This window comes from Lactuca serriola, chromosome 5 (genome assembly GCF_051521515.1).
Source record: "Lactuca serriola cultivar US96UC23 chromosome 5, Lser_US96UC23_V15, whole genome shotgun sequence".
Classification (NCBI taxonomy): domain Eukaryota; kingdom Viridiplantae; phylum Streptophyta; class Magnoliopsida; order Asterales; family Asteraceae; genus Lactuca; species Lactuca serriola.
The window spans coordinates 20290694-20362782 of record NC_136412.1 but is presented as its reverse complement, the minus strand read 5'-3'; the positions used below and the strand labels follow the sequence as shown (position 1 = coordinate 20362782).

The 72089-nt window shown below is 40.3% G+C and overlaps 2 protein-coding genes and 1 long non-coding RNA gene across 6 annotated transcripts; 1 reads left to right on the top strand and 2 right to left on the bottom strand.

Annotated features, from left to right (window-relative positions):
- Positions 1-31928: 31928 nt before the first annotated feature.
- Positions 31929-55708, top strand: LOC145049295 (deSI-like protein At4g17486). Of its 3 annotated transcripts, none has more exons than XM_078997720.1 (4): positions 31929-32209; positions 32359-32646; positions 32797-32920; positions 46588-46720. In XM_078997720.1, the coding sequence occupies exons 1-4, from the start codon at positions 32074-32076 to the stop codon at positions 46682-46684; spliced, it is 645 nt and encodes a 214-aa protein (XP_078853846.1). In that variant the 5' UTR covers positions 31929-32073; the 3' UTR covers positions 46685-46720. The 3 variants fall into 3 exon arrangements, with proteins under 3 accessions (XP_078853846.1, XP_078853845.1, XP_078853847.1); XM_078997721.1 differs by lacking the exon at positions 46588-46720 and adding an exon at positions 55397-55708 and having other exon boundaries at positions 31932-32209; XM_078997719.1 differs by lacking the exon at positions 46588-46720 and having other exon boundaries at positions 31931-32209; positions 32797-33191.
- On the bottom strand, positions 52379-53936 carry LOC145052130 (uncharacterized). 2 transcript variants are annotated; one of them, XR_013683983.1, is made up of 5 exons: positions 53633-53936; positions 53435-53545; positions 52813-53066; positions 52672-52727; positions 52379-52589 (listed from the first exon to the last, which is right to left on the bottom strand). It is a non-coding gene; the product is annotated as an uncharacterized LOC145052130 (long non-coding RNA). The 2 variants fall into 2 exon arrangements; XR_013683984.1 differs by lacking the exon at positions 53435-53545 and having other exon boundaries at positions 53633-53934.
- Positions 55709-56917: 1209 nt separating the features above from the next.
- On the bottom strand, positions 56918-59141 carry LOC145052129 (uncharacterized). The gene is made up of 9 exons (XM_078999940.1): positions 58870-59141; positions 58395-58476; positions 58171-58245; positions 58062-58098; positions 57811-57894; positions 57617-57677; positions 57413-57519; positions 57243-57308; positions 56918-57161 (listed from the first exon to the last, which is right to left on the bottom strand). The coding sequence occupies exons 1-9, from the start codon at positions 58949-58951 to the stop codon at positions 57072-57074; spliced, it is 684 nt and encodes a 227-aa protein (XP_078856066.1). The 5' UTR covers positions 58952-59141; the 3' UTR covers positions 56918-57071.
- Positions 59142-72089: the final 12948 nt, after the last annotated feature.

Below are 72089 nucleotides of genomic sequence, written 5' to 3'. Positions count from 1 at the left end.
CATGATGCTGCCATTCAAGAAACAAGGACCATGCTAAGGAACCAGCAAGCATCTATACACAATATAGAAACACAGCTTGGGCAACTTGCTCAACAAATCAACCAAAGGTCACCGGGCGAACTTCCTAGCAAAACTGAAAATAACCCATGCGGCGCGCACATAAACATAATCACAACAAGAAGTGGGAAAATAATCATTCCCCTGACACCCATTTAGACTGAAGCATCTAATGAATCACAGAAGGAGGAGGCAGAAAAACAAGCAGAAAAGCAAAATTTACAATCTGACAGCCCTACTCGCCGAGTACCACATATGGACTCGGTGAGTACACCACCAAATCCAAAGCTACTATTCATGCCTTAGCCGATTCGGGAGCAAGTGTGAGCCTAATTCCATATTCATTCTTTAAGAAGCTAGATCTCCCGGAACCAAGGCCAATTCGCATGGCAATTCACTTGGCAAACAAGACAGACACCTTCCTAAGAGGCATATGCAAAGACATACTAGTCAAGGTGGACAAATTCGTCTTTCCCACTGATTTTATCATTCTAGACATGGAGGCGGATCCACAAGTGCCAATCATCCTTGGAAGGCCCTTCCTCAACATGGAAAGTGCTATAGTAGACATGAGGGACTCGAAGCTCACCTTGCGAGTAGGAGAAGATTCAGTCACATTTGGGGTAGACCAAGCTATGAAGTATGCAAGGAACAGTGATGACACGACATTCTCAATTGATATGCTTGACGAGTTATTGGAGGAATACATAAGTGAAGATTCCAGCAAGTTCACAACTGATGATGAAGAATTTGATCCAGAAAAAGACTTAATGGAGACTCAAAGGCTGCTGGAAGAAGCTGATTTTCAAGAATTGGTGAAGCAAACTGACAGCCCTACTCACCGAGTAGGGCCGATCTACTCGCCGAGTTCCTCCTTAGAAAAGGCAGAAGTCGTGAATATAGCCACAAACTCGCCGAGTACCTTACCTGCACTCGGCAAGTCCAACAGTCAGAACCAAAAATCTGAGCTCAAAACTTTACCAGAACATTTGGAGTATGCTTTCCTTGAAGAAGGCAACCAAAAGCCTGTAATCATAGCCTCTGACCTGTCCAATTCTGAAAAAGAAGAGCTAGTACAAGTGTTAAAGAAGCGGAAGCGGGCCATAGCATGGAGCATCACCGACATCAAGGGAATAAGCCCATCTTATTGCTCCGACAAGATCAATCTGGAAGAAGGAGCAAACTCGGTTGTACAGCACAAAAGAACGTTAAACCCGAATATGCAAGAGGTAGTCAAGAAGGAAGTGGTTAAACTCTTAGATGCGGGAATTATTTATTCCATTTCTGACAGTCCGTGGGTGAGTCCGGTCCAAGTGGTGCCCAAGAAAGGAGGGATGACAGTCATAACCAACGAAAAGAATGAGCTAATTCCGACACGAACGGTAACCGGTTGGAGAGTGTGCATCGATTATCGAAAGCTAAACGATGCCACTCGTAATGACCATTTTCCCTTACCTTTTATTGATCAAATGTTAGAAAGACTATCGCGCCATAGCTACTATTGCTTTCTAGATGGATTCTCGGGTTATTTCCAAATACCCATAGACCCAATGGACCAAGAAAAGACCACATTTACTTGCCCAAGTGGGACTTTTGCTTATAGACGCATGCCCTTTGGGCTATGCAATGCACCCACGACTTTTCAAAGGTGTATGACAACCATATTCCACGATATGGTGGAAAAATTCATGGAAGTTTTTATGGACGACTTTTCCGTTTTTGGATCTTCTTTCCAAGATTGTCTCACAAATCTTGACTTAATGCTTTCTAGGTGTGAAAAAACCGACTTGGTCCTCAATTGGGAGAAATGTCACTTTATGGTCAAGGATGGTATAGTTTTGGGCCACAAGGTTTCCAAAAAGGGAATTGAAGTGGATCGGGCAAAGATAGTGTAACATCCCGAATTCCCAGGTATTGTTTATTATTGTATTTTTGGTGATTTGTGAGGAGACTCGGCGAGTTAGAGCCCAAACTCGCCGAGTATGATGGCGGTTATGGGTGCGAGTTCGCGTCTGGACTCGGCGAGTCCACGTTGTTTAATGAAACCCTAATTCCCCGAGTTTGGAGCCTATTTAAGGGAACTTATATCCTCCCATTGCGGCTACCAGTCCCTTGAGAGAACCCTAAGAGAGCTAAATCGCTTTGAGAGAGAAGAAGTCACTTTTGGATCTTTGTATCCTTTGTTTAGCAAGAAGAGGGTGACAAGAGCAAGGAGGAGGTGAGATTCAATCAGATCCAGAGTCCAGAGGCTTCATTTGAGGTAATAGTTCGAACCTCCTTTAGTTTTAGGGTTGATATTTAGAGTTAGGGTTTTCTAACCCCCTTTGGAGAGTGATTATGTGAAGCAAATGGTCCCTCTTCGAGTTTGTGCCTTGGATCTGGGCTCAAAGAGGTCCAGAGACCTTAACCCTTGGATCTTTTTGGGTTAGTATGGAGCTATTGGACTTAGGTTGTCATTTTTGGGACCAAATCTCCTTTTGATGCCTTGTTGTGGTTATACAAGCATCAAGTTTTGAACTTTACGTGACATTCATGCTTGGGAAGGCCAGATCTATGGTTTGGGGAAACAGATCTGACCTCAGAAGGTCAATAGAGTTTGTGCATGGCATGAACTCGCCGAGTTGTTCTTGAGACTCGACGAGTAGGGTTTGGGTTTCACGAAAATTGTTCAGCGAGTAGACTCGCCGGGTTGGGGGATGACCCAGTGAGTCAGGGAGAGTCAAAAGGGGACCGAGTCAAGTCGGAACTCGCCAAGTTGTTCTTGAGACTCGGCGAGTTGAGTCATGGTGGCCCCGCGATTCATGCCAGGTGGAACTCGTCGAGTTAGGGAAGTACTCGACGTGTCAAGAGAGGATCCGAGGGAGTCAGTGAACACGTATAGACTCGCCGAGTCGCTCTAGTGCACTCGCCGAGTCCGGTCAAAGTTGACCATTGACCAGAGTTGACCAGTGTTGACTTAATAGGGTTAGTCAACATTAGTTGTGAAAGTGTTAAGTAGAGATATATTGTGTTATAGGAGGGCTATAGCTCGGGAGATCGAGCGCTAGTGATTTCAGGGATTTGTGTGTTATCGAGATACGCGAGGTGAGTCTTCTCACTATACTTTACCTTGAGTAGGTAATCAGAGTTATGTGACAGAGTATTTGTATGCTATATGTATGTTATGTGTTGTACTGCATTATTTCTATATGATTTATGTTGTGCATGCTTATAGAGTTGGAACTGGAAGGTTCACAGAGTCAGAACTAGGGGGTTCACAGAGTAGGGTCCACGGACCCACAGAGTTATAGCCTCGAGTGGCTAATATGTGCTATGTGTGGTATTTTGGGGAAATCACTAAGGTTTGTGCTTACAATATTTGGTGTTATTTGTTTCAGGAACTAATGATGACCGTGGGAAGGCGCCGACTTGATCAGTACACACACGGGATTGTTATGTTATGAGATCTTGGGGTTTTTATATGTCATGGATTGAGTTTCAAACATTGATGTTTTTATGAATATTAAATGAATTATGTTTTTATAAATGCGAAAAAATTGTTTTGAAATTTACGGTGTTACAAGTTGGTATCAGAGCCTTGGTTTGAGGGATTCGAGTACACCTTCGGGCGTATTTGAACTCAAACTGAGGATTTGAGAAATATTTTCAAAAGAGTAAAAGATTTTTGGAAACAACGCAGAGCAGAGTTGTGTGTATGATCAGTCCGTGCCCGAACGGTGATTTCCCAAGATACCCTCATATTATGTGTTATGATATTGATATGATGTATTATCATGCTAGAGTAGGCTAGGTATTCCTATTAGGACTAGAGTGGCCTGATTTGTGATGCCTTAGCCTAAGGAGAGGTGAGCTGCTATGAGATGCTTGAGAGCGATTAAATAGCAGCGAGGAGCTTAAGAGAGATATGTTAGAGAGTGGATTATGTATAATAGAGTACTTGGAATTTGGGATCCGAAGAGGAGGACTTGGGGTGTATTCTGATACGGTGCGGACAGTAGTATTGGGCCCGTACTACTGAAAGCACCGGGGCGGTGTACAACCCAAGTAAGAATCTTTGGAATGCCAAGGATCAAGGAGGGATGAGTTGTCGAGTGTGAGTATGCTCGAATGGATTCTAATTTATTGTATGTTGTATTTCAGAGGTAGATCATGGTGAGGACACGTCATACGCCTGAGAGCAGTGGGGCTAGTGATGAGGAGATCCGCCAGATCATCCATGAGGAGGTGGCTGCGGCCATCAGAGCAGAGATACCAAATATGTTCGGGTCTATTAAGACCACGTTGATTGAGACTTTCGACGAGCGTTATGCTGCTCTTTCTGAGGCTGCAGTTGCAGCGGCCACCGCAGCTATTGCTGCCGCGAGGCCGCAGGGTGGTGATGCGTTGCTGTTCCGAGAGTTCAGCAACACGAAACCGCCGGATTTTGATGGGACCCAGGACCCGGTGGCGGCTATGAGATGGATTTCAGACATAGAGGGGTGTTTCTTCACTTGCTCATCTCCTGAGCATTTGAGAGTTCGGTTCGCGCTGAACCAGCTTCGCTTGGGAGTAAAGGACTAGTGGAAGTTTGTGACGGCGCACTTTATGCTTGCTGAGATTGCGACAGTGACCTGGGAGAGGTTCACTGCCATGTTTCGAGATGAGTACGTTCCCCAGGTGGATAGGGAGCGTTTGGCCCAGGAGTTTCTGACCCTCAAGCAGGGTACTGAGTCTGTTACGGTGATTACCAGGATGTTCCACGAGAGGGCGATGTTTTGCCCTGAGCATGTGTCCACTGAGTAGGCACGTATGAGCCGATATTTGAGTATCTTGAGGTGAGACATTCAGGAGTTCGTGGCGAACTCCTCATACCGGAAATTTGCCGAGCTTCAGGAAAATGCCCGGAAGAGGGAGATCTAGCTAGAGACTCAGGCTAGGGAGGAGGCGGAGTCTCAGGGGAGGGATCGGCGACCGGCACAGTCCCAGCCGGCAGCCAAGCAGGCCAAGCCCGCTGATCCCAAATCAGGGAGCCAGAAGGGCCGCACTTGTGGGAAGTGCGGCAAGGGTCATGATGGAGTTTGTAGAGCTGGATCTTGCTACAAGTGTGGCAAGGAGGGGCATATGGCCAAGGACTACCCCAAGGGGTTTACAGTGTGTTTCCACTGCAACCAGACCGGACACCGGAAGGCAGAGTGTCCGCAGTTGTGGGGATCAGGTCAGGGAGCACCTCAGAGATCTGCCCCCTGCCGCCATCAGAGCTACCGAGAGTCGGCCAGTGAAGGCCGAGGCGGCGAAGGCACGAGGGAGAGCCTTTCAGTTGACCGTGGAGGAGGTCCGCACAGCGCCCGATGTCGTGGCTGGTATGTATTCTTTCGTGTATTTATTTTGATGTTGAGATATTATGCTTATATTATGTTATGTGTAGGTACTTTTCTTATGAATTATGTACCTGCCTTGGTGTTATTTGACTCGAGTGCGAGTCGGTCTTTTGTATCTTTGGCTTTTAGTCAGCATATCAGTGTTAGTCGTGAGGCGTTGAGTCGGCCTCTGAGAGTTTCCATAGCTGACGAGAGGGTGATATATGCCACGGAGGTTATCTGTGGGTGCATATTCGAGATTTCCGGTGTTGAGTTCTCGATTGATTTGGTTCCTATTGGGATGGGTGATGTCTGTGTCATTGTGGGCATGGACTGGCTGAGCAGATTCGGTGTGGTTATCGACTGCGAGCGACAGCTAGTTAACCATACGAGACCCTAGTGGGGGAGTTCTTATGGTGTATGGCGAGGGTACACGTTCTGGGTCAGTGTTTTGTTCGGCCGCTAGGGTGAGGCAGTGTCTACAGCAGGGCTGTAAGGGCTTTGTGGCATATGTGATGGATACGCGGGTTGATTCAGAGAGGCCGAGGTCAGTTGAGGAGGTTCCGATAGTGCGTGAGTTCCCGGATGTATTTCCAGAGGAGTTATCGGGTGTGCCTCCCATGAGGCAAGTGGAGTTCAGTATCGATTTGGTTCCAGGGGCCGCGCCTATCGCCAAGGTGCCTTATCACCTTGCACCTCCAGAGATGCAAGAGTTATCCTCGCAGCTTCAGGAGCTGCTAGGAAAGGGGTTTATTCGGCCGAGCAGCTCGCCATAGGGAGCGCCTATCCTTTTTGTCAAGAAGAATGATGGTTCACACCGGATGTGCATTGATTACCGGGAGTTGAACAAGCTGACGGTCAAGAACCGTTACCCGTTGCCGAGGATCGACGATTTGTTCGATCAGTTACAGGGTGCATCTTGGTTCTCCAAGATCGATTTGAGGTCTGGATATCATCAGGTGAGGGTGCGAGATGAGGACATCCATAAGACAGCGTTCAGGACGCGTTATGGGAATTACGAGTTTGTGGTGATGCCTTTTGGGCTCACCAATGCCCCGGCAGTGTTCATGGATCTCATGAACCGAGTGTGCAGGCCGATGTTGGACCGGTCGGTGATTGTATTCATCGACGACATTTTGGTATATTCGAGATCTAGAGAGCAGCATGAGGAGCATTTGAGGGAGATCCTCGAAGTTCTGAGATTGGAGAGGCTTTATGCCAAATTCTCCAAGTGTGATTTCTGGTTGCGAGAGGTCCAGTTCCTAGGGCATCTCGTTAACCAGAAAGGGATATTGGTCGACCCGGCCAAAGTTGAGGCAGTGATGAGTTGGGAGGTGCCGAGGTCACCCTCCGAGATCAGGAGTTTCTTAGGGTTGGCAGGTTATTATTGGAGATTTATTAAGGATTTCTCTAAGATCGCAGTGCCACTCACTAGGTTGACCCGGAAGGGTGTCGCTTTTTCATGGGGCCCCGAGCAGCAGGCCTCCTTTGAGACGCTTCGCCAAAGGTTATGCGAAGCCCCGGTGTTAGCCCTCCCAGAGGGGATGGAGGACTTTGTGGTATACTGTGATGCGTCGATCTTGGGTTGGGAGCGGTGCAGATGCAGAGAGGGCATGTGATAGCATACGCATCGAGGCAGCTGAAACCTCATGAGACGAGGTATCCCACCCATGATCTAGAGTTGGGGGCAGTAGTGTTCGCCCTCAAAATTTGGCGTCACTATCTATATGGGGTTTGGTGTACGATATACACGGACCATAAGAGCCTGAAGTATTTGATGGATCAGCCCAACCTAAATATGCGGCAGAGGAGGTGGTTGGATGTGGTCAATGCTTATGATTGTGAGATCCTGTACCATCCGGGCAAGCCTAATGTGGTAGCCGATGCCCTGGGTCGTAGGGCGGAGAGCGCCCCATTGCGAGATGTATGTTTGCGATTGACCGTGATGGCTTTGGTGTTGGACACTATTCGTGGAGCACAGGCTGAGGCCGTGAGATCGGAGAACCAGAAGAGAGAGCAAGTTGTTGGGTTGGTATCGGAGTTCGTTACCGATGGTCGGGGGCTTATGACATTTTAAGGGCGTATACGGGTACCATTTGTGGGAGGGACGCGTATCATTTTGATGGAAGAGGCTCATCGGTCGAAAGTCTTGATCCATCCTAGGGCCACTAAGATGTATTTGGACCTGAGGAGAGAGTATTGGTGGCCCTGTATGAAGAGGGATGTTGCGTGGTTTGTTGAAAGGTGGTTAACCTGCCGTAGAGTTAAGGCCGAGCACCAGAGACTGCATGGTAAGTTGCAACCGTTGGAGGTTCCCGAATGGAAGTGGGAACAGATTACCATGGATTTTATCACCAAATTACCAAGGACTTCTAGAGGAGTCGATGCAATTTGGGTGATTGTGGACAGGTTGACAAAGAGCGCCCACTTCCTTGCTATCAGTGAGAGCTCCTCCACAGAGAAGTTAGCAGAGATGTACGTGAGGGAAGTGGTATCTCGGCATGGGGTGCCGATCTCGATTGTCTCAGACCGGGATGTATGTTTCACTTCCAGATTTTGGAAGAAGTTTCATAAGGAGTTGGGTACTACGCTGCATTTTAGTACCGCATATCACCCCCACACAGACGGACAGAGTGAGTGGACGATCCAGACGCTCGAGGACATGCTCCGGGCATGTGTGTTGGATTTCGGGGGGAGTTGGGATACGTATTTGCCCTTGCAGAGTTTTCCTACAACAACAGCCATCATTCGAGCATTGGTATGCCGCCCTTTGAGCTATTGTATGGGAGGAGGTGTCGGACCCAGTAGGTCAGAGATCGTGCTTCAGACGACAGAACAGATCCAGTAGGTCAGATAGAGGTTGTTGACCGCTCAGAGTCGTCAGAAGAGTTATGCGGATAGACGCTGGTCCGAGCTTGAGTTTAAGGTCGGCGACTTTGTGCTCCTGAAGGTCTCTCCTTGGAAAGGAGTGATTCGATTCAGGAAGAGGGGCAAGTTGGGGCCCTGATATATTGGTCCATTTCAGGCGGTCGCGAGGGTAGGTAGGGTAGCCTATCGCTTGGAGTTGCCAGTAGAGCTGGTTCAGATTCACGACACTTTCCACGTGTCGCAATTGCGGAAGTGTATAGCCGATAAGTCGGCAGTGGTTCCATTAGAGGATATTCAGGTGGATGCGAACCTGAATTATGCTGAGAGACCGGTGGCAATCAGAGATCGTAAAATCAAGGTTTTGAGGAACAAGTAGGTACCCTGTGTTTTGGTTCAGTGGCAACATTGGAAGGGGTCCGAGATGACTTGGGAGCCGGAGCGTGAGATGCGTGAGCAGCATCCGGAGTTATTTGCGGAGCAAGACTTCGAGGGCGAAGTCTAGTTCTAGTGGGGGAGAATTGTAACATCCCGAATTCCCAGGTATTGTTAATTATTGTATTTTTGGTGATTTGTGAGGAGACTCGGCGAGATAGAGCCCAAACTCGCCGAGTATGATCGCGGTTATGGGTGCGAGTTCGTGTTTGGACTCGGCGAGTCCATGCTGTTTAATGAAACCCTAATTCCCCGGGTTTGGAGCCTATTTAAGGGCACTTATATCCTCCCATTGCGGCTACCAGTCCCTTGAGAGAACCCTAAGAGAGCTAAATCGCTTTGAGAGAGAAGAAGTCACTTTTGGATCTTTGTATCCTTTGTTTAGCAAGAAGATGGTGACAAGAGCAAGGAGGAGGTGAGATTCAAGCAGATCCAGAGTCCAGAGGCTTCATTTGAGGTAATAGTTCGAACCTCCTTCAGTTTTAGGGTTGATCTTTAGAGTTAGGGTTTTCTAACCCCCTTTGGAGAGTGATTATGTGAAGCAAAGGTCCCTCTTCGAGTTTGTGCCTTGGATCTGGGCTCAAAGAGGTCTAGAGACCTTAACCCTTGGATCTTTTTGGGTTAGTATGGAGTTATTGGACTTAGGTTGTCATTTTTGGGACCAAATCTCCTTTTGATGCCTTGTTGTGGTTATACAAGCATCAAGTTTTGAACTTTATGTGACATTCATGCTTGGGAAGGCCAGATCTATGGTTTGGGGAAACAGATCTGACCTCAGGAGGTCAATAGAGTTTGTGCATGGCATGACCTCGCCGAGTTGTTCTTGAGACTCGGCGAATAGGGTTTGGGTTTCACGAAAATTGTTCAGCGAGTAGACTCACCGGGTTAGGGGATGACCCAGTGAGTCAGGGAGAGTCAAAAGGGGGCTGAGTCAAGCTGGAACTCGCTGAGTTGTTCTTGAGACTCGGCGAGTTGAGTCGTGGTGGCCCCGGGATTCATGCCAGGTGGAACTCGTCGAGTTAGGGAAGTACTCGACGTGTCAAGAGAGGATCCGAGGGAGTCAGTGAACACGTATAGACTCACCGAGTCGCTCTAGTGCACTCGCCGAGTCCGGTCAAAGTTGACCGTTAACCGTTGACCAGTGTTGACTTAATAGGGTTAGTCAACCTTAGTTGTGAAAGTGTTAATTAGAGATATAGTGTGTTATAGGAGGACTATAGCTCGGGAGATCGAGCGCTAGTGATTTCAGGGATTTGCGAGTTATCGAGATACGCGAGGTGAGTCTTCTCACTATACTTTACCTTGAGTAGGTAATCAGAGTTATGTGACACAGTATTTGTATGCTATATGTATGTTATGTGTTGTACTGCATTATTTCTATATGATTTATGTTGTGCATGCTTATAGAGTTGGAACCGGAAGGTTCACAGAGTCAGAACCAGGGGGTTCACAGAGTAGGGTCCACGGACCCACAGAGTTATAGCCTCGAGTGGCTAATATGTGCTATGTGTGGTATTTTGGAGAACTCACTAAGCTTTGTGCTTACAGTGTTTGGTGTTATTTGTTTCAGGTACTAGTGATGACCGTGGGAAGGCGCCGGCTTGATCAATACACACACGGGATTGTTATGTTATGAGATCTTGGGATTTTTATATGTCATGGATTGAGTTTCAAACATTGATGTTTTTATGAATATTAAATGAATTATTTTTTTATAAATGCGAAAAAATTGTTTTGAAATTTACGGTGTTACAGATTGACACCATTGTCAAACTACCCCCACCAACTAATGTGAAGGGCATTAGATGTTTTCTAGGACACGCGGGTTTTTACCGGCGTTTCATAAAAGATTTTTCCAAAATAACTAGACCTCCAACACAATTATTATTAAAAGATGCACCATTCATTTTTACTAAAGAGTGTTTAGAGGCATTTGAATTTTTAAAGGAAAAATTAACTAATGCCCCGATCATTGTTGCACCAAATTGGAGCTTACCCTTTGAGATTATGTCTGATGCTAGTGACTTTGCATTAGGAGTTGTCCTTGGTCAAAGGGTCGATAAGCACTTTCGACCCATATATTATGCTAGCAAGACTCTAAATCCAGCCCAAGAGAATTACACCACCACTGAAAAGGAATTATTAGCTGTGGTGTATGCCTTTGAAAAATTCCGCCCTTACTTGGTTTTATCCAAAACTACTATTTTTACTGACCACTCGGCTATCAAGTATTTGTTTGCCAAACAGGATGCCAAGCCAAGACTAATACGATGGGTGCTACTTCTTCAAGAGTTTGACATAGAGATACGAGACAAGAAGGGAATGGAAAATGTAGCAGCTGACCACTTGTCAAGGCTTGAGAACCCGCAATTGCAAGAAGATAAAGTTGGAGACGACTTCCCGGACGAGTACATTATGGTGACCGTGGGAGAAGAGCCATGGTTCGCAGATATAGCTAATTATTTAGCTACAAAATACATCCCAAAAGATTTTAGCAGTCAACAAAAGAAGAAATTCTTTTCTGAATTAAAATATTACTTTTGGGACGAGCCATACCTCTTCCGAAGCTGTGCAGATGGGATCATACGAAGATGCGTATTCGGGAAGGAAAGCCGGAAAATATTAGAGCATTGTCATAGCGGGCCCACGGGTGGACATCATGGAGCACACTACACTGCAAAGAAGATCTTTGACATTGGGTTCTATTGGCCCACATTTTTTAAAGATGCAGCCCAATTTGTCAAAGAATGTGATGCTTGTCAAAGAGTGGGAAACATTTCATCTCGAAATGAAATGCCACAACATAGTATCCAAGTGTGCGAGGTGTTTGATGTGTGGGGAATCGACTTCATGGGACCATTTCCTATGTCTAAAGGAAACAAATACATATTGGTGGCGGTGGATTATGTATCCAAATGGGCGGAGGCACAAGCGTTACCAACAAATGACGGTTGGGTGGTGGTGCGGTTTTTAAAGAAATTATTCTCATGATTTGGAGTCCCGAAAGCCCTTATAAGTGACCGAGGCACACATTTTGCCAATGACCAATTGGAAAAGGTGTTAAAGAAATATGGGGTAACCCATAAGTTTTCCACATCCTACCATCCACAAACTAGTGGACAAACCGAAGTGAAAAATCGAGCTTTAAAGCGAATTTTGGAGAAATCGGTGGGGAGCAATCGCAAGGAATGGTCGGATAAGCTAGATGATGCACTTTGGGATTTTCGTACAACTTTCAAAACACCTATTGGTACTACACCATATAGGTTAGTTTATGGAAAGCAATTCCATTTACCGATGGAGCTAGAGCATAAGGCGTTTTGGGCTTTAAAGATGTGCAACTTCAACATGGAGGAACTCAAGAGCAACCGGTTGATGAAAATGAACGCTCTTGAGGAGCCTAGAAAGGATGCATACTCTAGTTCGTTGATTTATAAAGAGAAGACCAAGATGTGGCATGACAAAAGGATAAAAGAAAATAAAGAATTTCATGAAGGCCAAAAAGTGTTGCTCTTTAATTCACGACTAAATCTTTTCTCGGGAATACTAAAGTCAATGGTCCTTTTTTGGTGAAGACGGTGTTTCCACATGGTGCTATAGAGCTATTATCAAGAGATGGAACACCTTTCAAGGTCAATGGCCATAGGGTCAAAAAGTATGAAGAAGGAGTCCCCGGGAATGAAGGAATGGAAGAGTTGTTGTTGCTGGAAGGGACTGCAACCACGTAGAAGGGGAGGAGTCCAGCTAATGACTCCTTAAAAAGAAGCGCTTCTCAGGAGGCAACCCGAGTCTCAAGTTTGCATTTTCTTTCCTTTTCTTTAGTTTTATTTTTATCTTTTTCATTCGTCTTCTTCTAAGAATATAATTGCTTGAGGGCAAGCAATGCCTAGAGTGTGGGGTGGATGGCTAAAAGAATGAAAAAATACTTTAATTTTTCAAAACAGTCAAATTTTTACAAACTGCAGGGTTTACTCGCCGAGTAGGCACGTATACTCGGCGAGTACCTACCCGAGTAACCCGATAAAACGCGTAACAACATTTCTACTCGGCGAGTAGGAACTTTCTACTCGGCGAGTATCCAATTTACACGGATGATATTTAATCTGTAAAATAAGGGTTTTCACCCATTCAACCCTTATACTCGCTGTGCACAGCGTTCCCTCAAGCATCTTCTGCGATTTCTTCAAGTTTCTTCAAATTTCCACTTAATCTTCGTATTTCAAAGGAAAAGGTAGCATCTTTACACTTTAAACTCATCAAAGGTTCAAGCTTTATCATCGGTTTGCCCCTATTTTGCTTGAATTCGGATTTGGGGGTTTTCCTCAAATTCTAGGGTTTTAATTTAGCCATGAATTAGGTAATATCAGGAGGAATTTCTTTTGGATTTATGGTTAGATGACACATTACAACAAACCCCTGTAAAAAATTTGGAGTTTTGGACAGCCTACACATGACCGACACAAGACTGTTACCGATGTTCATCCTACTCACCGAGTAGGTCGTGTACTCGGCGAGTAGATGACTGTCCAGACCTGATTTGTTCGTTTTTAATTACTGGGTATTGTTTGTTTGTGTTCCTTTGATGTTGTTATGCAGGTATCATGGCCAGAAGGGGGCAGTCTTCTAGGGGGGAGCCAAAGTGATATCCCGTGGCTTTCATTTCAACAAATGACTTCCAAATCATCCCAAGCTCGGGCGAAAAACAGATTAGAGGCGCTCAAGCAGAAGGAAATCCATTTCCCAACGCTGTTGACTGGGATTGGTTGGGAAATGTGGGATTGGAGGAGGAGCTCATACCATACTTGGTGAAGGAGTGCAGTTTGGGGTATACCACCATCACATGTGATGGTTGGTTACAATTATTCAAGATACAAGAACCTGTGTATGCCGAGTTGTGTTGGGAATTTTTTGCTACCATCTCATTCCGAGGTGGTAGTGAGTATTACAACCCCAACACAATTTATTTTTCTTTGGGCGGGGAGCTGCGACAGTGCAGCATTGCTGAGTTTTCTTGGAGGCTGGGGATTTATGATCAGAGCACGATGATGACTGAGGACTTTGAATTCCAGAACTACTTTGAGCACTTTCACTACAACATTTATCCACTTTTTGTGAAGAATTGTTACTGGGGATTTTCTAAGAAGCTTGTTCCGTGAAATTTTCGAGCTGTCAACCTCACGAGGCACATGACACCCAAGACATGGGTGAGCTGTTCCCATGTCTAAATTCAAGTGAAGATGGAGCTGAAGAAAAGAGTATCAACCTATCGACTGCTACCCCAGGGGAGTTTGTTCCAATTCTCTTTATATTTGCATTTTTATTTTTTTTGGCATAATATGCAATGAGGGCATTGCATAAAATAAGTGTGGGGTAGGGGGTTGGTCACATATTAGAAAATTTAGAATCTTAATTTAGGCTATTTTTTTAAAAATTGTTGCATACCAAAAATATTACTTAGGACTTAATTTAGAAAATTTTGGTAAAAGCAAATTAGGATTCCATGTTAGAATTGTGTTGATAATTGCATGAAAACCCAAATGTTTAGTTGAGCCTATACACATTCTAGTGCATCTGTGGCTTCCTTATTCCAGTGAAATCATGGGACAAAAACACGACCCCGCTCAGCCTGAGGGATGTAATATGTTTAGCAGCCTAAACCTTAAATGTATCCAAGAAAATTATTATCGTTAGCCAATAAAGGTTGAGGTTGAGCGCCCCTGCTTAAGCATGTAGGTTTTTAGTGAAAAAAAAGTGAGGTACATGTAAAAAAAAGAGAGAGAATTGCAAGAAAAGTTGAAGAATTTTGGAGCAAATAAAGTGAAGATCAAAAGATCAAAATTCCAAGAAATCCAAAAGTTGAAGATACCAAAAAAATCAAACAATAAAGGTGGTGAATTCAAAGAGATCAAAGATCAAATTATCAAGAAAGTGAAGAATTCAAAAGAGCTCCATATTCATATCATAAATTGTAATTCTAGATTATGTATGCTTGGGTTGCTCAACTAAAAATACCTTGAGGGTAAGAGGTTTTCTGCGGATGGATTCGGAGGGAAGCATAAAATGAGCATAGTTCGGGGTGAGTGGGCGAGTGTTTATGAGGATTGTGAGTATTTGGAGTATGGGGGTATTTAGGACAATTTTAGACACAAATGCATGTGTTGCGGTCTTGGCATAATGGCTGGGCTAGATTGGAGTTGTTATATGTGATTCTAATATGTTTAAAATTCAATTTTGCTGGGGGGCAAACAAAAGACAAGTGTGGGGTATTTTGATATGTGCATAATTAGTTAATTATTTAGCATACATTTTTATTCATTTTTAACTAATTATGTGTATAATGTGGACAAAAGGTACTTAATATTGTTTAAATTTTGTTTTCAGTCCAAAAGACATGCTTGGGAGTGAAAGGGAACAAGGGGAAGCAATTAGAGACCAAAAAATAAAGATTGAGGGACAAAAGCTTACCTACTCGGCGAGTACACGAGCCTACTCGGCGAGTCCATCAGAATATTCCAGAAGATAAGCCACGACTCCTGATTTGAGACGGATAACTAAGAACCTACTCGGCGAGTTGGGTCTGCTACTCGCCGAGTACACCCTGTTTTGAGATAGTTATAAAAACCGAGCCTTTATCCAATGGGGATACTTTTCTGGCGTTTTTTGAAGATCCATCTACGATTGAGAACCCTTGAAGGCGCTGAGGAACTCTAATCTTCAATCTTTTGAAGAATCAAAGCAACTAGGTTAATCATTCCACTTAGCTTTAGGAATTAAGTATGTTTAGTCTAGTTAAACTTGTTTTTGTGTTTGTTTTTACTGCAACTATGAGCTAAATACGTTTTTGTTCCTGTTTGGGGAATACCAAGGAACTCCTATTGTTTAATTCTTAGCTTTTGATTGATTGTTTATTGGTGATTTATTAAATTAAGTTTGTTAAAGAACCTTATGCATTAATCACAACTATTTTATGTTAATTGGAAGACAATTAAGCTGCATGAACATCTCTTAGTTGTTAACCTCATATGTCTATGTGAACACTTAATCATATGCTTAGGAATAATGATTATGAAACTAAGATTAACAAGAAAATAGGTAGATTAATGTGTGAGCTTGGTTGAGAAACCATCAAACAAGAGGTTAATGATGGGTTTTAGCCATAAGAACTTTCCTATGTGCGCATGCAAAACCCTAATGCTTGGATCTAGGCTTTCTAATTAAACATGCTTTGAATCCAAGACTTCTAATGACTAATTAGGTGTAAAACAATACAAAATCAGATCTAGAAGCATACCTTTGAATCTCTTGTTATATCTTGTTGTCTTGGAGCTCTAGAGTTACAATTGTCACTCCTCTAATGGCTTACAAACACCAAATAGCAAGGAGGATGATTTGAGAGAGAGGATCGAGGAGGAAATTTGGCCAAGGATTCTCTACTTGAGATGAGATGCCGATTTCCCTTTGCCATAGGGTCTATTTATACTTGTAGACTCCTTAAGGGTTACAACTTAAACCCTAGTTGGATAATCTTTCCTTAAAGCAATCCAAATCCATTCCTTAGATAACCTTGGACGATTTTAAGCTATCCCTAGCTTCTAGAATTCGTCCATCCTCTATCCAATAAGGATTTACAGTCTAAAGTTTAACTATCAAACAATTGACAGTTTATACCCTCTTATTTAATTAATCTCTTTAAGTCACCAAATTAATACCAATTAATTTATGACTTATATTAATCAAATAACAATATTATTATTCTTTATATTATTCTCATAATATATTAATAATATTTATTCTCTCTTAATAAATCATCCTATCAAGTTGCTATGGTGAAGGCAACCCAAAAGGACCATGCACAATCGGGTCAAATACTTGCCTAATATAGTTGCAGCCTTAGACACTATTCCAACAGTCTCCCACTTGGATAAGTCTAGTAACTATATGCACAAGTACAACTCGATTTGCAATCGTAGCTCTCAAAGACGCTGTCAAACTCTTATCTAATCAATCTTGTCCTTTAGATAAGGGATCGTACAGTCCTCAATTAGATATCATGCTGACAATTCTATGGAATGATTAGTCAAGCATTTAGGTTTCTCGATATCTGATTTATTTGACATAGAACTTAATCGAACACATCAATTCAGTTCTGACCGGGCCCGACACATAAGTCAAATCAAATCATCGAGCGGCCGAGATATCGCTTTTACCTTCTTAGGATAAAAGTTACAGATAAACTTCGACTTATATGCATTTACATATTCATTAACCAACTATACACAACAATTCGTTTTATAACACCGAGTTACTGATGCGTTTTCGCATTATCAATGTACAATCAATTAACAAATAACAAACCATATATCTAGGTTTTAAGACTATATGATATCATTGTCTTGCGATCACCCTTTTATATCATATTCCATAAGGTGATTCCAGCAAGCGCGGGTTTGTTCCAATGCTCAAAACCAGTTCATAAGCACTCATGAACGTCGTAGCAATCTTTTGCTATGTCTAATACCATTTAGACAATCTACGCACCAATTCACGACAATCTTCATTCATATCTACTTCCAACATATGAACGATTGTGGACAATTTGAATAATTCAATTATTCTTAATAAACTCAATTATTCTGGAAGTCAAAACATGCAAAATGAAACAATAGTTAAACAATTAACATAAGACAGTAACATTACTTATAAATAAAACTCCTTTATTTAATCATCAAATGTTAATTACATTTATCTATTACATGTTTCTACTACTATCTAATCTATGCTAATATCATCCTTCAGCCCAATACTCCTAGCATGCTGCAAGTGCTTAACCCTACTCAGTCCCTTGGTAAGCGGATCTGCTGGGTTATCTTCTGATGATATCCTCTTCACTACGAGTTGTCCTTCTTCTACACGATGTCTAATAAAGTGATATTTTCTGTCGATATGTCTTGATCTACCATGATCTCTCGGTTCCTTGGTCAAGGAAACCGCTCCTTCATTATCACAGAAAATCTCCATGGGCTCCTTTATGGCAGGTACAACTCCAAGATCACTGATGAAGTTCTTCAGCCATATTGCCTCCTTCGACGCTTCGCTAGCTGCAATGTACTCTGATTCGCACGTTAAATCAGCTACGGTTTCCTGCTTGGAACTTTTCCAAGTCACTGCTCCTCCATTTAGGGTAAAGACCCAGCCCGACTGCGAACGGTAGTTGTCCCTGTCGGTCTGAAAACTGGCGTCACTATACCCTCGCACCTTCAAGTCATCACTCCCTCCGAGGACTAAGAACGATTCCTTCATCCTCCGAAGGTACTTAAGGATATTCTTCACCGCAATCCAATGGGCTCTGCCAGGGTTCCCTTGATATCTACTAACCATGCTCAAAGCAAAGGCTACATCAGGGCGAGTACAAGTCATAGCGTACATGATTGAGCCAACTGCGGAAGCGTATGGTACTCGGCTCATTTCTGCTATTTCAGGTTCGGTACTCGGACTTTGAGTCTTACTCAACTTGGCATTACTTTGTATCGGTAATTCTCCCTTCTTCGAGTTTTCCATACTAAAACGTTTTAGTACCTTCTCTAAGTAAGTGTTCTGACTAAGTCCTATTAATCTCTTACTTCTCTCTCTTACTATCCTTATTCCCAAAATGTAAGAAGCCTCTCCGAGGTCCTTCATAGCGAAGCACTTCCCAAGCCAGGACTTAACTTCCTGCAGAGTCGGGATGTCATTTCCTATGAGCAATATGTCATCGACATATAGAACGAGGAAGCTTACTATACTCCCACTGGCTTTGACATATACACAAGATTCATCTTCGCTTCATACAAATCCAAACTCTTTGACTTTCTCATCGAAGCAAAGATTCCATCTGCGAGGCGCTTGCTTAAGTCCATAAATGGACTTCTCAAGCTTACACACTCTATTCGGATGCTTCGAATCCACAAACCCCTCTAGCTGATCCATGTAAACATCCTCAGCCAACTTTTCGTTAAGGAAAGCGGTCTTGACATCTATCTGCCAAATCTCATAATCATGAAATGCGGAAATCGCTAGCATTACTCTAATAGATTTTATCTTCGCAACTGGTGAGAAGGTCTCATCATAGTCAACTCCAGGAGTTTGAGTAAAGCCCTTCACGGCCAATCGTGCTTTATATGTGTGTACGTTTCCATCCACATCGGTCTTCTTCTTGAATATCCATTTGCACCCAACGGTCTTACGTCCGAGCACATTATCAACCAAATTCCAAACTTGGTTATCATACATGGATTGGATCTCTCCATTGCCTCTTTCCATTTTTCAGACTCCGGGCCTGCCATGGCTTCCTTATAGCTATTAGGTTCATCAAGATTTATTAGTGTACCATCACTAATATACGTGTCCCCTTCGGTAGTAATATGAAAACCATAAAACTGGGGTTGAACTCTAACTCTATCGGAACGTCTAAGAGGTAAGGATTCGTCAATCGGTTCAACCGAAGTTTCCTCCTCGGGTTGAGTGCCAGTGGTAGAGGTTCCTTCATCTATCGACTTTTGAATCTCTTCAAGCTCGATTTGCCTCCCACTGTCGCCTTGGCCTATGAGTTCTTGCTCTCGGAAAACCCCTCTCCTTGCAACAAAGACAACATTGTCCTTCGGTCTATAGAAGAGATATCCAAAGGATTTCTGCGGGTAGCCGATGAAAATACATCGCTCACTATGAGGTTCGATCTTGTCGTGAGTATCTCGTCTTACGAAAGCCTCGCAACCCCAAACCTTGATATGTGCTAACGAGGGAGCTTTCCCTGTCCACATCTCGTGAGGTGTTTTGGCAACCTTCTTAGTAGGGACTCTGTTAAGGATATGGGCGGCAGTCTCTAAGGCATACCCCCAAAAAGAGATAGGTAGTGAAGCACGACTCATCATAGAGCGAACCATGTCCAACAAGGTTCGATTACGCCTTTCTGCCACGCCATTCAACTGCGGTGTCATAGGAGGCGTCAATTGTGAAACTATTCCACACTCCTTGAGATAATCATGGAATTCAAGACTTAGGTACTCTGCTCCTCGATCGGATCGAAGCATCTTTATTTTCCTGCCCAATTGATTCTCCACTTCATTCTTGAACTCTTTGAATTTTTCAAAGGTTTCTGACTTTTGCTTGATTAAATAGATATACCCATATCTACTATAATCATCGGAAAAAGTCACGTAGAAGCGGTTCCCATCCTTCGTGGTTGAGCTAAACGGTCCACATACATCGGTATGTATTAGGTCCAATAGACCCTCACCCCTTTCACATGTACTTGTGAAGGGTGACTTGGTCATCTTTCCAAGTAAACAAGACTCGCACGTGTCATCTTCCCTAAGGTCGAATGACTCCAACACTCCATCCTTTTGGAGTTGGGCTATGCGTTTCTTGTTGACATGTCCAAGACGACAGTGCCACAAGGATGCTCTATCCATACTATTGTAAGAATCTATGTTCAAAACATCATTTCCTAAGTTATCAACAATCATAACAGTTTCATATATTCCATTACATGGTATAGCTTCAAAATAAAAGACACCATTTAGATAAGCTAAAATAGAACCATTCTCATTATTAAAAGAAAATCTAAAACCTTGTCTAAACAAACCATGAAATGAAATGATGTTTCTAGCCATTTCTGGCGAATAGCAACAATTGTTCAAATCTAAACATAAATTATTCCTAAGCACTAAAGAATACGCTCCAATCTTGGTCACAGGCGACGATCTTCTGTTCCCCATGATTAGATTGATCCTCCCTTGCTCCACATCCCTACTTCTTCTTAGTCCCTGCACATTAGAACAAATGTGATAACCACAACCGGTATCAAGAACCCAAGAAATAGCATGATTAGAATTGTTAGATTTAATTGTGTATATACCTGCGAAGGACGGCTTGATCTTTCCTTCCTTAATGGCTTGCAGGTACTCTGGGCAGCTTCTCTTCCAATGTCCTATCTTATGGCAGTGGTGGCACTCTGCCTCCTTCGGGTTAGGGCAGGGATTAGCAGGATCAACTTTGGTCCCACTAGAAGAGGCACCATCTCGGGCTTTAACCTTGCGATAGTTCTTAGACGAAGCCTTCCTCTTCTTTCCCTTTCCTTGTCCAATTGCCAAGACAGGAGCAGCGGGCGGATTAGGAGTTGGTGCAACAGACTTGTCCTTGAAGTTGCTCTCAGCGACTCTCAAGAGACCTTGGAGTTTGCTTAGGGCGACCTCCTCTTTGTTCATGTGGTAGGTCATCCTAAACTGATTGTAGCGTGGAGGCAAAGAGTGAAGCACCATGTCGATCGCCAAGTCTTCCCCAAATTCAACATTTAACTTGTGAAGACGGTCGACATACCTTTGATTCTTTTTCAGGTGCACGGTAAGAGATTCTCCATGACCCATCTTAGCGGAAATCATGTTAGTGAAAATCTCATAACACTCTTGTCTCGCGTTTTGGTGGTATCTCTCCAATAAGTCTTGATGCATCTCGTACGGGTACATGTCCTCATAGGACTTTTGGAATTCGGAGTTCATGGTGGCTATCATGATGCAATGTACCTTCGTTGCATCGCGCTCATGAGTTTCAAAAGTGGTCATTTCAGCCGGAGTAGCGATTTCAGGGTTGATTTTCTCGAGCTTCTCATCGAGGACATACTCCTTATCCTCATAGCGAGCAATGGTGCGAATGTATCTTATCCATTCGCTAAAGTTCGTCCCATCGAAAGTGACCTTTTAACAAAGGCTCATCAATGTGAAAGAACTAGCAGCAGCGTTGTTTGCGTTCGACATATACAAATAGAAAGGACAAAGATAGATTAGAATATGAATCCCTAATTATCACCCAATAAGAAAAATTAGGGCTAGGATCCAACAACAATATTTACATATTAGAAAAGGGATGTCGTAATCTAACATGCAAATAATATGAAGGTAAGTGAATGACGATTCACTAATTCTCCACCATAAAAACCTAACTATAAGTCCTAAATGTATTGAGAATTCCTAGGTTCGGATGAGATTCATTGAAACTATTCAATGGCATGTTTAAATCTCAATATGCCCCTCTTGTTTGTGACTAGGATACCGAGGATCACAAAGCGGGTGTGAATTACCATGCAAATTCACATGGTGCCTTCATTGTAACGATCACCTATTCGATGTGCCGGTAAACCACACACGCTCCATCGAACTATGATAAAAAATGAATCACCCTTTTCCACCTTTGCTTAGAACCAATTAGTGTGCCGGTAAACCACACACGCTCCACTAACTTCTTAGCAAGGGTGCAAAGTGTAATTTCATGGGATTGCATCAATTCACTTTTCCTAAAGTAACTAAGATTGGGAAATTTTTAAAAAATATGTGTAGTTACTTTGTATATTATACTTTTAATGAGAGGATGAGGTTGCCCTATCCTACCCGTTCGGCTAACGACCCTCCACCGATCAAGCAAGCGGTGGGTGTGAGTGTACACCCATTAAGCGCCATTTTATAGGCCACAACCTTATACCCACCTTATAGATCGGCTTCGTGAATGAGGCCTACTAACGATAAGACTAGCATTTTAGTTATATATATATATATATATTAATCTTGTAATATTATATTAGTATAGGGTTGTATTTTAAACTTTTAAAAATCTAGGGTTTGAAATTTAAATTGTCTAAATTAAAACTTTTTATCACAAAACATAAATTTCAAAACTTGAGGACAAGTTTTAAACATTTAAAACATGGAGGATCAAATAACAAATAATTCTAATTAACAATTAATTTCCTAATTATCTATATTTGATTTATTCAAGATTTCTTGCAAGATAATTACCAATTTAATCAAAATAATTAATTAATTATCATATAAGGAAATTAAATATTTTATTAGTTGATAAATATCTTTAATTAGATCAAGATTATAGTCATATATATCAAAAAATCGGATTAGGGTTGATCTAATATGATTAAGGTAAGTTTCCATAAGATAATCATGAAGAAATCCCGAATCTGACCTTTCCTGACGCTTAGACTCGCCGAGTGCACCAAGGGACTCGCCGAGTCAGGCCAACTCGCCGAGTCCATGACTCAGAAACACAAAAATCGAATTTTGCAGTTAAGTTTCAAACAAACAAGCAACAATTTAATAGAAACCAAGCTAGGCTCTGATGCCACTGATGGGTTTTAGCCATAAGAACTTTCCTATGTACGCATGCAAAACCCTAATGCTTGGATCTAGGCTTTCTAATTAAACATGCTTTGAATCCAAGACTTCTAATGACTAATTAGGTGTAAAACAATACAAAATCAGATCTAGAAGCATACCTTTGAATCTCTTGTTTGATCTTGTTGTCTTGGAGCTCTAGAGTCACAATTGTCACTTCTCTAATGGCTTACAAACACCAAATAGCAAGGAGGAGGATTTGAGAGAGAGGAGAGGGGAGGAAATTCGGCCAGGGATTCTCTACTTGAGATGAGATGCCGATTTCCCTTTGCCATATGGTCTATTTATACTTGTAGACTCCTTAAGGGTTACAACTTAAACCCTAGTTGGATAATCTTTCCTTAAAGCAATCCAAATCCATTTCTTAGATAACCTTGGACGATTTTAAGCTATCCCTAGCTTCTAGAATTCGTCCATCCTCTATAAGTTTAACTATCAAACAATTGACAGTTTATACCCTCTTATTTAATTAATCTCTTTAAGTCACCAAATTAATACCAATTAATTTATGACTTATATTAATCAAATAACAATATTATTATTCTTTATATTATTCTCATAATATATTAATAATATTTATTCTCTCTTAATAAATCATCCTATCAAGTTTCTATGGTGAAGGCAACCCAAAAGGACCATGCACAATCGGGTCAAATACTTGCCTAATATAGTTGCAGCCTTAGACACTATTCCAACAGTTAATTGAACCACTAATTTGATTAACCACTACAAATCTTATTTAATCCAAATTATTAATCTAAGGAATTAATTAGTTTAAACACTTGATCACTGCTTGAATTAATTAATTGTCTAAGGGTTAGGAGTAATGAACATGAACCTAACCACTATAATTGGTAGCCAATAACAATTAATCTATCATAAATACAAAATAACCATAGGAGTGAATTGGTTGAACCTAAATAGAAACATCTTTATCAAATTTGGTGAATTAGTTGTTTGCTTTAGTTACTTAGTTAATTAAGTGTTTTTGTGGCGTGTTTAAGTTTCTAGTCTTGCAAAACTAGAGAAAAACCTTTTACTTTCATTAATTGCTTAGCTAAAATTAGCCATTAGTTTAATTTTCCGTTCCCTGAGTTCGACACCCTACTTATCCAACTATACCATTAAAAGACAGGTTCACTGCCTTTGTGTGCTAAAATTATTAATAAAAAGTAGGAATAAAACAAGTGCATTTTACACACATCAGGCACCCCGAAACCAACACCCCACTAATTATTATTTGTTTTTGGGCTATAATAATCTAAAATAATAATAAAATTATGTTGAATATGGTTGTTATTGTCAAACTTGTCATTTGAGATTGTGCAGGGTTGATAATGCAAATTAGTAAAAGATGTGGACTAATGTAAAGATTTCTTTGTTGATTATCATGTCAACACGCGGATCCTTGTATCCGATTACCCGGGATATAAGATGAGAGATGGGAGACTGTTTGAGTATAGATAGATAGTTTTTCCTCTCGATTCTCTCTCAGTTCTCTGTAAAAAGGCGATTAGGGTTTTGTATGTTCTAGTTGTTCTTCGTCTGTTCTTCATCTTTCTTTATTTGTTGATTAATTAGTAGATTAGGATGAGTGTTATGTAAGAGAGTGGAGTAGGACTTATGTAGTGAGGTTTTTGTTGTAAGTATATGAAAACCATATGTCTATTTGTCCTAAAATGATATAATAGATGATGATGTTGCGAAAATGAGTTTCTAAGTTTTTTACATGGTATCAGAGTGTTAGGGCTTTCATATCTGCTTGAAGATTGTTTTCATAAAGGTACTCTTTGTCTCGCTTTGTGTTTTCTTGGTTAGATCCTTGTAGATCTTCATAGCTGGGTTCATACTGTGATTTCTGTTGAAATCTCAGTAATTTGACTCCTCTGTGAACATCTAGAGTTCTTTTATTATTCTGGATGATTATCAGTTTGATATGAATCATCTTCTGGTTTTTGGTTCTTGAGATTCTGGTACTGCGAGTTTCTTTGTAATCTTGCAGGTTTATCTTCAAGTGGAGATCCTTGAGTGATTGTTGTCATCATCAAGTGGAGATCCTTGGTTGATAAGTCGATTCTTCGTTTTCCGGTCGATTAATCCTGTTCTCTGAAATAACTCTAAACAACGGATTTCATCACCGTTGTCTCTTAAAGAGAACGGAGTAACAAGAGTCGATCCGTTTCATCCGATCTGCTTATAGCTCTGTGAGAAGTTCTCTTGTTCTTTTTTTTCTCCTTTCTTAGCTGTAGATGTGGGAGATCCTGGTTGTCTTGAGTACACCAGTTATTGTTATTCATCTTCTGTGTTTTTTTACTCTGTGATTCTTGTCTTGGGCCCCGACATACTGTGGTGACCATCTGGACATATAAGGATCATAGGAGTTTTTGTTTCCTTTTATCTTTGATTGGATTAATCTTGTGTCAGTATGGCTGATTCTCCTCCTGATACCGGTAGTAGTTCAAAGGTTGATTCCGTGAACTACGATGATCCTCTTTATATACATCCATCTGATAATACTGTAACCACAATTGTGAGTTTTAAGTTGACTGGGACAGATAATTTTCGTGTATGGCGTAGCTCTATGACTAGGAGTCTTAAGGCTAGAAATAAGCTAGGGTTTGTAGAAGGAACTATAAAAAAGGATTCTACTGATGTACTCAAATCCTCAAAATGGGAACATGCTAATGTTGTTGTGTGTTCTTGGATCCTTGGGTCTCTATCTGAATCAATTTATTCTGGTCATGCTTATTATGAATCTGCTGTAGACATTTGGAATGAACTCTTTGAAACTTACAATAAGGCAGATGGATCTATTATTTTTAATATACATCAAAGAATTAATGCACTTAAACAAGATGGTTCCTCTCTGTCTGAATACTTTAATAAACTAGATACACTTTGGAAAGAGTTTGATGGTCTTACTAATCTTGCTGAGTGTACTTGTGAGGCTGCTGCTAAATATAATGACCATTCTAAGATTATGAAGCTAATGCAGTTTTTAAGTGGTCTTGATGACTCTTTTAATCAAGTAAAGAGTCATATTCTTTTGATGGAACCTCTTCCAAATGTTAAAACTGCATTCTCAATCGTTTCTAGGGAGGAGTCTCATCAAAAGAATGGAATTTTGACTTCTGGTTCTAATGTGTCTAAAACTCAGTCTTCTGCATTTAATAGTAGATTTAATGATAAAAAGAGTTCTAATTCTAATAGAGGTAGAAATCAAAATCTACAATGTAAAAACTGTGGTCTCAAAGGACATCTTATTGATAGATGTTATAAACTGATAGGTTACCCAAAGGATTTTAAGTCTAGAAGTGAGTCACTTAATGATAATCAAAGAAATCAGAATAAGACTTTTCCTATTAATTCTTCTTCTGTTCCTTCTAGTAGTGTTTCTTCTTCTAGTGTTGTTTCTAGTGTTCCTAGGAATGATGGTACATATTGTTTCACAAGTGAACAATATCATAAACTGTTGAGTCTTATTAATGAAAGATCCTCAACTTCTGAGGATACTTCAGTCAATGCTAATATGGTAGGTATTCCTTTTTTTAATGCCTATAACTCTACTATCAATCATCAAAAGTGGATTGTTGACTCGGGTGCAAATCAACATATGACTTCATCTGAGTCTCTATTACAAGACACTGTTGATGTTTCTAAATTGAATCTTCTTGTTAATCATCCTAATGGTTCTTCTTCTAGGATTGAAAAAATTGGAAACTTACAGTTTTCTGAAAAATTAACATTATTTGATGTCTTTGTTGTTCCTGGTTTTAATGTAAATCTTCTTTCTGTTCACAAGATATGCAAAGACACAAATTGTGAGGTTGTTTTTAATGAAACTTGTTGCAAAATTCAGGGTTTACAATCCAATAAGGTTGTGGGGAGTGGTAGAGAGTCTGGGGGATTGTATTATCTAAATGTTTTTCCCTCAGGTATCAGTTCTTGTAATTCTGTTAAGTGCTGTGTTTCTAAACTTACATGGCATAGTAGGTTAGTTCATCCTGCTGAACAATATTTGAATTCTTTAAAAGATGTTCTTCATTTTGATAATTCTTTTCTTCCTCCTTGTGACATTTGTCACAAAGCAAAACAAACTCGTGAGTCTTTTCCTCATAGTGATCATAGTTCTTCTAAACTTGGAGAACTGGTTCATTTAGATATATGGGGTCCCTATAGAGTGTCTACTAGAGAAGGCTATAAGTTTTTCTTGACTATTGTGGATGATTTCACAAGGGCTACTTGGGTTTATCTTTTGAAAAGTAAAGATGGAGTTTATGCTAGCTTTACTTCTTTTTTTCATGTTTTGATAAATCAGTTTGATTCTAAAATTAAAACAGTTCGTTCTGATAATGGAACTGAGTTTTTAAATCATAAAATGGAATCTTTTCTTAATCTTAATGGTATTATTCATCAGACTACTTGTGTTTATACACCCCAGCAAAATGGGATTGTTGAAAGGAAACATAGGCATATTCTTAATGTTGCTAGGTCTTTACTTTTCCAATCTGGTCTTCCAATAAAATATTAGGGAGATGCTATTCTCACTTCAGTATTTTTGATAAACAGAATGCCAACTTCAGTTTTAAAAGGACGGTCTCCTTATGAATTAGTGTTTAAGAAAATGCCTGTGTTTGATCACCTAAGAGTCTTTGGCAGTCTATGTTTTGCTACCAAACTTAATAATTTGGATAAGTTTTCTGAAAGAGCTGAAAAGTGTGTTTTGCTAGGGTATTCTTCTGAAAAAAAAGGTTATAAACTTTTGAGTCTTGATACAAATTCTGTTTTTGTTTCTAGGGATGTGAAGTTTTATGAGTCAGTCTTTCCATTTAAGCTGAAGTCAACAGCTATTGATAATCAATTTGTTTTTAGAGATTCAGTAGACCCTTTTTCCTATGATGATTATGATAATTCTGAATATGTGAATGATTTAATAGATCTCAATGACTTGAGTGTTAACCATCAAATGGATGGCTCTAATGCAGCTCGGGATCTTGGTGAAACCTTGATTGATACTACTTTTGATAATCATAACCTGACTAGCGAGGTATCTGAACCTTCATCTGATAGGACTATGCCAAGTTATTAAGATTCAACTGAGGAAAATAGTCATTTAACTTCATTGCCTTCTCTAGGACAGTCAATAGGGGCGTCTAGGTCTAGGAGAGAGTCTCATATGCCTGTTAAATTCAATGATTATATTGTTGAAGGGAAGCATAGATATGGAATTGAACATACAATGAATTATTCTGTTCTTAGTGCTGAAAATAAATGTTTTTGTTCTAATTTAAATAAAACAATTGAACCAAAAACTTTTGAAGAAGCTTGTGTAGATTCAAATTGGGCTAAAGCAATGAATAATGAAATGGAAGCTTTATATCGTAATCATACTTGGGACATTGTAGAACTTCCTAAAAAACGTAAACCTATAGGCTGTAAGTGGGTTTATAGGATTAAGTACAAACCTAATGGGGAAGTAGAGAGGTATAAGGCTCGTCTTGTAGCTAAGGGTTATAATCAAAGAAAAGGGGTTGATTATCAGGAAACCTTTTCTCCTGTAGCAAAAATTGTTACAGTTCGTATAATTATTACTTTGTCTGTAAATAATTCTTGGCCTTTATATCAGCTAGATATTAATAATCCTTTTCTTTATGGAGACTTAACTGAGGATGTGTATATGAGCTTGCCTCAAGGGTATCATACTAAAGGTGATACTAGAGTGTGTAAACTGGTTAAATCTTTATATGGGTTAAAACAAGCTCCTAGAAAATGGAATGAAAAGTTGTGTTTTGAATTGTTTAGTTTTGGTTTTACTCAAAGTATAAATGATTACTCCTTGTTTATTAAACAAAACAGTAATTCAATTGTTGTTCTGTTGGTTTATGTGGATGATATTATCCTTACAGGAAGTAATGAAATTGAGGTTCAGAATGTTAAATCTTTTCTTAACTCAAAGTTTTTGATTAAAGATTTGGGAAAATTAAATTACTTCCTTAGAATTGAAGTAATAGATACTAATAAAGGAATATGTTTAAACCAAAGGAAATATTGTCTTGAACTGTTACATGAATTTGGTATGTTAGGCTATAAGCCTGCTTCAACTCCTTCAGAGGCAAATTTTGTTCCTAAAAGGAGTTGTATTAGTAGTGATCCTTTACTTGAAAACATTACTGAATTTCCGAAATTGGTTGGAAAACTTATATATTTTACTATTACAAGGCCAGATATATCTTATTGTGTTCAAATTCTTAGTCAGTTTATGCATAAACCACATAAATCACATTTAAACATTGCTTTTAGATTACTTAGATATTTAAAAAATAGTCCTGGTCGTGGTATTTCTATTGTAAAATCAGGAAATTGTGACTTAGTGGGTTATGTAGATGCTGATTGGGCTAAGTGTCTTAATTCTAGAAAGTCAGTCACTGGATATTTGATTTATTTTGGAAATTCACTGATTTCTTGGAAAAGTAAAAAACAAGCTATTGTTTCTAGATCCTCTACAGAATCAGAATACAGAGCTTTAGGATCTATTACATGTGAAATTATTTGGATTTTAAAACTGTTATTTGATTTAGGAATCAAAAGTTCATTACCTGTTTCAGTTTTTTGTGATAGTGAATCTGCTATTAAACTAGCTTTAAATCCTGTGTTTCATGAAAAAACAAAGCATTTTGAAATTGATTTACATTTTGTTAGGGAAAAGATTACAAGTGGTGTTTTAAAAGTTGAAAAAATAGTTTCTTCAAAACAAAGAGCTGATATGTTAACAAAGTTTTTAAGTGTATCTCAACATAATTTTTTAATTGATGAAATTGGCTTAATTAATCCTTTTAATTAATATCAATCTTTAATTTAAAATGTCAAGTTTGAGGACGGGTGTTGAATATTGTTGTTATTGTCAAACTTGTCATTTGAGATCGTGCAGGGTTGATAATGCAAATTAGTAAAAGATGTGGACTAATGTAAAGATTTCTTTGTTGATTATCGGGTCAACACGCGGATCCTTGTATCCGATTACCCGAGATATAAGATGAGGGATGGGAGACTGTTTGAGTACAGATAGATAGTTTTTCCTCTCGATTCTCTCTCAGTTCTCTGTAAAAAGGCGATTAGGGTTTTGTATGTTCTAGTTGTTCTTCGTCTGTTCTTCAGCTTTCTTTATTTGTTGATTAATCAGTAGATTAGGATGAGTGTTATGTAAGAGAGTAGAGTAGGACTTATGTAGTGAGGTTTTTGTTGTAAGTATATGAAAACCATCTGTCTATTTGTCCTAAAATGATATAATAGATGATGATGTTGGGAAAATGAGTTTCTAAGTTTTTTACAAATTACTTCTCGGGGGTTCCGGGTTTATTATTTAATTATTCTATTTTAAACGGGATGTTACAACCAATGTTACATTTTTATGACTCAAAACACTCCAAAATGTCTTAAAGGACAACTCATATGATTTAGAGTAAACCATACTCATAAATACCAAGATTATGGGACCAAAATGAACACAAATCCATGACTAACAAGATATATACAAACTTCATCAAGATTAGAGCTTTTTACCTCTAAGTGATGCAAAATGATGATGTGATTCTGGATCTAGGTTGTTTTTCAGCTCCCAATATGATTCCACTCCCTTCTTCCTCCTTCAAGATCACCAAAATACACACTCAAGGTCAAAAATGACCTCACAAGAGATTATGGTTAGCCAGGGTCGAAGATGGGGATGGAGGCTAGTGAATGAAGGGGGTTTTAGGAGTTAAGGATGTTTAAATAGGGTTCAAACCCTAAAAATTAGGGTTTGGCCTTCGGCCACGTACGCCCAACGTATAAAGAGTACAACTAGCGGACTAGGCAAAGGCGTTTTCCTCATTAATCCACCATGGGACCAATTTTGCAATAACTTCCATATTAAGGGGCAAAAATATAAATTACCTGAATCATGAATTATATATATATATATATATATATATATATATATATATATATATATATATATATATATATATACACACACACACACACACACGGAGGTGAGTTATTTTTAGAACTTAATGATTTGCGAGAACTCGAAAACTCCTAATTCGCTCATCATTTTTCAAAACCAAAACCACCAATATATTCATTAAATGATGTGTTTAAACCGTAACTAGGCTATAAAAAAAAGTTGACGATTTTTTTATAAATGTGCATGTATGCACATTTGATTGTTCACACACACACACACATACATATATATATATATATATATATATATATATATATATATATATATATATATATATATATATATATATATATATATATATATATTGATGTCAAACGTGTTCCAAATTGTAGGACACTGTTTTAAGGGATATATGTAAAAAAAATACAATTAATTATACATGTATATTTAGAAAACCTCTTATATTATTTTTATATTCAAAAAACTCATTATTTTATTATTTACGTTTCAAATAAAACCAAATTGTAAATTTTAGGAGAAATGACCGGCTAAAAATATGATATGACATACATATTTCTTATATTTTTTTGATTGTATGTGAAAACATGTCAAAACTTACATTTATTTCGATTACCTTTGTTTGACTATTTTCTCCATATGGAATTATATAATTGATTTTTTCCTTTTTAACTAATCGTTTTTATCATAACTAACATCTGTGTAGTATTAAAAAACAAAAATGCAAACAATTAGATTTGTAGTCATCAATTTCTCTTAAAAATTCGTATTTTGACTTTTTTTTTTGAATGGTAACTTTTAATATAAATGTTTTTATGAACATAAAAATAATATAAAAATAATATAATGTTTTTCTGCATATGCATATATAATTAGTTGTGTTTTTTTTTTGTATATCTCCTGTTTTTAAGACGAAAAATATATAAATATTTTGAATTAAAAATATATAATCTAAATGATAATCAATGTGAATCACACTGCTACCTTTTACGTTTTACATATAAAAAGTCATTTATAACAATTATATTTTCGGGTGAAAGTTTAACTTCAATTATACACTTGTTTTCTTTTGCTTGCGAATTTATTCTCTTAAGTTCTCCAAATTCTATTTTAATAATTTCAAATTTTGAAATATTTACGGCTTCTACAACGTATTAATTCGCGATAAATATAAGGAGTTTCAGATTTTCTGTTGAAACGGAAAATGCCGTGTGGAGGGAGATCGGCGAAGACTGGAAAAGAAGGATTGGTGCCGGTGTTCCTCAATGTCTACGATCTTACCTCCATGAATAGCTACGCTTATTGGCTCGGCCTCGGCGTCTATCACTCCGGCGTGCAAGGTATGGATTTTTTTTTATCGATACACGTTTCCTCTTCTCTCCCATCGATGTCCTCTAAATGAAGTTATTGACTCTTCGTTTATGATCGATTGAAAATCCAGCAAGTTAAGAGTACTTTTGATTTTTGCTGTTTGATTTTGTGATTTCAGTTCATGGAGTGGAATATGCGTTTGGATCTCATGAACATGCGACGACTGGAATCTCCGGGGGAGAACCGAGGCAGGGCAATGGATTTGCATTTAGAAAGCAGATTCTGATAGGATTTACAGAGAAGAAGTGGATGGAGGTTAGAGGAGTCATGGAAGAGCTTGCTGAAGACTACAAAGGAAATTCATATAATCTCATCGCCAGAAACTGCAATCACTTCTGCAATGATGCGTGTGTTAGACTCACCGGAAACGCGATTCCAAGTTGGATTAATCGTCTCGCGAAAATAGGTACGCCGTACTATCGTTGGAATCTACATTCTTCAAAAACCGAAATCAAATACGAATTCCACATGTTTTTTGCATTAGCGGTGGTTATAAAATCGTGAATCCTTCGTTTATGCTCCGAACTCTGTTTTTTTTTTCCGGTGAAATATTCAGGTTCGTTGTGCAGCTGTATAATTCCGGCGAGCGTAAATTCAATTAAAGTCGGAATCAAGGCTAACAAAGTGCATCATGAAGGAGAATTTAGCAAGAATCACAGAAGCCGATCTGGAAACGGAAGGTACGCGGTTTCGTCTTCGAATTCTTCATTGTCGTCTGAGAAATTATCATTGCCATTATATCCTGTTGTTGATCGGAGCAGAAGTCATAGAAGTAAAGCTTCTCTACCTCCATCTTCACCTATGATTCTTAATTTCTGTTTTTCTTCTCCAGCATCACCTTAGCTTCATTAGTATTTTTGTTATCACTTTAATCTATCTCGTTTGTGTTTCTAATTGTTTTTTTAAAAAAATGGATATTTTATATATATGAATCATTGCTTCTGGAATCAATTTTTTCCATGTTCAAACGTTTCTCCATCTAAATGTAGATAAGTAGGCAAAGTATATCAGGACCAAGCAGGTAAAGTATATCTAACAATTTTTCATTTGACGTTGTGAAAATTATAGTAACATTTTTCAGTCACATTCCATAACTAATTTCTTTTATCAATCTTTAACTATTTGTATGGAATCAATCATAAATCCTAATATGATAATCCCATAAGAAATTTAGTGCTGGCGTGCAATATGCCAAATTTAAATCATCACTATGCTTAAGTTTAAGAATTGGAATTACATGTTTGTTTGTCATTATCATTTTTCTGCATGAATAAACGATTAGTATTAATTTTGATGTAAACCTATTATATGAAGTAACAACGTCTATTTTTACTGTTATTTACTAGGTTAGAAACTCGTGGAAACTACGCGTTTATAAAACAGACAATGAAAATAGATTGATAAAATAAGAAAAAATTGAAAATTCACAATATATTAAATTGAAATATGATTGACAATATAGAATGATATTATATTTTAATAAATGAGACTTAAAAGTATGGTAGTAAAATAGTACAAATTAGAAATATAATGTTGAAAAAAAAATTATTTTATAAGTAAAATGATGTACATAAATATTTAATAAGGAAAACATTAGATAATGAAGACTAAGGAAGGATTAAAGAATATTCTCATACTAAGTGTGAGATCCATGTATTACATGAGTTTATTTTTAAAAAAATATAAATATGAAATTTTAACAATTTGAAAAGTTTGAATTTATATAAAAAATAAGAAAAATTTTGAATTATTAAAATTAATGATGATTTAATTTATTGAATACATTACATATATAAACTCTTTCTAATAAATACCTTACATATATATTACCTTACATATTAAATGTGGAATTTTCATTTAATAAAAAATACAATAAAATGACAAGTGGAAAATAAAAAATTTAAAAATTCTAGAAAATGTCACGTGTCCAAATGAAGGAGAAGGGGACATGTGGCAAAAAAATATTCATTTATTAGAGTAGATTGTAATGTCTCCAAACATCTCGCATCCACCATATTGGAATGAACCATAAAAATGTCAGATCCCTTGCATAACCACCGAGAACTAACCTTAAATCAACAACCTAGGGGCTGTGACTTCCTTGACACGCGTATGGGTCCTGTGCTTTCAGTAGTACGGGCTCATACTACCTTCCACACCTACTAATATTTGTCTCAAGTATCACCACAACGCCTTAAGCACAAACATACACAACAAGCACTCAATCCTCACCCCTAAAGGAACACTGAATAGCTCACAACAAGGAAACCCTAGGCTAGCAGGCATCATAAGTAAGGCAATTCTTTCATGCAATTCCTGAAGATCCCTAGCCTAGTACTAGCATGTTGTTCTAACATATCTCAAAACAAATAACTTGTATGGTATTTTAGGGTAACTTACTGGCTCCGGCTGATTGTACCCTCTACGTCCTCCTTTACTTATTTTGAAAAGCATTTGAAAACCATTTTTGAAAACCTCTCCTTGATTTGAGACTGGATTCACACGAATGTTCCTCCAATTCACTCAAACCAAGGCTCTGATACCAACTTGTAACGCTCAAAAATTTCAACCAAATTAAAACATTTTAATTCATTCAAAAATCGTACGATCATACAACTTGTTTTCAAAATAGTTTAAACATCAGAGTATTTTCCCCAAAATCATATTACATAAAGCATAAACATGAGGAGCGGTACGATCATGCCTTCACCTTGCCACGATCTCCTGAAGCACTTGAAATAATAAACCACAACTGTAAGCCCGAAAGCTTAGTGAGTTCCCCCAAAGTACTCATACACACATAATCGCACACATACAGCAAAGAACAACATACTTCGGGTCCAATCAACCTTTCGGTTGGAATACCCCCGGCCCTCAACCATCGCGTTGGAATGCCTACATAACTCGATCCAATCATCCTACCAGGATGGAATACTCTCGGCCCACAACCATCGGGTTGGAATGCCCAAACACCTATACGTACAACAATAGCTACTATGGGTCCAATCATCCCTTAGGATGGAATGCCAACATACTAAGAGTCCAATCATCCTACCGGCATGGAATACTCCTGGACCACAACCATCGGTTTGGAATGCCCCACTTCCTATACATACAGTAACTACTACTACTACTACTATTACTATGGGTCCAATCATCCCTCGCGATGGAATACCCCAGGCCCCTCAACCATCGGGCTGGAATGCCAACATACTACGAGTCCAATCATCCTACCTGGATGGAATACTCCTGGCCCATAACCATCGGGTTGGAATGCCAATCTACACTAGCAGACATGCACACATAACAGACAACCACATAACGCTCTACAGAACCAACAAACTAGGGCCCTATCATCCTACCAGTATGGAATACCCTCTGCTACTGCTCAACATACATAACCCACAGGTTACCTCCTACCAGCGTGCATAAGGCAAGACCAACTACCGGTCTCTAAATAATCACTACCCAACTACCAGGGCACTGATCCAACAAAACTAGCCGTCATACAATTATCCATTTCTCTAGGATACTAAGCTAACAAAGCTTATCCTCATAACATTATCCTGTCTACCAGGATACTAGCAAGCATATCATCACATAACATAACAGGCTCTAACAACAATTTAAAGGGCCGGCCTTGGTGCCTTAGACCCTTGAGTACAGTGAGGAAAACTCACCTTGCAACTGCCGGAATCCTACAACTCTTTGACTGCTGACTCGCTGGGAATCCCAACTATCATATGAAAACCATCACATAAGAAACCATCACAACTTTCTAGACCAAGGGCCCACAACACTAATTGAGTCCATCATCCTCTTATTGGGCCAAGACCCAAAGTTAATCCTCATGCAAAGCCCAATATTGGCCCAATTTACTAAACTGGGCCCACCTCACCAAATGGGCCTAGATCCAAGGTCCATAATAATTATTGGGTCTAAATTACTCCATCCAAAATGTTCAGTCATGGCCTAAGCCCCACTAGCCTAATAACATCCCAATCACTTAAGGCCCAAAATCAGAACCCAACAGAGGGAGTACGCGGGGCGTACCCCTCTTAGTACGTTGGGCGTACATCGATGCTCGCGGATTGGAGTCGGGACACAAACCCACTACGCTGGGCGTACATCCATTTACGCGGGGCGTAATCTCGCTGAACTAAAATCCCACATAAGTTCTTAATGGCTTAAGCTCTTAAGCCCAAACTTCAGATCCATAGACCAAATATGCCTAGGATTCATAAAGTCTCAAACTTTATTACTTGGGACGTCCATAAAGCTCTTAACCCAAGGTCTTAATCCATTAAGACCTACCAATATCTCACATGAGACAACCAAAGCCATTGGGACCTCATTTTTTCTCACTCAAGACCTCTCCTAAGGTCTGAAAGGACAGCTAATCTCAACTAACTCGCATCATACATCACTTTGGGGTTTTTGGGACAAGAATGGTGTCCAAAACTTCATAACACATAGATCTACACAATATGATTGTCAAGCAAGAGACTTTACACCTCAAAAGGGCTCCAGAAGATTATGCCTTTCCAGATCTACGAGCTCCAGCCACCCCACTCCTTTTTTGACAACTTCTTCTTTCTTCTTCTAGGCTCTCCTTTGCCAAACCAAGCTCTCCAAGGTCAAATATCCACAACAATGGAAGGGCGTTTAATTTGAAAATTAGTAAAATTACGACAGGCATTTATGACGCGCATTTATGACACGCAATGCGTATCATTAAAGCCGCTGTCAAGAAAGGCCATGTCATAAATGAAGATGACACACATTTTTGCTTATCGTAATTTTTATTTTTATTTTTTTAAAAAAATTGTTTATAGATTTACTAATTTTCAAATTAAATTTGCATTTTATGTCTCATAATATAAAATAAAATACCATATACAAAAAATACAATTCATTTCACAAAAGTTAATGTCATACAAAATACAAAATAAAATACAATTAATAATAAGAAAGATAATTCATTGCACTAACATCTCAAATACAAATAATCATCCCTAACTATATAACCTAATACTACATTGCTATTAAGGGACATCATCATAACTCACTGAAGGTCTTGGAACAATGTTCTCGTCATCAACTCTTACACCAACCTTGTTTTAGTAGATGGTCTTGGAACAATGTTTTCGTTATCAACTTGTATATCTGCAAAAAACTTGAAAAAACAAAAAATATTTAATGTTTATATATATAACAAGAACATATTTAATGCATAAATAACAAGAGCTAATAGAAAGTCATAATATAAAAGGTCAAAATGAAACTTTCAAGGTTTGATTGGGGAAAAAAGTATTAGTGGTTCTCTTGTAGAAATAGGTTAGAAGCAAAGGGGTCGAAACCAAAGTTTAACATAAATTGGTTGAGACAGAACACAACGAAGTTGATACCAGTGAGTTGTGGGTGCACCAGGGGCAGTCGTCAACCACCTTTGCACTGTGTTGTAATATAAGTCAACATACAAAATTATTATTATTTTTTTTCTCTAAATAACTAGAAAAAAATATATGTATATAATTTATTACCTTCCATTGAAGAGAACATCAAACCAACATGCTAAACCATGTATCCTTGTGCCCACAGAAGCAGTGAATTTTAGTGGAATGTCAATTTCATATAAATCCTCTTCCTGTATATGAAATAAGAAGAAAAAAAATATCTAGAATTCACATTCATTTAATAATATTATAAAATTTTATCCATAATGGAAATGTAATAATAAAAAAAAGGAATACCTTGACAGTAGTAAAATTGATGACATGCGAAACAGTAAGAGCCACTAATAATCTTGGATCAAAAGCATCAACCACTGGCTGAAAACATATCATCAAACACTCCCTCATCTTGCCTATCCACCTGCAAAAAATTCCTCAACTACCCAAAAAAAAAAGTAGAACCACGCCTTATTTATTCTCATATCTAGAAGAAATCTACCTTTTAACCCCCAAAACACACGACTCGAAACTGTTCAAGTTTGTTCTTTCAACCACCAATAATGAATGCATCAGTAAGAGCCCATTGGTGGCATTCCAAATGGTGGCTTAGGCGGCATCCCCATTCCACCCATTGGTGGTAGTGGTGGTGGAGCAAATCCTCCACCACCCATACCTGATGTTTTGTATACTTACCATGTTGAAACAAAGGCATGAACAATCCACTCGAAGATCACATATAACACAGTGAACATGATAAAATATGATATTCTGAACCAAGGGAAACGCTGAAACAAGAGTGTTTCATTTCAATTTTTTAAGTTAGAATATACGGAAAAAAAAAGTTATTGAAACAAATTAATGATGAAGAAATTTTACCAAGCTATTCATGGCAGTGTCTCCTAGCACCAAAACAAGATTAAGGGAATGAACAACAACTGTCAACTGGTTTTAAGAAACAACAACAACAACAAATTAAATCTTTAAACCCCACAAAAAAAACTCCCAAATCACGAAAAATGGTGTAAAGTAATTATAAAGACTTACAAAACTCATTTCATAATCTGAAATGTTAAGAAATGGGAAGATTACAAGCCAATAAACACCATCAGTCAGCATCACTGCCCCAGCAGTAATCTGTGAAGGAAAAATTAAGTTTCAGATGAGATTAGATTGGTTTCCAAAGGGGTAATTATTTAATATTGGCATATTATGTTAAAGTTAAAGCACCTGAAATACAATTTGAAAAATGTAGCCCCAAATGGCAGCAGTTTGTGAGAAATAACATTCCTCTTGAAGATTTATTGGTTTCTCCTTTCCTGCATGATTGAGAGGCATATAGATTCCAATTCGTTGCTCTGTATCTATTATGCTATGAGCATTATACATCTTCTTCTTGTCATTCCGGAAACATCCGGAAGCAGATATCACCGATCCAAACTAAACAAAAATAAAAAATGACAAAACCAAGTCAAAGAAAATGATGACACTTGAATAATATTCATACTCAACCTACATGAATTGATTAACCGATAATTTAAATACCAGAAAATAGATTGTTGTCAACATCAAAGTCCACCTAAACACAAACAGAAGTTGTAAGTTAGAGAAACAATTATAAAAAAGCAACAACATACTCATTCTCATTGCAAGTTTGTGGTAGTAGTAGATAACTTACTGGGTATAATAGTAAAATAAGTTGGCGCCATGAGTAGCAACATCAACAATGGAAGCAGCTAAAATCAAGCAAAATGAAATCATTCTGAAACCCATTAACCAAAAAGGGCTTAGTCCTTTCAGACATGGCATCCATGACTCAATCTGCAACAATCCATATGCATCAATCAATATCATGACATCACAATTCACTTCATTTAATAACAATAATAATAGTACCACAAACAAAGTACCTTCTGCGCAAGGCCAATCTGGTCAAAGTTGTCATGCAAATCAATAGACTCACGTAACATATCATAGTCTTCCTCCTCCACATATATTTCATTCAATGCCTCATTTACAGTAGATACATTGTTGCTCTGAACTGCAACCATATATGGTTTCACAAGAGGAAGCTGCCCTGCCTGCAAATGCAATTACCAAAAACAAAATCTCCATTATACATACTTCCATGTGGGAACGTTCCAGCCCGAATAATCTCGTAGGGGTATCTGGCGTAAAGGACACCCAACTCAGTGAAGATGCCCATGTGGGAACGTTCCAACCCTAATAATCTAGTAAAATTAATGTCATCTATTTTCTTGAAATCCTTCAAAAACAAGAAATTTAGCAAACACATAAATATAAAAATCTGAGAAATATAGGATTTGTATTTTGTACCTCTATTTCAGAAGCGCTAATCGATTAGTATCATGTAAAAAGGAAACATCTCCAATCACACAAAAAACCTGAATCCAAAGTTGTAGAAACAATAAAAATATAAAACTGAATATATAAAATATTTCTATCACATACTCACTTTTTTGTTGTGGTCCACAGCAAAACCAATAGCATTACTGAAGGCTTCCAATATAGCCACCAATAAATATATTCTAGTAGCTTTGACATTGTAGAGAAGCTTTGAGATTCATCCCAAATTGTGTTAAATACCATAATTGCCTGGACCTTCATGCCTACAATTATACTCAATGCTTGCTTCCACCTGTACAAATATGAAGAACTCTTGAAGTCAATGAATATAAATTAAACTCCTTATAAGATAGAAATATGTGAAAAAGGAACAGATACATTAGGATTGATACTAATTTCATGGACTACCTCATTCTGGAGGAATTTGGTGAAGAACCTCTTAGCTTCAATGCTGTCACCATAGTTTTAACAATTTCACCACTTTTTTTTTCTCTCTTTGGCATTTCTACAAACACTTTATGTGCATATTTCTTAAGCATGTTCTGAACCTCTACAACCTAATTGTTAGCATCATTCCAGTCAATTCATTTCTTAGCAACCTCTCTGACTTCCTTTCTTGGGGGATCCAACATTCCAACCTTAAAGTAAACAAACAGGAACCCAACATTTTTGCTTTCTGATACAAACCTGTTACAATCATACATTATACAGGCTAAGCTTTTTCCAAGCAGGTCCGAACAATCATAATATAATCACAAAATATGTAAATAAAGAAACAAAGATATACAAATAGAAAAATAAGGATTGTGGTACCTGTTCAACCTTAATCATATGTCAATCGGAGTTGAGGGCTTTGAGAACTGGAATCGGACCATATTTGAGCTGGTTGACCATATTTCTTCTGGCATTTGTGTGCATAATACTTGAAATTCAGAAACCCTAGATGTATAAACCACGCTTCGTGAACCCCATAGGAAAAGATAAGGAACTCATAATTCATGTGTGTTTGTGAAGGAAATGGGGGGGGGGGGGGGGGGAGAACGAAAGAGTGTTAGAATCGAAGGAAATATCTTTAGAATTAAAGACAAAATTTAGTAAATAACCTACCTGAGTTGCTTTATACGATTATATGGTAGAATCTTGTAAGTCGTTTGCTTTGATTTTTTTTAGATCAAGTTTTTCTCCAAACCCTATTAGTTGTTGGTACCGATTTTAGGGTTTCACATGGAATAAGAAAGAGGTGGTGATGGAGAAGATGGTAGGGCGGCGATGGATGGTAAGAATGGTGGTGATGGTCGATCGTGTTGAGGTTGCAGGTGGTGAGATGTAGGTGCGACGACCATGGTGGTGGTACAAGATAGTGGTGGTCTGTACCATGGAGGGGATTTGTAGAGAGAGAGAGAGAGAGAGAGAGATGATGGTGAGTCTGATGAGGTGAGTGTTTCTGTGGAACGAGGTGAGGTGAGCGTTCCTGTGGAAGGAGGAGATGCAACAGGCGGGGTTTTTAACTTTTTGGCTATTAAAAAACGAAAACGCGCGCTCAAAGTCTACAATTATAAAGCGACACAATTACACGTCACGCTTTTTGGGATAGGTGCCCTCCGTGTTTTTTTTTCTTTTTTTGTTGGACACTAACTTTAGGGCGCCCAAAAAATGCGTGTCCACTATCCTTCAAATTTTGCAAAACTGACATTATATTTTAGGGCACGCACAAATGCGCGTCTTCTATCGGCGCGTGTCATTGTTTGCGCGTCATTAAAGGGCTGTTTTCGAGTAGTGATTGGATCCGTCTCCTAGACGGGCCATCCAAACTAACCATCCCCTGACCTCTTCCCATTACTATGAAAAGGAACTACTCAACCGTGGGAATCCGAATTCCCAACCTGAAAATAGGACCACGAGTCCTACTCTGTTGTCGACCACATTTGGTCTCTCTCTTAACTCATATCCGACCGAACATACATCGATACTCTTACCAAACCAACACTCACGCCTGGCCCAATCAGACTCGGGCTAGAATACCAGGTATGCCTACGACGGGTCCGCTCATCCCCAGAATGGAATACCCTCGTATCCCTACGCATGTTTGGTCCAATCAACCCTCGGGTTGGAATACCGAACACATCAGGTCCAATCAATCATAGGGTCCGGTCATCCTCATGATGGAATACCCCAGATTGGAATACCTCCAAATACATAATTCAACCTATAACCATACTTGGAACCAAGGACCATGTCCTTGAGTCACCCTCGAACCCTTCGTTTCGCCACATCTAAGTGTAACCCCACCCATACCTCCTTATAACGATCTCCATGTCCTTGACCTCCGACTGCAATATCTTACACAATTCTCATCACCGGTCCAGACTGCTCTCGAGTCTGTTAACCTACTATCCCACTTTCCTCTGTCCAAACCTCCAATCTGGAGCCACTATCCCTCTCCTCTTCCAAGGAGACTGAAAACATGCCTATGCATCAACCAACATTGCCACCGCGATAGATCCTTGCTATACATTACCCCTCAGCGGTGCTCACCGCTATCCCATATCATGCATACATACTCAGAGGCTGGTCACATACCCAGTGACCCACACATAACCTGCCGCATTTCCTCGACACATACAAACCCTTACAAGAACTAAACCGCCTCATCGCATCATCCCAATAACCGACGTTCAAGCCGCTCCATGCAACCTTCAACAACCAGTGGCTTATCTGAGAATTTCCAATTCTCCCCCACTTAGGGCACTAACCACCATCCGCTGCGGCGAAGCTAACACGCATGCTCAAACGAACCCGCTAATACACCGAACTTCGAGGAAACTGAGTTCCTGCTGAGAGTTCCCAAATTCTCAACCCATAACCTTCCTTTCTCACGAATTCCACACTGGATGATAACCTCTAAGAACCCTCAATGCTCACTCACCTCTAATACATACAACACTAAACATCTCATGCAAGAAACGACAACTCATAATCACAGCATAAACAAGATAAAGCAGAAAAACATACCGAATGACACCTCTGGCTCATATCTGATCTCCTCGATTACATTCTAATAAGCACGCCCTGGAGCCTTCGGAGGCTCTGCTCGACCCTGACCTCCGTCAGTAAGTCGCAAAGTGGCTGGCGCTGGGGCCTGCACTGACCTGGCAGCCAGTAGAGGACATTGGGCCTTCATATGGCCCACCTGATCATAATGATAACAAAGTCGAACCCCTGCCGTTGGAGTCGACTGCCTGCAATCCCTGGCTATGTGGCCCTCCTTGCCACACTTGTGGCACCCCGAAGAAGAATGACAACCACCCTTGTGCACCTTGCCGCACTTCCCGCAAGTACGACTCCTCTGACCTCCCTGTCGATAATCAACGGGCCTCAACCACTTCGGTGCAGGCTGCGACTGCACCGAAGCCTGCCTCTGCTCTTTCAACTGGAGCTCAATATCTAACTCGCGCCGCCTAGCGGCTTCCTGTAACTCCAACAAGGTACTACACCTCTGCGTGGATTCAAACTGCCTGATGTCCTTCTTGAGCATACTTAGATATCGAGACATTTGAGCCTGCTCCGAAGCAAACTCCGGGAAAAACATCGCCCTCTTATTGAACATCCTGGTGATCTTCGTCACCGACTATGAACCCTGCTTCAGTTCCAATAACTCCTGAGCCAACCTCTCTCTCTCTCAACCTGTGGAACATAACGAGTACTGGACATTTCCCGGAACTGATCCCACAAAACTGCAGCCCGCTGCACATCAGAATAAGATCCTGTGGTCAACCTCCACCAATCCTTCGCCCCGAGCCTTAGAAGGTTCAGAGCACACCTCATCCTCTGATCTGCAGGGCATGAACACGTGAAATTTATATAAACAAACTATATTTGCATGATTATTAAAATCTGTAAGTTTTAATTTTGAATTTATATAAATATTATATGAAACATCCTAAAAATAAAACTCAAAATTTCGTTTTCAAATCATTATTAAAATCATAAATCATCCAAAGTCATAAGTAAAATCATAGATCATGTATCACAAAAACATCATAGTATCTGTCTCAAATCAAAATCTCATAACAAAACATCAAAGTAAACTCTCAGGCTGTGAATGTGGTGTGTGTCATGTGATCATCCCGAGCCCTTCCCTTTGCTAGTGGAAGTACCTGAAACCAAAACTGAAAACTGTAAGCACAAAGCTTAGTGAGCTCCCCCAAACTACCACATACCATACAATAACATGGATAACACATATTGCGCCTTGCCCCCTGTATCGGGCCCCACTCGAGATCAGACCGAAGTTCGGCCTAAATTAGGCCCCTCTCACTACATCGGGCCCCGCCCGACATTGGACCGAAGTCCGAAATGTCTGAACATAACATAAACATGTACATATAGCATAATCACATATACTGTTGGGCTTGCCCGACATCGGACCGGAGTCCAGAACATATAACACATAGCATAAACATGCTTGAATCATAAAGACATCAAGCATACATAACTATTTCTCGGGACCACTTCGACATCGGACCGAAGTCCGGAAACATATAAACTGCATCGGGCTAACCCCGACATCGGGCTTAGCTCGGCATACTGTAACTACATAAACAGGTCGGAATTGGTGCCTTAGACCTGTTCCTACTTGTAACAACTGGTTCCTGGTACGTATTTAATTCCAAGTATTATTGTACTTTACTCTGGGACTCGGTGAGTTGAAGGCCCAACTCGTCGAGTAAACTCAACACTATGCGCGAATTTTAAGTGACCTACTCAACGAGTCGGGAGACTGACTCGACGAGTAGGAGCTATCTGGACAAAACCCTAATATTTAGGGTTTGCACCCTATTAAAACATCTTAAGTGGTTCCTTTTGCAACCTCCAACACCATTAGACCATCCCCACGAAACCTTAACCGTTTTTGAGTGATTTTGAGCTCTTTATGCCATTTTTGCAAGTTAGAAGGTTGAAGAGAAGAAGAATGAGCTTGGGATTTCAGAAGGAGCAAGGAGATCCAGAGGTTTTGCTTCATTTCCTATTTATTGGAGGTAAAAAGTCCAGACCTTGCTTCTCCTTTCATTAGATACTCTCTTTAGAGTAACTTGGGGTTTTTGGAAGCCATTCTTGGATGCAACCATGATTTGGAGATAAGGAATTCAGATCTGGAACCATTGAGGGTTCCCATGGCATAAAGGTGCGAACTTTATGGCCATGGGAGACCCATGCATCACATAAACCCCCTTTTATGGATTTTTGGAGCCAAAAGCCCCATGCATGGACATCAAGTTTGTAGCTTTACGTAAAAAAGGGACCCTATGAGGACAGATCTATAGTTTTGATGCGTTAAGACCCATTATAATCGACTGTATAGTTTTGGACAAAGAAGGACTCGGAGAGTCACTTGAGTGACTCGGAGAGTCACTTGAGTGACTCGGCGAGTCTAGTCGCTTTCCCCCCAAGACGTCTTCTGGAAATGGTTTTGGATGAGTGGTAGGAACACTCAGCCTGCTAGGGGTTTGTTTTGGACATGGAAATCATAGGACTCGACGAGTGTATGAACATACTCGGTGAGTCCAAGGCAATGTCCCAACCTCATGAAAACGGACTCGACGAGTTCATAGGGAACTCGGCGATTCAGATGCTAGAATCACTCATTCGGATGAAGATGAACTCGGCGAGTTCAAGAACGAACTCGACGAGTCAGTTGAAGATAGTCAAAAGGTGTTGTTGAATATGAACTCGTCGAGTTCTTACTAGACTCGACGAGTAAGGACGAGATTATGGCAGTAAATGGACAAGGGGACTCGGCGAGTTGGTGGACCAACTCGGCGAGTCGAGTCAATCAGAAGTTGACTTTGACCAGGGTTTGACCTTGACTTTGACTTGGATTTGGGTTGACCCTTGTAAGGGTTATGAGTATGTAATATTAATCAAGAAAGGTCATTGTGTAGGGATTGAGGAGTAGAGATGAGGTGACTTTCATGTCGAGGATTGTGCAGATACTATACGACATCGAGGTGAGTTACCTTCCAGTAGAAGTGGGTCTAAGGCACTAAGGTCGACCCACTAGTAGTTGATTATAGCTGAGATGATTGTCTTTGTGATAATTGTGTCGTTTACTACTATCTGATATGTTTATGTGCTAGCATGATTATGTTGTATGTGATAGTGTTAGTAGGAGGGGACTAGTCCCTAAGTTCGGTTGTTAGGACCGAAGGGTAGGTCGAGCACGCCAGATATGTCTGACTGTATGTTTATGTTATGATATTTATGGTAGTAGTGATAAGGGGTGAAATAGTCCCCGAAGTTCGGTTGTTAGGACCAAAGGTTAGGTCAGCACCCCAGAACGGCTTGACATGGGTAGGTCAGTACCCCAAAACGACTTGACATGGGTAGGTCAGCACCCAAGAATGGCTGAACTAGGTAGGTCGGGCGCCCCAGAAATTTCCAGCAGTATGTATGCTATATGATTGTATGGTATGTCGTATGATGGGGGAACTCACTAAGCTGCGTGCTTACAGTTTTCAGTTTTGTTTCAGGTACCTCTTTAGCGAAGGGGAAAGAGTCGGCGCGGTAGATGCACATTGCACGTACATTAGATTTCCGTACTATGTGGTTCATAGGATTGTACTTTGATTTTATTATTGTTCGATGATTTAATTTTGAGACATGTTCATGATGGTTTATGGATTGATATGATATCGAAAATGTTTTCAGTAAACGATTTTATAAATTACTTAATTAAAAACGAAATTTTTGGACTCGAAATTTGGGATGCTACACTACTGGAGGAAAAACTCACCTCGTACGACTGACTGCTGGAAACATGAGTGAGAAATCCATGTCTGCTGCTCCGGCGACTCTCCGGCTGTCAATTCCAAAACAGTACTTAATCAAAATATGATAATCCTTCTTAGCGTAAAATGACCATTTTACCCCCGGTCAAAGTCAACGTCCTAGTCAAAGTCATCCTTTCCAGGTTGACCTAACTCGTCGAGTCAGCCTATTGACTTGCCGAGTTCTAGAACATAAAAACCCTAAAATTTGCGACTCGACCCGCCGAGTCACCCTATGACTCGTCGAGTTCCCAAGTTAACCATCATCGCAACTGGACGAAATGACTCGTCGAGTCGTCGGCAGACTCGCCGAGTCCTAGCGTAATCAGAAAAAGGGACATATCGACTCTAACTCGTCGAGTCCCTCCTTAGACTTGTCGAGTTCTTCAACTTCCGAGTCCTAGTCCTATCCAGCCCACTGAGTCACCTCCTCAACTCAATGGTTTCACTCACAATCAGAAAATGAGCTACGGTTCACGGCCTGACTCGTCGAGTCCATGAACAACTTGTCGAGTCCTCCTTATGACATATCCATTCAGTCAATTCTAATCCACTCCAATGCTTCTAATTCATAGATCTGGACTCCTTAGACTAGTATTACACGTAAAGTGGCTAACTTTACGTTCATGCATGATGTTATGAAGCTAAAACACTCATTCCAAGCAAAAATGAAGGCCTAACTCATGACATGGAGTCATAGTTGAATAAAGGTGGCAACTTTGAGCTTCTAAAGCTCAGAAATGTCCGGATCTAAAGTCCTTTCATCCCCCAAGGTTCACATCTTGGAATGACCTTGGAAAGGACCCAAAAAGTGCAAATAACAAGTCTATAAGAAGATCTAAGGGGATAGAAACCAAGGTATAAGCTTTATACGTTTAGCAAGTCTAAGATGTCCCAAGCACTATAGATCTTCTGCCCTCTTTTGATGTCATCACTCTTTTCCTTCCTTCTCCTAGCTTTAAACCACACAAAAACAAGGGAAAATGGCTCAAGAATGCACAAGATTGATTAGGGTTTCGAGAGTAGGGTTGGGAGGTGATAAAACCGGAAGGGAGGCTGAATATGATGCTTAAATAGGGCGCAAAACCCTGGAAATAGGGGTTCCCTATGGTAGACCTACTCTTCGAGTCCATGCTTGGACTCGCCGAGTAGACTCTTTAAATCATGTGCCCTTTCTGCCACCTACTCGACGAGTTAGGGCTACCAACTCGTCGAGTAGCTCAACTAATACCAAAGTAATTTAAATAATTGTGTACCACGAACGAGGCATTACAATTCTCCCTCACTTGTTTTAGACTTCGTCCTCGAAGTCTACTGTGTCTGAAAACAACTCTGGGTAGTGCTCCCTCATTTCCTCCTCGGGCTCCCACGTCCACTCCGAACCCTTGCGGTGCTGCCACTGCACCTTCACTAGCTCGACCCTTTTGTTCCTCAGCTCCTTAGTCTTGCGATCCAGAATCGCCACCGGTCTCTCTACGTAATTCAGGTTGTCATCAACCTGAATATCCTCTAATGGTACCACTGCTAAATCATTCGTCAAGCACTTCCGTAGCTGAGAAACGTGGAAAGTATTGTGGATTTGGCTGAGCTCTGCTGGAATATCTAATGGGTAAGCAACCCGACCCCCCAGGCCAAAACCCTAAATTGACCAATGAACCTGGGGCCCAGCTTGCCCCATTTCCGAAACCTGATAACACCCTTCCATGGTGACACTTTCAGGAGGACCATATCGCCCACCTGAAACTCTAAGTCCGAATGCCGCTTGTCGGCGTAACTCTTATGCCGACTCTGAGCAGTCTGAAGCCTGCTCCAGACCTACTGGATCTGCTCTGTGGTCTTGAGTACTACCTCCGTACTCCCCATGACCCTCTGACCGACCTCACCCCAACAATTTGGGGTCCTACACTTCCACCCATAGAGCATCTCAAAGGGAGGTCGATTTATGTTGGCATGGTAATTGTTGCTATACGAAAATTCCACTAACGAAAGATACGTATCCCAACTGCCACCGAAATCTAATACACATGCGCATAGCATGTCCTCGAGAGTCTGAATCAACCTCTCGCTCTGACCTTCCGTCTGAGGGTGGAAAGCGGTGATGAAATGGAGATGAGTACCCATCTCGTCATGAAACTGCTTCCAAAACCTTGAAGTAAAACGAACATCTCGGTCGGACACCACTGAGACAGGCACTCCATGACGTGCCACTATCTCTCGCACATAAATCTCAGCCAGCTTCTCGACCGAAATGCTCTCCTGGATCGGTATGAAATGAGCTCTCTTGGTCAACCGATCCACGATGACCCATATCGAATCGACCCCACGTCCGGTCCTGGGCTTAGTACTGAAATCCATAGTGATATCCTCCCATTTCCACACGGGAATGTCTAACGGCTGCATCTTGTCCTGAGACCTCTGGTGTTCCGCCTTGACCTTCCTGTAGGTCAGGCATCTCTCCACGTACCAAGCTACATCCCGCTTTATGCAGGGCCACCAGTAATCGGGTTGAAGATCTCTATACATCTTCGTCGCCCCAGGATGGATGGAGAACCGGGACTTGTGGGCCTCATCCATCAATACATGTCATACTCCACCCCAGTACGGTACCCAGACCCTCCCATACAGGGTCAACAACCCTCAGCTATCATAATCAAACGAAGCTACTCGACCCACAATCCTCTCGCACTTCTGGCGCTCCTCCCTCAGGCCCTCAACCTGCGCCTCCCTAATCTGCTTCAGCAATGGAGTAATCACTGTCATCCTCAAACAGATGTCTCGGATCGGGGCAGCCACCGCCTTGCGGCTCAGGACATCGGCCACCACATTGGCCATGCTCGGGTGGTAAAGGATCTCATAATCGTAATCCTTCACCACGTCTAACCACCGACGCTGCCTCGTGTTTAGATTAGGCTGATCCATGAGGTACCTAAAACTCTTATGGTCTGTGTAAATGGTACACCAGACCCCGTAGAGGTAATGCCGTCAAATCTTGAGGGCGAACACCACAACCCCCAGCTCCAAACCATTCGTCGGATAGTTAGCCTCGTGAGGCTTCAGCTGCCTCAAAGTATAGGCTATCACATGACCTCGTTGCATCAACGCTGCTCTCATACCCATGATTGAAGCGTCACAGTAGACTACGAAGTCATCTACTCCCTCTGGCAGGGTGAGAATCAGCGCCTCACACAATCGTTGTCTGAGCGTCTCAAAGGATGTCTGCTGCTCAGGACCCCAACGAAAAACCACCGACTTCTTGGTCAGTCGGGTCAAAGGAACTACTATCTTGTATAAATCCTAGATAAATCTCTTGTAATACCTTGCCAAACCCAGGAAACTCCAAATATCAGATGGAGACCTCAGAATCTCCCACCGCATCACGGCCTCTATCTTGGTCGGATCTACCAAAATACCCTTTTGATTGACGAGGTGCCCAAGAAACTGCACCTCGCGCAACCAGAACTCACACTTGGAGAACTTCGCGAAAAGTATCTCCCTCCTCAGAGTCTCTAGCACCTCTCTCAGGTGCTCCTCATGTTGCTCTTCAGTCTTGGAGTAAACCAAGATGTCGTCAATAAATACTATTACAGACCGATCCAACATCGGTCTGCACACGCGGTTCATGAGATCCATGAACACGGCTGGAGCATTGGTGAGCCCAAACGGCATCACCACAAACTCATAATGACCATACCGGGTCCTAAAATCGGTCTTTTGCACATCATCTCTGACCCGCATCTGGTGATATCTGGACCGTAGATCAATCTTGGAGAACCAAGATGCTCCCTAAAGCTGGTCGAACAAATCATCTATCCTCGGGAGTAGGTAACGGTTCTTCACCGTTACCTTGTTCAGCTCTCGGTAATCTATGCACATACGGTGCGACCCGTCCTTCTTCTTTACAAACAGGATCGGGGCTCCCCATTGCGAACTGCTCGGGCTGATAAAACCCTTGTCTAGCAGCTCCTGCATCTGCGTAGACAACTCCTACATCTTGGGAGGATCCAACCGATATGGTGTCTTAGTTATTGGAGCCACAAGGGACCAGGTCAATCCGGAACTCAACCTGTCTCTCTGCAGGTATCCCAGGCAAATCCTCCGAGAATACGTTCGGGTACTCTCGTACTACTGGTACATCATCGACTGTCGCCTTACCCTTATCCCGGGTATCCATGACATAGGCGACGTATCCTGCACAACCCTGCTGAAAGTAGCGCCTCGCTCCCACCGTTGAACAAAGAATCGATCCGCGCTGTGGTCTCTCACCCTGAATCACTAACTCTCCCCCACTAAGAGTGCGAACCCTCACTAGCTGTAGCTCACAATCAATCACTGCCTTGTTGGGGCTCAACCAATTCATACCCACGATAACCTTATTCCCTCGCAGGGGAATAGGAACCAAATCCACTGAGAACTGCTCATCGAATAACCGTAGCGTACATCCTCTATGAACTCTCGCGGCCCTGACGGTCCTATCATCCGCTATCTCTACATCGAGTGGGTAATCCAGCTCCCCTGGAGCTCTGCTAAATCGCTTGCTAAGTGCAAGCGGCACAAATGATCAGGTAGCCCCTGAATCAAACAATACCATAGTTGAAATGTCGTTCACTAGGAACGACCCTATAAACAAACACATAAACATGAGTAATAATCAAAAGTAATAAAGAGAGGATGGAGAAAATACATACCGGAAACCACATCAGGAGTCGCTCGTGCCTCCTTTGCTGTCAACTGGAAGGCTCTGCTCTTCGGCACTGGCGCCTCAGCCCAATCCCGACGGCCGTCTGTATTCCTCAATGTTGTAGGAGCGGGTGCCACCACCTGTCCTACTGATGCTAGACTCGGACACTAGGACTTCTTGTGTACCTTCTGATTGCAATGGAAGCAAATCAGATCATATAACACCCGGAATCCAGAAGACCAAGAAAGGAAAGAAAAACCTTAAGTCAAAGGGGTCAACTTGTCGAGTCCAAGGAAGAACTCGACGAGTCGGAGCGTGTCCCGTGTCGTGGATTAAGTGACCGACTCGACGAGACGGGGAGACTGACCCGACGAGTCAGGTCTGGGTTGAGAAACCCTAATTTCGGCACTTGGTGCCCTATTTAAACGCCCTATTCTCATTTCTAAGGCTTCATTTGTAGCCTCCACTGTCCAGAGACGAAACCCTAGCCACCCAACTTCATTCTTGAGCTTGTGTGAGAAGATTAAGGTCCCATTTGAGTGCATCTTGAAGGTTGTAGGAGAAAGGAGTAGGGATGTCAACGGGGCCAAACAGGAGTGGAAATAGCTGCCCCCACCCCCGCTCTCGAAATCACTTGTTGCCCCAGCCCCCGGTTCCCCCGTTTAAACAGCCCCAGTCCTGCTCCCGGTTACCTCCATCGCCCCCGGTCCCGCCCCCGTTCCCCCGGTCACCCCGGTCTATGGGCTTAAAAATGGATTTTTTTTGGTAAAAAATTGCTTTGTTTTAGACTAAAAAGACTATTTTTAAAACCTGATCTTTTAAAAACAAAAAAAAAATAAAAATCCAACATTATGAATCTAACATTACAAAACACCAATTCCAACAATCTTACAAAGATAAATCCAATATTACAAATGCAAAATACGACAAATCCAAAATTACAAATATAAAATACCAACATGTCCTACATCTTCAATATCCATTAATTTCCTTCAACCCTTCATTCATTGACATTTGAATATCCTCCCTAAATAAATAGCAAAAATAATAATAAAATAAATTGTTATCTTAGTTTATTCAATACAAAACGACAAATTTAATAATTTTACCTCAATTCCCTCGTCGTTTTCATCGGAATGTAAATCATCACCATCAATAACACACCCTAACCAAGAAAAAAAATAAAGGTAATAAGAAAAATATATTAATATGAAAAAAACAAACAATGGTTCAAGCAAATTCATACATACATTTTTTTGCATGACTTATGGTGAGAATGCATCCCTTTGGTTCCATTTTTGGTTGTATAAGTAATTTCCTTTCTACAATACTTACAAACCGCCATTTTGGTTCCATTAACTTCTTCATAGGTGAAATGACGCCACATTGGAGATATAAATTTCATTTGCTTCTCGCTATAGTTAACTGCAGAATTGGCGGTATCATTAACCGTGGTTGAATCATTGGGTTGATTCGGCTCCGCTGAAGACATAACTACAAAAATCTGAAAATGGTTCACACAAATATACTAATCAGCATTATTTTTTCATAGAAATAGCAAAATCTATACACAACTACACTCTGTAAATAACTACAGTAAGATCCCAAAATCTGTAAACAACCACAATAAAACCTGTACACAACTAAAATCTTTACACAACTACAATATGTAAACATGAGTATATCATGAAATATAGTGAACAACTACAATATGTAAACATGACTATATTACAGTGAGCAGTGAACAAATTCAGATTTGCAACCAATCAAAATAAACATGAGTATATCATGAAATATAGTGAACAACAAACTAGCAGTCAACAACAGTCAACAAAAAACCACAAAAAGTCAAAATACACATGACTATATTACTTATTTCTGATTTCTGGTGGAGAAGTCGATTGGGATGCGAGAAACAGAAATCTTGAAGTCACAGACTCACAGTCGCGTCTTAGGTGGAGTAGTTGCAGACTAGCAGTCGAACTGTGAATACTCGACATTGAGATACAGAAATTGAGAGGCGAGAAACAGCTAACTGCAAACCTTAAATTCAAATTTTAAATAACTTACCTCCGATTTCTGGTGGAGAATTCAACTGGGAGGCGACAAATCGAAATCGTGAAGTCACAGTCGGCGGTCGCGTTTTTGGTGGAGAAATCGCTGATTGAGTAATTGACTGACTCGTCGACGTCATCAATATCCACTCTCCAGTCGTCGTCGATTGAGTCGATGGTCGATTTCTACTGCCTGCTAGTCGATCGTCGATTGAGTCTTGACAGTCTTCGTTCAATGTTTGGAGTTGGACTTTGGGTCTTTGGGAAGAGGAAGGGAAGATCGAATAAAGCGTATGGCATCGGTGATTTGTGAATCGTGAAACCCTAATATTAAAATCAATTTCTCGGCCCATAACCCATTTCTATTTTATATTAAATAAATATATTTTTATATAAATATAACGGCCCCCGCGGAAGTACGGGACGGAAATACTCACTCCCGACCCCGGTCCCAAAAATAACCAGGAGTTAATCTCGCCCCTGCTCCCGCTCCCGCATTTTTTTAAAAATTACTCCCGTACGGTATCGGGGTCCCGCGGGGGTTTTTGACATCCTTAATAATAGTGTGGAGACTTAGAACTATAATAATCCTATACTATAATATTAGATTGGGTACTAAATTCCTTTAATATCGTTTGCGTGTGTGTTTTACGGAGTTTTTGTTGTGTTACTTTGTTACATATTAGAGGATGGTTCAATTGAGAAAAAAAAAGGTTGAGAATGGGGGAATCATTCTCAGACACTCATTTATTTTTGCCGCAAAAGCCTCTGTCGTACAAGCGGAAATGGGAAAGGAATAGACATGTGTTTTCCAACAAAACATGTTTCCTTAAATTATGTTAAGCATTACCTTAATATGTACAATAACATAGTTTTTTTTTAATTTTTATGAAGCTATTTTTATCGAAAAATGATTTTAAATATACAAAAATTCATGATTTTTTATTCTCTACAAATAGACATCCATATTGATATAGTTTTAAGATAAAATAATTTTTTTTTTATATTTTCAGTTATCGTTATTCATAAGTGAATAAAAATGAATTAGGTTATTCACTTATTAATAAGAACTATGATTAATTTTTTTACAATTTAAGTATCATTCATATATGAATATAGCATATAATAAACATAGTATATTCATATTTAAATATTAGACGATACATTCACTTGTGAATATTACATAGTTTATTCACTTGTGAATATTAGATGATATATTCACTTATGAATATTATATAATATTTTCATATCTGAATATTACGTGGTATTACATGGTATATCACATGTGAATATTACATAGTATATTCACTTGTGAATATTAGATGATATATTCATTTATGAATATTACACAGTATATTCACATATGAATATTACAAGGTATTTTCACAAATATATATATATAATTTTTATATTTTATTCACATATGAATAACATACAGACTTTCATATTTGTTTTTTTGTTTTAATAATCATATATTGATTCAGGTGAGAAAACATATTCATATATGAATATAACGTGGTAATTTAGTTTATGCACTTCATCAAACAGTTGGAGTGCATGCAATTTAACTTTTTTAAAAATGTTAAAACATGATACTTTGACTATTTAAATCTTACAAAATAGTAGATTGATAGAGAATTATATGAAATTTTTCAAAAAAAAAACGATTTGATCTTTTTCTAACCACAATTTAGAAGTTTTATTTGATAATCGATGTTGAATGAATGATATAAAGTGGATTTTTTGTTGATTATTGATGATGTTGATCTAATGATGTTAGGAGTATAATTAATCGTAGATGTTGAAGATCTGATCGTATTCAAGCAGAATTGAAGGTTGGATTAAAAGAACCAAAAATGAATTTTTGTTGTTAACTGTTGAATCGTGTTGATAAACATGTTATTGACGAAGATCGATGATTGATTAGCACTGGATGATGTTGATGATGGTTTAATTGAAGAAATCTGGATGATTGTTGAAGATTGGAGAAGAAATTTGGATGATGAACGATGAATGGGTTTGAACTGTAATCTAATTCTCTACGGATACGTATTTGAAATTGAAGGTTGTTATCATATTTACAAGTTTGTCACTGTATTTTTTTATGCTTAGATTAAATGAGTGGTTGAGAATGATTCTCTCATTCTCAACCTTTTTTATTTTCTCAATTGAGCTCACATATATATATATATATATATATATATATATATATATATATATATATATATATATATATATATATATATATATATATAGAGAGAGAGAGAGAGAGAGAGAGAGAAAGAAAGAGAGAGAAATGTGTTTATATGCACATTTCAAAAAAAGAGCTTGTCAAATTTTTTGTTTGAAGTCAGATATGGTTTAGACCAAAAATATGGAAACTAATTTTGGACTTTGTTTCAAAAAATATTGAATGGATTAGGAGTTTTTAGGTTTTCGTACAATGTTTTTATACGTTTAATTAATTTTGTATAATGTTGTTGGTATTTTTTAATCTTTTAATAATATTAATATTTAAGGTTGTATATTTTATCTTGTAAAAATAGTTATGGATTTGAAAATATATGTCCTTGTATTATTTTATTGATTTTTTATAAATAGTATTTTTATAAATGAATAAAAAAAATGTTTCTGAAAAAAATCAATAATATCTATGATGACTTTGTTGGTCATTTTATGCGGATAAGGAAAAATTGTCAAGCACTAAAAATTAACTTATCAACTTATTAAGTTTTGATATTGGATAAGTTAATCTAAACATTTTTTTATAATTATGATTGACACCAGATAAATTAATTAACATTTTTGCAAGTATGGATAAACTATTTTAAATAAGCAATCTCGAACATCCCCTTAATGTGTTAATTTCAAGTTTTTATTTCGTAATTATAAAAATCAAAATTTAATATTCACACACTTCCATTTTGCAACATTTTGAAATTCATATTTTCTTTTGCAACATTTTAAAGTTTACATTTTCATTTCAATGTTTTATTTTCACATCCATAGTTAAAGTATATTTAAACCTAAATGCTTGTCTTTGAAACTTTAAACTTATATAATCATTTTTAGACTCCTCAAAGAAAGATATAGCCAAGTTGTTTTGAAACAATATGAAAACATAAATGCTAAACTTAGTTTGATTTGCGATTATAAATCACCTCAAGTTTGAAGGTAGATTGGCATATGAACTAGTATGAACCCCATTAATCAAACATACACATATTGTAAAATAATCTTGTAACTTATTTTGCATTCTCAAAAAACAATGATTTGTTTGCAACTGAAAAACAGAAAATAATTACAAAATTTAATCTCTCTATATGCTACTATTACATTATGTCTTCATCCATTCACAATAAATACAAGCCATTGAAAAGCATCCAATAGAAATTGTTCAAGCAACAATAAACAAAAATGAAGTTGAATTTGAAGCAATATGTGATTAATCTCAACTATTTCGATCTCATCCACTCCACAAAGTTGTCCAGAATGAGTGGCCAAGCAAGTTCCGCATCATAATTCCCAAAATCTGGGAAACTTATCTGTAAACCAGGAAATTACAACATAGATTAATTACAATTACAATGTTCTAATAAGAAAATGAAAAACAAATATTTTAGTACCTCATTGCAAAATCTGTAGAAACCCATCCATTGATCCATGTTTATAACCTTGTAATCGCTCTGTATCTGCATATTTGAAAATAACTCAAATGGATCATTTAATTTAAGGAATAAAGGGATTTTTATTTTTTACTTTTGCTAGGAAGAAAAGAAAAAAGTACCCAACTGACCCTTAGATATTGAACAAATGAATCCACCTGTGGTGGGAATACTGATCCCAAAACAAGCTCCAGTAACTGACATATGCTCTCGATATCTATCGTCTTCTGCTTCTCCTCTACATATAACATAATATAAATATAAATAAAAAGTTAAAAACTAATTCTGATGAAAAATCTAAAACCCAAAAATACCAATTTTAAAGCTATTCGAACCTGTCAGGCAATATTGGAACGCATAGGAATAGAAATTCACATGATTTGATGGCCTTTGAACCTTTGAATAATAACAACAAAGGGTATTTTGGTCATTTATAAACATAAACTTACATTTTTATACTTTGAAAGATTTACAAAACCAAACATAGAAAACAACGAAGGTATGGTTTCTGTTGTATTGTATTGTATACCTCCTTCTCCAGATCAGGAAGTGCCTTTTTCAATTTATTTAGAGTATCAACCCGCAATGCTTTGAAGCCTCTTCGCCATTCCTCCTATAATAAAGATTAGTAACCCATTATATATATATATATATATATATATATATATATATATATATATATATATATATATATATATATATATATATTATGTCTCATGCCTGTTTTTATAAAAATATGCACTCACGTTAAAGAAACTTAAAAATGTAATTTTTTCTTACCAGAGTGAAATACCCCTGCTTTTCAGATTGCATTTTCCTGAAGGTTTAATAGATCAATCAGTGTAATGTGATGAATTCAAGTGAAAAAAATGGTAGAAATGGAATTTACCATGCTAGCATTAATATCCGGACATCTGTGTGATCAATTTCAAGATCAGAACATAGATGCTCAATTCCTTCAGGGCTGTTCAGAATATATATATATATATATATATATATATATATATATATATATATATATATATATATATATATATATATGTGTGTGTGTTATATATGTAGCAAACCCAAACTGTAAACTAAAGTAAAAAAAATCTAATGGATTGCACTTACTCAATGATACCAGATGAGTTTTTAGCATATGAATGATACAGCTGATCTATGAATTCAAACTCCTTTGTAGCAGGCCTACCACCTGAAAATAAATAAATAGTAATTATAATAATAATAATAGAGATCAAAAGGCACTACACAAGAACAAGAACTAGAAAAAGCATAGTATTCCTAGTGATAAGTTATACAGCAATACATTAATTGTTAGCCTAGAAATTGATCCATGATCATATAAACTTCTTCATCAGTTCAAAACGTGTTTGCAGCTGTGAACGACAAGGAACTGAATAAGATTGGCTCAATTATAATCGATATCACTTCAAAGTAATAGTAATTGCATAGATTATATTTGACACGTACAAATATGTTTCATTAAAGAAAACAGCAAGCATGCGCCTGAAACTCAGGCAAATCGATGTAAACCACAAAAAAGTTAATGAGCAATTGAACTAGAAATAGATAATTGAAGGAATACCGGAACGGAATTGATCGATGGCTGACGAATTTGACGATGACGTTGAATTAGACGGACCTTTCTTTGTTGGAGTACGACGCATCTTGAATCTTTATAATCGAAATTAGGGATAAAATCAGCAGCCACCGAGGACGATGCAGATTGCACGAACTCCGAGAGCCGTCACGAATGGCGGACGACTCTTTCAGAGGAGCAGAAAGAGAAAGAGGGAAGCAGTCTCAACTTCTGAACTCTGAACTCATCTGCGAACACGGGTGGATGTGATGTGATGTGGAACGGTTTAATAGTTCGATACGGTTTGTTATATTGTATAGATAAGTCAATTTTTTCAAAATCTGTATATATCTTATGAAATATACTATTCTTTTAATATATCTTGTTATTTCTATATTTATTTTGTCTATATCTATATTCTATATCTTTTATATATATCTCAATAATTTTTAATTTGTAATATATATTTAAGATAAATTACTTTTACACGATCACAATTCGTCATGATATTTAAAAAAAACATCTAATAAATATATCTCAGTCATCTAAAATAAATCTAATAAATATATATCAGTCATCTAATAAATACAATTCTTCATCATATTTAAGATAAATATATCTTAGCCAACAGAACTACAACAAATAACTGATCTAATTAGCAATGTTCAATTAAGAGATGAATATGGCCAAAGGAAATGGGATGGAAATGCTTCTGGTATTTTCGTAGTCGACACTCTTAGACTATATGGTATGAGTATATGAAATGTCGTTATGGTTGACGTGGAGGGGTCTCAACGGCATCACAACGAGATGAACACCCCCCCCCTTCTTGTTGTATCTTGTTGTGTTGTTTTTTATTGTCTTTATGACCGGATGAAACAAGATCATCTATTGATTGCACAAATTCTCTCTCTCTCTCTCTTTCTCTCTCTCTCTCTCTATATATATATATATATATATATATATATATATATATATATATATATATTCTCATCTTAACGGTGTTATAACACCATGAACATCATCCCCTCTTTCTTGTTATAAGGTGTTATAACACCACCTCAACGGCCCATATCTAATAGTCTTAGAAGTCTAATTAAAACAAAGATCTTCACTCTGAATACCTACAACCATGAATGGATTAAATGTGTTCCATTAAAATTAAACTACTTCACTTGGAGAGCGGCATATAACCGAATTCTGACCCTAACAGCCCTAGTTAGACGTGGTGTTGGGGTTGTCTCGTGTCGTTGTCCAAATTATGGGGATATGGAGGAAACATATGATCATTTCTTAACATCGTGTCTTTTTTTTATAGTTGTTTGGAATTCAATTTGGAAATGGTGCAAGTTGGGGACATTTAATGCTAATACAGTTAAAGATCTGTTTTGTGTAATAATCTCTCTAGCATGCCTCGTCTCCAAGTCAGGTTATTCAAATCAATAATAATTTCCACATGTTGGTTCTTGTGGCGATCTCGGAATGAAAAAAATATTCAAAAACCAAACATACTCTCCAAGTAAAGTGTTAGAGCATATCAAGGTGAGCACCTTTATTTGGATCAAGAATAGAGCGAAAATTTCTAGCTTGGATTGGAGTGCTTGGTGTTTCTCTTCTACAATCCTTCCATAATCCGGTTTTGTTTTTATAATGTATTCATTCACTTGGTGTTTTCGTGAACTTGTACCTAGCATCATGCTAGTATCTTTTATTTTATAATTATAATAAAACTTTTGCGGTTCAAAAGAAAATCCAATAAACCTTTTAACTAATAATATAATCTCAATTTATATATAAGTTTAAGTGCATATTCAAACCAGGCCATATTAATATCAGTAGCAGGTGCAAAAAGTTTGACTAGTGGTGACACTCAAAAAAATTGTCGACAAATCTAAAATAGTAGTGACATCGTGTAAAATCTGGATTCTAGAGGTATTTAAATTGAATGTTTTTTTGGACTTTAGGCAGGACCACATCGTGGTGAAGGCATCCCACGACATGGCGATGGCCGATGTATCGCATGTTTTAAATGACCACCGCGACGTGGCGGCCTACGTCCACAGCTTGGTGGCGGTTTAATGAGAAACCCTCATCTTCGGGGTTTGCGCCCCTATTTAAGGGAATGTGATGGCTAGGGTTGCTCACCCTCAGCCTCTATCACACTCTCTCAGCCTCCAAGCAAACCCTAACATCCATTTTGCTCTCTAAGCCTTTTGTGTGGATTTTTTGGGATTAAAAGAAGAAGAAGGTGACATTTGGATTTGGATTCGGCAAGCAACTTTTCTCATCTTCTTGTTGTGCATCTTCTAGAATTTTGTAAGTCCTCAAGTTCCATAATTTTTGGTTTATTGTGCATAGGTCTAGGTTTATGTTCCTTATTCTTCATATTAGGACATATTGGAGTGACTGGGATTCTAAAAAGTTGCCAACTTTATATATCCCTAGAGTCCCTTTGGGGTTAGGAATGTTGGATCTAGAATTTTTAAGAGTTTTGAACTCTTGCATGTGATCTTGGCCCTTTTTACTATATTTTAACCTAGTTTGAGTTCAAGACATGTATTGGACATGCATGTCTATAAAGCAACGATATTTATGGTTCATTGGATGAAAGAATGCCTTCTAGGAAGTTTGAATGGTTGGTTTGATGGATTAAGAGTTTATTGGATTAAGCTAATCTGAACAATCACCACAACATGGTGAATGGGTCACCACTACGTCGTGGATGGCTGTCATGCGACTGTTTTGTCCTATAGTCCCCACGGCGTGGCTGGAGCTAGCCACGACGTGGCGACTGGTTAAGTTGACTTGTTAAGTTTAACCTTTAACCAGGGTTTTGACCAAGTTTGACCTGTGGGTATTTTGGGTATTTTGGGCAATAGTTTGAGAAAAGCTCATTGTTTGTTGTACAGGTGACCCGTAGAGTTGGTATACAGAGCTATGGTGTGATCAACTATCTTTTCAGACTGAGAGGAGTAGTTTTCCTTATTTTTCTTGTGGGTCGAAGGTACTAATGTCCGCCCACTAGATTGTGTATCCTTGTATATATGATGTTGATATGTTGTAGTGATATGTTAGATATGTGTCCTGGTTTATAGGATGTTGGTATGCGGTCGTGATCTGTAGATCTGTCTGTTTTTCTATTGACTGGTTATATGACTATCTATTGTTGGATATATGTTATTTGTTAGATATATGTCGACATAGTATGGTGGGTTTGAGACTGTATTGCTTTGTGCAATCAGTCAACAGACCGGTGCATTCCAACCGGAAGGTTGTGGACCATAGGTAATCCAATTAGGTGGTTGTGGACCCGTTATGTATTGGGCAAGCCAACCGAAAGGTTGTGGGCCAGGGGTAATCCAACCAGGAGGTTATGGACCCGATATTTGTTAGGTTATATGTTTGTGTGGTGGTATTTTTGTAACATCCAGATTCCCAGGTATATTATTTTATTCACTTATTTTGGAGTTTGTGGAGGGACTCGACGATGTTGGTGCTTAGATTCGCCGAGTAGGGTCGCAGATTCTCATCCGGGTTCATGACTGGACTCGGCGAGTCCATGAGTTGACTCGGAGAGTCCATACTGTTTAATGAAACCCTAATTTCCCGGGTTTGGGACCTATTTAAAGGCCCTTAGGGCCGTCATTTGCGGCTACCAAACCCCAGAGAGAAACCCTAAAAGAGCTAGAGCGATTGTGAGAGGAAAGGAGCCATTTCTTGATCATTGTGGTTGATTCTTGCAAGAAGGAGGTGTTTCCAGCTTAGAGGAGGCCAAGGAGGTGGTGCATTTGTGGATTTCGAGCTAAATACATCATCCTTGAGGTAATATATCGCCCCTTTATCTGTTGTGTTGAAGGAATCCATAGATGTAGAGTTTTTCATGTCCTTTAATGGAAGAAATTGTGAGAACATGGCCCTTATTAACTTTGAAATTTCGGATCTGGGCCCATAGTGGTCTAAAGAATTATCTCAACTTGCTTTATGTTGAGCTATAGAGGTGTTAAGCTTAGAATGTTATTTTTGGGGCTAAATCACCAATTGAAACCTTCTAGACGTCCCATGAGTGTCAAGATTCGAACGTTACGTGTTTTTCAGGCTTGGGAAAGTCAGATCTATGGACCAAAGGAACAGATCTGATCTTAGGAGGTCAATTGAGTTTGTGCATGACATGAACTCGCCGAGTCCAAGGGCAGACTCGGCGAGTAGGGTTAGGGTTTCCCGTAAATCACTCAGCGAGTAGACCCGCCGAGTTGGGGGAATAACTCAGTGAGTCTGAGAGGGATGAAAGGACTGGAGTTCAAGGCGGAACTCGCCGAGTTGATCTTGAGACTCGGCGAGTTGAGTCGGGGTAGCCCCGCGATTCATGCCCAGTGTGACTCGTCGAGCAAGGGGAGGGACTCGACATGCCAAACGAGACTAGAGAGTTAGTGGACACGTGTAGACTCGCCGAGTTGCCCAAGTGCACTCGACGAGTCGGGTCAAAAGAGGGGCAAAATAGTCTTTTACCCTTTTGAGTGTGCCAAGACAGGGTTGAGTCTAGTCCCCGAGAGTTATATTTATGAGATTATTTATTTTATGTGATTAGGCGGAGGCTAGATCGTATTTCTACCGAGTCAGAGATTTGCTGAGACATCTGAGGTGAGTCTTGTCACTATACTTTACCTTGAGTGGTAACTAGAGTTATGTGACAGAGTTATTGTATGTTATCTATGTCATGTGTTACACTGCATTATTTCTATATGATTTATGCCATGTGTATATCAGAGTATATCAGAGTTAGATCGGAAGGTTCACAGAGCTAGGACCAGAGGGTCCACAGAGTTAGGGCCCAAGGGCCCACAGAGTTATAGCCTCGAGTGGCTAGTATGTGTTATGTGTGGTATTTTGGGGAACTCACTAAACTTTATGCTTACAGTGTTGTGTGTTATGTGTTTCAGGTACCAGAGATGATCGCGGGAAGGCACCGGCATGATTCGTACACACGCATGGGATTTTATGTATTTTGATCTTGGGAAATATTTTGTGAAACAAAGATATGATACAATGAGATTTTGTTAATAAATGTGTTTGGAAAAATGTGTTTTAAAATGCGAAAAATTGTCTTAAATTTTACGGTGTTATAATTTGGTATCAGAGCCTTGGTTTGAGGGATTCAGATACATCTTCGGGCGTATCTGGACTCAAACTGAGGATTTGAGGAGAATTTTGATAATAAAGTATAATTTTAAAGAGTAAAAAGAGTTTTGAGACAAACAGAGCAGAGCCGAGTGTACGATCAGCCAGCGCCCGAACGGTGATTTCCCAAAATACCCTTACAATAAGTGTTAAAAGATACGTTATGCTATGCTATATGATGAATTATGTTATGCATGCTAGAGTAGACTAGGTATTCTTATTAGTACTAGAGTAGCCTGATATATAATGCCTTAGTCTAGGGGTTTTGCTGCTAGAGATGTTTGAGAGTGTTTAGATAGCAGCGAGGAGTTTATGAGAGATCTGCTAGTGAGTAGCACATGATTAGAGAGAGTAGCGTACTTGGGATTTGGGACTCTGGGAGGAGGACTTGGGATGAATGCAAATGCGGTATGGACGGTAGTATTGGGCCCGTACTACTGAAGATACCGGGTCAGTGCGCAGTCCAAGTAAGAATCCTTAGGGTACCAAAGATCAAGTAGGATTGGGATATCGAGTGTGTGTACATCCGAGCAAATTACTGATATCTTATGTTGTATTTCAGAGAGGCATCATGGTAGGGACACGCCACAGATCAGGGACCAGTGGAGGGGGTGTGAGCGACGAGGACCTCCGCTAGATGATTCATGATGAGGTGGTTACTGCCATCCGCGATGAGATTCCAGAGATGTTCGGGTCTATCAAGACCACCCTGATAGAGACATTCGACGAGAGATACGCTGCTATTTCTAATGCTGCTGTTGCTGCGGCCACTGCAGCTGTAGCTGCGACTAGACCGCAGGGTGGTGATGCGTTGCTGTTCCGGGAGTTCAGCAACAGAAAACCACCGGATTTTGATAAGACCCAGGACCCGATTGCAGCGATGAGGTGGATTTCAGACATTGAGGGGTGTTTCTTCACCTGCTCATCTCCAGAACATTTGAGAGTCCGGTTCGCGTTGAACCAGCTTCGCTTGGGAGCGAAGGACTGGTGGAAGTTTGTGACGGCGCATTATTCGCCTGCTGAGCTTGCTGCAGTGACTTGGGAGAGGTTCACTGCTATGTTCTGAGATGAGTACGTTCCCCAGGTGGAGAGGGAGCGTTTGGCCCAGGAGTTTCTGACCCTCAAGCAGGGTACCGAGTCTGTCACAGTGATTACGAGGATGTTCCATGAGCGGACGATGTTCTGTCCAGAGCACGTGTCCTCCGAGCAGGCACGTATGAGCCGATATCTGAGCATTTTGAGGAGGGATATATGGGAGTTTGTGGCGAACTCAACATACCGGACATTTGCTGAGCTTCAGGCAAATGCTCGGAAGTGGGAGATAGAGTTGGAGACTCAGGCTAGGGAAGAGGTTGAGTCTCAGGGGAGGGATCGGCGACCGGCGCAGTCCCAGCCGGCAGCCAAGCGGGCCAAGCCCGCTAATTCGAGACCTGGGAGTCAGAAGGGCCGCACTTGTGGCAAGTGCGACAAGAGCCACGATGGGGTGTGCAGAGCGGGGTCTTGCTACAAATGTGGCAAGGAGGGGCATATGGCCAAGGATTGCCCCAAGGGGTTTGCAGTATGCTTTCACTGCAACCAGACCGGACACCGCAAGGCAGAGTGTCCACAGTTACAAGGGACAGCCCAGGGAGCACCTCAGGGATCTGCCCCTGCTGCCATCAGAGCTATTGAGAGCCGGCCAGTGAAGGTAGAGGTACCGAAGGCACGAGGGAGAGCCTTTCAGTTGACTGCGGAGGACCGCGCGGCGCCCGATGTCGTGGCTGGTATGTATCATTTCTTGTATTTATTTTGATGTTGGGATATTGTGTTTATTTTATGTTATGCGTAGGTACTTTTCTTGTGAATTCTGTACCTGCCTTGGTGTTATTTGACTCGGGTGCGAGTCGGTCCTTTGTATCTTTGGCTTTTAGTCAGCACATCAGTATTAGTCGAGAGGCATTGAGTCGACCTTTGAGAGTTTCCATAGCTGACGAGAGAGCGGTGTATGCCACCGAGATGATCCAAGGGTGTGTACTCGAGATTTTTGGCGTTGAGTTTCCGATTGATCTAGTTCCTATCGCGATGGGTGACGTCTGTGTCATAGTGGGTATGGACTGGTTGAGCAAATTTGGAGCAGTTATCGACTGCGAGAGACAACTCGTGACCATACGAGACCCTAGTGGGGGAGTTCTGACAGTATACGATGAGGGTACATGTTCTGGGCCGGCATTTTGTTCAACCGCTAGATCAAGGCAGAGCCTACAACAGGTTTGTAAGGGATTTGTAGCGTATGTGATGGATACGAGGGTTGATTCAGAGAGACTGAGGTCAGTAGATGAGGTTCCGATAGTGCGTGAGTTCCCGGATGTATTTCTGGAAGAGTTACCGGGTGTGCCTCCCGAGAGGCAGGTTGAGTTCAGCATCGATTTGGTTCCGGGGGCTGCGCCTATCGCCAAGGTGCCTTATCGCCTTGCGCCTCCAGAGATGCAGGAGTTATCCTCATAGCTCTAGCAGCTGCTGGGTAAAGGGTTTATTCGGCCGAGCAGTTCACTATGGGGAGCACCTATCCTCTTTGTCAAGAAGAAGGATGGTTCACACCGGATGTGCATTGATTACCGGGAGTTGAACAAGCTAATGGTCAAGAACCGTTACCCGTTGTCGAGGATCGATGATTTGTTCGATCAGTTGCAGGGAGCATCTTGGTTCTCCAAGATCGATTTGAGGTCTGGATATCATCAGGTGAGGGTGCGAGATGAGGACATCCAGAAGACAGCGTTCAGGACTCGTTATGGGAATTACGAGTGCGTGGTGATGCCTTTCGGACTCACCAATGCACCGGCGGTGCTCATGGATCTCATGAGCAGAGTGTGCAGGCCGATGTTGGATCGCTCGGTGATCGTGTTCATCGACGACATATTGGTGTATTCGAGGTCCAGAGAGCAGCATGAGGTGCATTTGAGAGAGATCCTTAGAGTTCTGAGATCGAAGAGGCTTTATGCCAAATTCTCCAAGTGTGATTTCTGGTTGCGAGAGGTCCAGTTCCTAGGGCACCTCGTTAACCAGAAAGGGATATTGGTCGACCCGGCCAAGATTGAGGCAGTGATGAGTTGGCAGGTGCCGAGGTCACCTACCGAGATCAGGAGTTTCCTAGGGTTGGCTGGTTATTATCGGAGATTTATCAGGGATTTCTCCAAGATCGTCGTGCCACTCACCAAGTTGACCCGGAAGGGTGTTGCCTTTCATAGGGTCCAGAGCAGCAGGCCTCCTTCGAGACACTTCGCCAGAGACTATGCGAAGCCCCGGTGTTAGACCTTCCGGAGGGGATGGAGGACTTCGTAATGTATTACGACGCGTCGATATTGGGGTTGGGAGCGGTGCTTATGCAGAGGGGTCATGTGATAGCATACGCATCGAGGCAGCTGAAGCCTCATGAGATGAGGTATCCTACCCACGATCTAGAGTTGGGGGCGGTGGTGTTCGCCCTCAAGATCTGGCGTCACTATCTGTATGGGGTTCAGTGTACCATATACACAGACCACAAGAGCCTGAAGTATCTACTGGGTCATCCCAACCTGAATATGCGCCAGAGGAGATGGTTGGATGTGGTGAAGGATTACGATTGTGAGATCCTGTACCACCCGAGCAAGGCTAATGTTGTAGCCGATGCACTGAGCCGTATGGTGGAGGGCGCCCCGATGCGGGATGTTTGTTTGAGATTGACGGTGATGACTCCGGTGTTGGACACCATTCGTGGGGCCCAGGCTGAGGTCGTGAGACCAGAAAGCCAGAAGAGAGAGAGAGAGAGAGAGAGAGAGAGAGAGAGAGAGAGTTGTCGGGCTAGTATTGGAGTTCGTTACCAATAGTCGGGGGCTTATGACATTTTAGGGTCGGATATGGGTACTGTTTGTGGGCGGGACGCATACCATTTTGATGGAAGAATCTCATCGATCGAAGTTCTCGATCCATCCCGGGGCCACTAAGATGTATTTGGACCTGAAGAGGGAGTATTGGTGGCCCTGCATGAAGAGGGACGTTGCATTGTTCGTTGAGAGGTGCCTAACCTGTCGTAGGGTTAAGGCTGGGCACCAAAGACCGCATGGTAAGTTGCAGCCGTTAGAGATTCCCGAGTGGAAGTGGGAACATATTACTATGGATTTTATCACCAAATTGCCGAGGACTGCGAGGGGCGTCGATGCAATTTGGGTGATTGTGGACAGGTTGACGAAGAGCGCCCACTTCCTTGCTATTAGCGAGAGCTCTTCTTCGGAGAGGCTGGCTGAGTTGTACGTGAGAGAGGTGGTATCGCGGCATGGAGTACCGGTCTCGATTGTTTCAGATCGAGATGTACGTTTCACTTTCAGGTTCTGGAAGAAGTTTCATGAGGAATTGGGTACGAAATTGCATTTTAGTACCGCATACCACCCATAGACTGACGGGCAGAGTGAGCGGACGATTCAGACGCTCGAGGACATGCTCCGAGCATGTGTGTTGGATTTTGGCGGGATTTGGGACACGTATTTGCCGTTGGCAGAGTTTTCCTACAACAACAGTCATCATTCGAGCATTGGTATGCCACCATTTAAGCTGTTGTATGGGAGGAGGTGTCGGACCCCCATTTGCTTGGGAGAGGTAGGGCAACGTGTGATGGGTAGTACAGAGATCGTACTTCAGGCGACTGAGCAGATACAGCAGGTCAGACAGAGGTTGTTGACCGCTCAGAGTCGTTAGAAGAGTTATGCGGACAGGCGCCGGTCCGAGCTTGAGTTTCAGGTTGGCGACTTCGTGCTCCTGAAGGTCTCTACTTGGAAAGGAGTGATCCAATTCAGGAAGAGGGGCAAGTTGGGGCCCCGATATATTGGTCCTTTCAGGGTGATCACGAGAGTAGGCAGGGTACCCTACCGTTTGGAGCTACCTGCAGAGTTGGGTCAGATTCATGACACCTTCCATGTGTCGCAGCTGAGAAAGTGTATAGTCAACGAGTCGGCAGTGGTACCATTAGAGGATATTCAGGTGGATGTGAGTCTGAACTATGTTGAGAGACCGGTGGCGATTAGGGATCAGAAGATCAAGGTTATGAGGAACAAGGAAGTGCCTCTGGTGCAGGTCCAGTGGCAACATCGGAAAGGGTTAGAGCTGACTTGGGAGCTGGAGAGCGAGATGCGTGAGCAGCATCCAGAGTTGTTTGCAGAGTGAGACTTCGAGGGCGAAGTCTGATTCTAGTGGGGGAGAATTATAACATCCAGATTCCCAAGTATATTATTTTATTCACTTATTTTGGAGTTTGTGGAGGGACTCGGCGAGTTGGTGCTTAGACTCGCCGAGTAGGGTTGCGGATTCTCATCCGGGTTCATGACTGGACTCGGCGAGTCCACGTTGTTTAATGAAACCCTAATTTCCCGGGTTTGGGACCTATTTAAAGGCCCTTAGGGCCGTCATTTGTGGCTACCAAACCCCAGAGAGAAACCCTAAAAGAGATAGAGCGATTGTGAGAGGAAAGGAGCCATTTCTTGATCATTATGGTTGATTCTTGCAAGAAGGAGATGTTTCCATCTTAGAGGAGGCCAAGGAGGTGGTGCATTTGTGGATTTCGAGCTAAATACATCATCCTTGAGGTAATATATCGCCCCTTTATCTGTTGTGTTGAAGGAATCCATAGATGTAGAGTTTTTCATGTCCTTTAATGGAAGAAATTGTGAGAACATGGCCCTTATTAACTTTGAAATTTCGGATCTGGGCCCATAGTGGTCTAAAGAACTTATCTCAACTTGCTTTATGTTGAGCTATAGAGGTGTTAAGCTTAGAATGTTATTTTTGGGGCTAAATCACCAAGTGAAACCTTTTAGACGTCCCATGAGTGTCAAGATTCGAGCTTTACGTGTTTTTCAGGCTTGGGAAGGTCAGATCTATGGACCAAAGGAACAGATCTGACCTCAGGAGGTCAATTGAGTTTGTGCATGACATGAACTCGCCGAGTCCAAGGGCAGACTCGGCGAGTAGGGTTAGGGTTTCCCGTAAATCACTCAGCGTGTAGACCCGCCGAGTTGGGGGAATAACTCAGTGAGTCTGAGAGGGATTAAAGGACTGGAGTTCAAGGCGGAACTCGCCGAGTTGATCTTAAGACTCAACGAGTTAAGTCGGGGTAGCCCTGCGATTCATGCCTAGTGTGACTCGTCGAGCAAGGGGAGGGACTCGACATGCCAAACGAGACTAGAGAGTTAGTGGACATGTGTAGACTCGCCGAGTTGCCCAAGTGCACTCGACGAGTCGGGTCAAAATTTGACCGTTGACTTTTGTTGACCAAGTGCACTCGTCTAGTCCCGGGAGTTATATTTATGATATTATTTATTTTATGTGATTAGGCGGAGGCTAGATCATATTTCTACCGATTCAGAGATTTGCCGAGCCATCTGAGGTGAGTCTTGTCACTATACTTTACCTTGAGTGGTAACTAGAGTTATGTGACAGAGTTATTGTATGTTATCTATGTTATGTGTTGCACTGCATTATTTCTATATGATTTATGCCATGTGTATATCAGAGTATATCAGAGTTAGAACCGGAAGGTTCATGGAGCTAGGACCAGAGGGTCCACAGAGTTAGGGCCCAAGGGCCCACAGAGTTACAGCCTCGAGTGGATAGTATGTGTTATGTGTGGTATTTTGGGGAACTCACTAAGCTTTATGCTTACAGTGTTGTGTGTTATGTGTTTCAGGTACCAGAGATGATCGCGGGAAGGTGCCGACATGATTCGTACACACGCATGGGATTTTATGTATTTTGATCTTGGGAAATATTTTGTGAAACAAAGATATGATACAATGAGATTTTGTTAATAAATGTGTTTGGAAAAACGTGTTTTAAAATGCGAAAAATTGTCTTAAATTTTACGGCGTTACAATTTTGGGGAACTCACTAAGCTTTGGCTTATAGTTTCAGTTTATTGTTTCCGATACTTCAGATGATCGTATCAAGGTGAAAGCGTGATCGTGCACATCCTTCAGATTTTATGTTATTTTGATTTTTGGGATACTCTGATTATTAACTATCACTTTTGAACTAATGATTTGTAAATAATTATGGTTACTGGTGTAACACTCTAAATTTTCAAATAAAATTGTCATTTTTAAAATCACATAAAACCCAATATCACAATTCTCAAAAACCACTAAATGTATAAGTTGTCAAAACACAAGTCAACAAATGTTTGATAATATCCCAGAATCCCCAAAAACATAATCTCTAACAGGTGTATACAATCAAGTCGACGCCTTCTCGCGATCTTGAGAAGTACCTAAAACACATATCACACAACACGATAAGCACGAAGCTTAGTGAGTTCCCCAAAATACTACATACACATATAATAAGCCTCTCATGGCTATAGCTCAGCATGGATCCTCCAGTCATGCGTCTCGATGAGGACCCTCCGGTCTCACGGCTCGGTGTGGACCCTCCGGTTATATGTCTCAGTGAAGACCCTCCGGTCTCATAGCTCGTGTTGGACCCTCCAGTCCTATATCTCAGTGAAGACCCTCCAGTCTCACAACTCGGTTTGGGCCCTCCGGTCCTAACTCAGTAAGGCACAGAATAATATAGCATAAATCACAAAGACAAAATGCATAATATCACGTAACTCAGTATAAGCACGTAGGACCCTCCGGTCGATAACTCAAATAAGACCCAACGGTCACACAGTATTACCACTCAGGTAAGTATAGTGAGAAGACTCACCTCGTAAGTAAGCAAGTAGATCTAGTACCCCACGAACACTCTAGACTCCGCCTACATATCATAATCATATCTAATTAAATTTTATAACCACAAATCTAAAAAGTTAGGCTAACCCCTTCTCTAATTCTTGGAAAGGGTGAAAGACCATTTTACCCCTCCATGGTCCTCCATAATTCATGTCTTGACCAAACCCTAAAAGTCAACGGAGGTCAACACTCGAGCCAACAGTCCATGTTGACCCAACTCGTCGAGTGCATCTATGCAACTCGTCAAGTTCCTTCGTTTTCAAGAAGTATCGGGAAAATCCAACTAAACTGTGACATCCCCAAATTCACGGTCAT

Coding starts and splice junctions, on each gene's coding strand:
- LOC145049295 (XM_078997719.1), top strand. CDS start 32,074: ATGCCGTGTGGAGGGAGATCGGCGAAGACTGGAAAAGAAGGATTGGTG. Junction 32,210..32,358: donor CTATCACTCCGGCGTGCAAG/GTATGGATTTTT, acceptor TTGTGATTTCAG/TTCATGGAGTGGAATATGCG. Junction 32,647..32,796: donor TAATCGTCTCGCGAAAATAG/GTACGCCGTACT, acceptor TGAAATATTCAG/GTTCGTTGTGCAGCTGTATA.
- LOC145052129 (XM_078999940.1), bottom strand. CDS start 58,951: ATGCGTCGTACTCCAACAAAGAAAGGTCCGTCTAATTCAACGTCATCG. Junction 58,099..58,170: donor CGGATATTAATGCTAGCATG/GTAAATTCCATT, acceptor TTAAACCTTCAG/GAAAATGCAATCTGAAAAGC. Junction 57,162..57,242: donor TCTACAGATTTTGCAATGAG/GTACTAAAATAT, acceptor CCTGGTTTACAG/ATAAGTTTCCCAGATTTTGG.